We start from the raw sequence: 72,089 nt of genomic DNA, 5'->3' as shown, positions 1-72,089 counted from the left end.
TGTGTCTGTCTCCGGTGGGCTATATTTCAATAAGAGGTCCGACCTGGGTTCAAATTAAATGTGAATTGAATTATTTGTTCTTTAAATACTTACTTTCTGTGTATTTGAGAATTTTCAAAAAATGTGGCCAAAGTCAACTACTTCAATTGGAAATATTTTTAAAAATTTATTTAAAAGTTAGATGCACTATTGTAAAGTGGTTGTTCCACTGGATATCATAAGGTGAATGCACCAATTTGTAAGTCGCTCTGGATAAGAGCGTCTGCTAAATGACTTAAATGTAAATGTAAATGTAAAAAATCCCCAAATACTTTCCTATAAATAGCGTACTATTTGAAAATATTTGAAAATATTTATTTCCAAATACATTATTTCAAATACTCCTGGGTTCAAATGCATACCAATACTTTCCAAGTGCATTTATAAAAAATATCAGAATACTTACTTTGAAATGTATGTGAAAGTAATTAAAATAATTAAAATGGTATTTGAACCCAGGTCTAAGAGATATACATGTAAGTATTGTAAAACACCAAAATTAGGCAAACAGGAGAGGACCATTGAGAGGAACACTAAATATTTAGTGTTATTTCCTCCTGCTATAGTAAGATTATCGCTAAGGGACAAGGGAAAATAATTCTGAATGTTCTGGTCCAGAAATGGTAGTCAATATACAGTATATGAACTAGACAATCACCAGTCTCTTCCACTTGCTGTTATTCAGCAGTAACAAGGTAAGGATATATTGGTCTGCTTATCAGACACTGATTCGACTACTACTGTACCTGCTTAAGACAAGCTTCTCTCCATGCAGAAAATGTACTTTTTTGGGGGGGAAATGTAACCTTTATTTAACTAGGCAAGTCAGTTAACAACAAATTGTTTTTTACAATGACGGCCTACCGGGGAACAGTGGGTTAACTGCCTTGTTCAGGGGCAGAACAACAGATTTTTAGTTGTCAGCTTGGGGATTCAATCCAGCAATATTTCGGTTACTGGCCCAACGCTCTAACCACTAGGCTACCTGCCGCCCTTAAACACTACAATGTGTTTATTTTAAGGTTCTAATCAAGACAGGAAAAACTGACTGTCCACAACACAACTGGACAGACAGACTCCAGTGTCTACTCTCTACAGATCCCTCTGTCTTCCTCTAACCCTTCCTGAACTTGATGTTTAGGAGGGGAAATGACTCCTCCCCACAAACAGGGAAAGTAAACAGAACATGTCCTGTATTCTTCTCCGTGCTCCTTTTCTGTGGACCCAATCTTACTGCATTCATTTGAGCAAATTCAGATGACTGGATTATTATTGTGTACAGACTGGCAATGTGAAATAGCTATTGATTTATTACGATGTTGGCTGTTGTGAACAAACGGGGTCCACCTGCACAAATGGATCCTTATACAATCAGGTCATTTTGGCATCTAAAATCCATTGACATACATACAGTTGAAGTCGGAAGTTTACATGCACGTAGGTTGCAGTCATTAAAACTAGTTTTTCAACCACTCCACACGTTTTTGTTAACAAACTATAGTTTTGGCAAGTCGGTTAGGACATCTACTTTGTGCATGACACAAGTAATTTTTCCAACAATTGTTTACAGTGTAACGATTGTCGTCGGGAGAAGGAGAGGAGGACCAAGGTGCAGCGTTGTAAGTGTTCATTATTTTAATAAAACAACTGAACACTGAACAAAACAACAAAAACGACAAACGAACAGTCCTGTAAGGTCACGAAAAACACTAAACAGAAAATAATCACCCACAACTCAAAATAGGAAAACAGGCTACCTAAGTATGGCTCTCAATCAGAGACAACAATAGACAGCTGCCTCTGATTGAGAACCATACCAGGCCAAACACATAGAAATAGAAAACCTAGACCTATAACATAGAATACCCACCCACATCACACCCTGACCAAACTAAAAATAGAAACATACAAAGCAATCTACGGTCAGGGCGTGACATACAGACAGTTTATTTCACTTATAATTCACTGTATCACAATTACAGTGGGTCAGAAGTTTACATACACTAAGTTGACTGTGCATTTAAACAGCTTGGAAAATTCCAGAAATGATTTATTGGCTTTAGAAGCTTCTGATAGGCTAATTGACATAATTTGAGTCAATTGGAGGTGTACCTGTGGATGTATTGCAAGGCCTACCTTCGAACTCAGTGCCTCTTTGCTTGACATCATGGGAAAATCAAAAGAAATCAGAAGAAAGACCTAAAAAATGTGGTTCATCCTTGGGAGCAATTTCCAAATGCCTGAAGGTACCATGTTCATCTGTACAAACAATAGTACGCAAGTATATACACCATGGGACCACGCAGCCATCATACTGCTCAGGAAGGAGACGCGTTCTGTCTCCTAGAGATGAACGTACTTTGGTGCGAAAAGTGCAAATCAATCCCAGAACAACAGCAAAGAACCTTGTGAAGATGCTGGAGGAAATAGGTACAAAAGTATCTATATCCACAGTAAAATGAGTCCTATATGGACATAACCTGAAAGGCCGCTCAGCAAGGAAGAAGCCACTGCTCCAAAACCGCAATAAAAAAGCCAGACTACGGTTTGCAACTGCACATGGGGACAAATATCGTACTTTTTGGAGAAATTTTCTCTGGTCTGATGAATACTAAAAAATAACTGTTTGGCCATAATGACCATCGTTATGTTTGGAGGAAAAAGGGGGAGGCTTGTAAGCCGAAGAACACCATCCCGACCGTGATGCACGGGGGTGGCAGCATCATGTTGTGGGGGTGCTTTGCTGCAGGAGGGACTGGTGCACTTCACAAAATAGATGGCATCATGAGGTAGGAAAATGATGTGGATATATTGAAGCAACATCTCAAGACATCAGTCAGGAAGTTAAAGCTTGGTTGCAAATAGGTCTTCCAAATGGACAATGACCCCAAGCATACTTCCAAAGTAGTGGCAAAATGGCTTAAGGACAACAAAGTCAAGGTATTGGAGTGGCCATCACAATGTCCTGACCTCAATCCTATAGAACATTTGTGGGCAGAACTGAAAAAGCGTGTGCGAGTATGGAGTCCTACAAACCTGACTCCGTTACACCAGGTCTGTCAGGAGGAATGGGACAAAATTCACCCAACTTATTGTAGGAAGCTTGTGGAAGTCTACCCTAAACCAAATACTAATTGAGTGTATGTTAAACTTCTGACCCACTGGGAATGTGATGAAAGAACTTAAAGCTGAAAAAAATCATGCTCTCTACTATTATTCTGATATTTCACATTCTTAAAATAAAGTTATGATCCTATCTGACATAAGAAGGGACATTTTTCTACGATTAAATGTCAGAAATTGTGAAAAAGTGAGTTTAAATGTATTTGGCTAAGGCGTATGTAAACTTCCGACTTCAACTGTATATTTCTTGCCTAAAGCACTGATTAATTATTCACTTGTGTAACAATATTGATGGACTTTGTGCCCTGCTGTTGACTTCCTTCTCCAACCCTGAGTTTACTTCCTTGAGAGGATGTTCCCCTGTTGATTTACACTACTCGGGTAGTCACGTGTCTACTGGCTCCATGATGTACACACATTGGGGTCACTGTATTACTTTGAAAATTCTCCCTCATACCATTTCTACTGACATCCGTCCTCCTCAAGCTCCATGGATCGTAGGCTCAGCCCAATAGATGATGTCTTCAGCATGTCATTTACACCCAGAAGGCCCAATTGTATTATACTCTCAAGTTTAACAGCAGGAAGTGTGTAATGACTTGAAAGAGACACGACTAGACTACTTTCTGCTTTCTGGGCTTTTCTACTGATCTTCCCCCAAGGTGTACACAAGCCATATGTGAGGAATTGGTTGACAGCTTTTCTATTTGAATCACAAGGGCAATCACCCTGCATCAAAGTCTGATATACTTATTGAATCTATGGCTCTATAGCATGTTCATAGGTGACAGTGTTTAATCCTGAGTCCGATATTTTGAGGCAATATTTTAGTCCAATATTTACTCACACAGTGATTACATTTTATTGATTTAATTTCAGCTTACCAACAGTATAACAACATGTTAACCTCATTGTGTTGCATGGTTTTGCAGCTTGTATGGTTATAATGCCATTTGAAACACTATTGCCAGGACTGCCCCAGAAAAACTATGCGAAACCCAGAATTTCCTAACTGAATCCAGTCTACTCAATATATGATCAGCCAGCTGTGATTTATCTATCACTGCAGTCAAAAGAACCAGTTTCATGGCAATAACATGTTGACAATATGAGTAATGTTTAGAATCACAGTCAGCCTAGAAAGGCAGCATGACCAATATTTTATTGACATTTTCACTTTGTTATAGAGAAACAACAGCATACAACAAATACAAAATTACAGGAGCCAATGAATACTAATGAACTCACTACCCATGAGAAAAACTAAATAGAAAAGAAAAAGGATGACAGCAAACAAAAACCAACGGAAAACTGGAATACATTAAAATAAAATCACTGGCTAATCACGTCACACTGGCAGAGAGAACAGGAGAAATACATCAACCAAGATTCTAGAACACATTGAAAGAGTTTGGCTTATGGCTGAAATGTAACACAAATGTCTCCTGAACCACTGTTATGATCAAGATATGTATCTAGCGTCAAATAATATTTCGCCACATGGTTGATAAGTCGTAAAGAATATTTCTTGTATGGTGCTAAAGTACCCAGTTGGAAGAACCATACATTTACTGAGGGTAAATCAGAGGCTTTCCATTCTCTAACCAGACATTTTCTTCCAAGCATAAGGGCTGTATGTACCCAGTCTGTATGGGACATTTTTTTGCAGGACAGGACAATATAAAGGGAACCAGAGAGCCATCACTCTCCCTGCATCTCCAACTCTCTGCACTAGAAAGCCTGCATCTGATAAAGTTACTCAAAGGCAGTTCGAACCATAAGTTAGTGAAGAGAAAATTGCCATGTTGTCAACATCCAAAAGCCGACTTCTATGTGTTTTGGAATGAAATAAGACAACCGTATAAAATGTGTAGTATTTTTGACTTAACTTCTTTAGCATTTTAGCCTGTGAAATGCTGTCGCTGCCTGGTTGGCCGATCACTGCAGCCACGATGGGCCTCTTGGTCTTGAGAAACTGGAATCTCCGGTGGAGGAGGCCTTTCTCCAGCCAGTGTGTACAGAGCCAGGTTGAAGAAGGTGTGGAGCACTGGAGATGGTATAGGCTGCATTATAAACTGGGTGGTTCGAGCCCTGAATGTTGATCGGCTGAAAGCCGTATACCACGGGTATGAAAAAAAATATATATATATTTTATTGCTCTAATTACATTGGTAAACAGTTTATGATAGCAATAAGGCACCTCGGATGTTTGTGATAAATGGCCAATATACCACGGCTAAGGGCTGTATCCAGGCACTCCAAGTTGCGTTGTGCATAAGAACAACCCTTAGACGTGGTATATTGGCCATATACCATACCCATTCTGGCCGTATTACTTAGTTGACGCCCCTCAGCAGTATACAGGGCACCAGTGTTTTGGCTTCCATCCGGGTATACATCCGCATGGCACGGAGGAAGTAGAAGAGGATGAAGCACATTACAAACACAACCAGGATCAGCACAGCCAGCCTGCGGGCATGCACACGGCTCAAATCAAATTTGTTTGGTCACATACACGTGTTTAGCAGATGTTATTGCGGGTGTAGCAAAATGCTTGTGTTTCTAGCTACACGGGTTCAGTAATATCTAACAATTTCAAAACAATACACACAAATCTAAGTAAAAATTATGGAATTGGACAGCCTTCGTGGGGCCCATCGGTCACCGGCATAGCTCAGGCACACCACCACCAGGGGGAGTAGGTAGCCCAGGACTGGGAATAGCCAGGCATAGACCCATTAGGAGAGTAGGTAGCCCAGGACTGGGAATAGCCAGGCATAGACCCATTAGGGGGAGTAGGTAGCCCAGGACTGTGAATAGCCAGGCATAGACTCATTAGGGGGAGTAGGTAGCCCAGGACTGTGAATAGCCAGGCATAGACCCACTAGGGGGAGTAGGTAGCCCAGGACTGTGAATAGCCAGTCATAGACCCATTAGGGGGAGTAGGTAGCCCAGGACTGTGAGTAGCCAGGCATAGACCCATTAGGGAGTAGGTAGCCCAGGACTGAATAGCCAGGCATAGACCAACTAGGGGAGTAGGTAGCCCAGGACTGTGAATAGCCAGGCATAGACCCATAGGGGGAGTAGGTAGCCCAGACTGTGAAGCCAGCATAGACCCATTAGGGGGAGTAGGTAGCCCAGGACTGTGAATAGCCAGGCATAGACCCATTAGGGGGAGTAGGTAGCCCAGGACTGTGAGTAGCCAGGCATAGACCCATCTAGGGGAGTAGGTAGCCCAGGACTGTGAATAGCCAGGCATAGACCCATTAGGGGGAGTAGGTAGCCCAGGACTGTGAATAGCCAGGCATAGACCCATTAGGGGGAGTAGGTAGCCCAGGACTGTGAGTAGCCAGGCATAGACCCATTAGGGGGAGTAGGTAGCCCAGGACTGGGAATAGCCAGGCATAGACCCACTAGGGGGAGTAGGTAGCCCAGGACTGTGAGTAGCCAGGCATAGACCCATTAGGGGGAGTAGGTAGCCCAGGAATGGGAATAGCCAGGCATAGACCCATTAGGGGAGTAGGTAGCCCAGGACTGTGAGTAGCCAGCATAGACCCACTAGGGGGAGTAGGTAGCCCAGGACTGTGAATAGCCAGGCATAGACCCACACCTCTTCTGGATCATTACTAGCAAAATCCAAACATGAACATCATTGTAAATAAGAATTTGTTCTTAATTGACTTGCCTGGTTAAATAAAGGTTAAATAAAAAGAATACATACATAAATGACGTTCTCAGTCTTCTCGACAGTGGTCATGTAGACCATGGTTGTAATCTTCAATATAGATATGAACCATACAGCCGAGCAGTCGATGACAGCCCAGCTCTTCCTCTGTACCTGGGCTGCCCTCAGCGGGTGGACCATGATGACCACATAGTGGAACTCACTCAGGCAGGTGAGGAAGAGGATGCTTCCGTACAGGTAGAAGTAGGAGCTTAAGCCTACAAACATTTTCCAAGTTGACAATTCCACAATGCTGTGCGGTTTATAGTAATGTACTGTTAAACCAACATTTCTTTGAAATGTATGGTATCATTTACTGTTTACGCCTAAAATCACCCAGAGTGCATTGCCATTTACGGCAATTGACCGTAAATAATTAATATGGTACTTTACTGTTCATTTTATTGTATAATACTGTCAAAACAACAATAAAGTTTTACACTGTACTAATGAAACCAATTAGTCCAACTTACTTTTACATGTTTTGTTGCCGAGGATGCTGCCATACAGGTTAAAGTGAGAGCTACAGCAGACGATGGGACACATGACGTCGCCCATGATCCAGTCGTCCTGGATGTAGTAGTGGACCAGGAAGGACTCAGAACGTACAGGAGGTCTGCCATGGCAAGGTTCACCGTGATGATGCTGCTGCTTTTCCATGGCCGCAACCTGACCACGTAGATAATGATTGAGGTGATGTTTCCCACAAGCCCCAATACCAAGATGATCCCATACGTGACCGGGAGATAGTACCTCCTACTGTTCTCATCAACTGGGAAACAGTCAGTGGCCTCACTGTTCACTTTTTCTCTAGACATGGTTGTGTTGTAATATCCAACAAATTGACCTAAGACACAAGTAGAGAGACAATTTGTGTATAATGTTATCCCATTAGAAAATTACTAGTTGAATTTATCTATGTGGTTTAAGAAAGTGTTTATTGACACCATAAACTGCGGTGTTTCTCTAGTATCCGTCTGTCACTCCTGAATTTCCTGAATCTTCAGGCAGCAGTCAGTTTTAAGAGCATCCCAGAGCCCTCCCACACAGATTTAGTACCACTGCCTACCAACAGAGGAAGTAGTACACCCATAAGAGTCATACAGCAAATTGTAACAGGTTTAAAGTTCTCAAATGTGTACTCAAGCTAATCAGGCACGTGGTTAGATTTTGGTATTTTATATCACTTCTAGAGGCCTTATCAAAGGCCAAAGGACATGGAAAATACTCAACCATTAAAGGTATAAGACTTCCTGCCACTGTTCCCTGTACACATTACATTTTTTGGGTCACTACTACCACATATCGGTTCAATTGGTACAGCACTCTCATTAACGTCTGGCACAAATGTAGCCTATTACAAGGCACTCCCCAAAATATTTAAATTAGCCAGAAACAACAATACCATGTAATTTAGTAAATCGTAGAAATGTTGTACACACCTTGTTTGGTTGGTTCACTTCAGACCTTGATGTCTCTCAATCCTTTCACTCAAGAATTGTTTGAAAAAGTTCCACGTTGACAATCCCACAATGCTGTGCGGTTACAGTAATGTAGTGTTAAACCAAAGTTTCTTTGAAATGTATGGTATCATTTACTGTTTACGGCTAAAATCACCCAGAGTGCATTGCCTTTTACGGCAATTGACCGTAAATAATTAATACAGTACTTTACTGTTCATTTTATTGTATAATACTACAATAATAAAGTTTTACACTGTACTAATGAAACAAAATAGTCCAACTTACTTTTACATGTTTTATTGCCGATACACAAGTGCTAAACTGTAGTAAGCAATGCCTGCAGTATTGGGATTTGATAAGAATTCAGACTTCTCCGATCCTACATACTTGAAAGATGTGTCATGTATCCCTCTGCTTGACCAAGGACACAAGTGGCAGTCATACTCCACCTCCAGGTTAGTGTTCAACTATTGACCACACACTAATGGTCACATAGAATGTCCTTTCACTTCCTTATTAGAATATCACGGAAACAAGCCATCAATTGTCCGCTGAATCGTCCCTCGACACAAAAGGAATATTGATGGGACATACCTCTGGGACATTTCAATAACATTTTTATAATAGAACGTAAACTTTCAAATAACTTGATAGAAAGCATTCCACGGTGATTATGAATGATTCTCCAGTGGTGGTCCAGTTTCTTGTGTAGTCCTAAAAAACAGACAGGAGGAGAGTGACATCTAGCGGCCATAAGCTGAAATTGCCTCTTTGCAATATAATTAATACAGTATGATTATAATTTGATATTTTCAATACACTAAGCCAAAATATGTTTTATTTATTCGTTTTTTTAATACATTTTCAGTCAAGCTATTAAGTCCGTCCAAACCCATTTTTGCACAAATATTAGGTCCTTACATTCTTGCAATAATAAAGTATAACGCAAAATTACATCTACATGTGATGTATGGGACAAATTCTGAAGTTATCGTTAACTACATTTTTTACCGTTTTTAACCATATTCACTATACTATACAAATATAACAAATATATTGTTGTCAACTTGTCAATAAGAAAGTGATTTTTTACCACTAAATGGGGCATAATATCAGAAACTGATTCTGAAGGGAAAAACACTATAATTGTATTGTAGTTTATGGAATTAATATTACGTTAAAACTTGACAGTATAATAAAATCATATCATATTTTTTCCTCTCATCTGAGAAGTATCAAACAGTACAAGATATACAGTGAAGATGAGGAAGTGTGTATAACAGACAATGACTATTAGGTAGATGGATGAAGTGATATTCATGGGTGTGCAGACTGGCACCGACAAGTGTAGGAGGGACGTGGACACTGACCAGCCATCACTTTCACATTGACCTTCTACCCACCTTCCCGTTGGCTCCGGATAAATGAGAAGTGCTGATACACAAACTGGAGAGGAACTGTCTCTCTCATTTCCTGTTTCTATTTCTATGTTCAGTACTTCTTCCCTCATCTATAGCATTCTATTTCTATGTTCAGTACTTCTTCCCTTATCTATAGCATTATATTTTCTGTGTGAAGCACTTCTTCCTCATCTATAGCATTATATTTCTATGTTCAGTACTTCTTCCTCATCTCTAGCATTCTATTTGTGTGCAGTACTTCTTCCCTTATCTATAGCATTCTATTTTCTGTGTGCAGCACTTCTTCCCTCATCTATAGCATTATATTTCTGTGTGCAGTACTTCTTCCCTCATCTATAGCATTCTATTTCTATGTTCAGTACTTCCTTCCCTCATCTATAGCATTATATAACTGTGTGCAGTATCTTCTTCCCTCATCTATAGCATTCTATTTCTGTGTGCAGCACTTCTTCCCTCATCTATAGCATTATATTTACTGTGTGCAGTACTTCTTCCCTCATCTCTAGCATTCTATTTCTATGTGCAGCACTTCTTCCCTCATCTATAGATTATATTCTATGTGCAGTACTTCTTCCTCATCTATAGCATTATATTTCTGTGTGCAGCACTTCTTCCCTCATCTATAGCATTATATTTCTATGTGCAGTACTTCTTCCCTCATCTATAGCATTATATTTCTGTGTGCAGCACTTCTTCCCTCATCTATAGCATTATATTTCTGTGTGCAGTACTTCTTCCCTCATCATAGCATTATATTTCTGTGTGCAGTACTTCTTCCCTCATCTATAGCATTATATTTCTGTGTGCAGTACTTCTTCCCTATCTTAGCATTCTGTGTATCTCACTCTCATACAAATAAACACAAGGGCAAACGGTTTGAATAGGCTTTATAGGACCTTACCCTTATCCAGTAATTTTGTCTCAGAGTTGTAATGCTTTAATTGCTCTGAACGTATTGATTTAGCACATCGACTGTAAATATTTTCAGCAACTGAACTGAGAGAAATTATGGTTACAGTTTTTCTCAATTGCTAAAACACAATTTCTGAAATCTTGCTCCATTTCCTGAAAACATTCAACACAAAACCTCATCTCAGCACTATTTACATAACCTCTGACTCCTCTCGCAAAATGAAACATTCGCCTCAAAACAGTTTTACCTGGGTTCAAAAATCAAACACTGCTCTCAAATCATAAACAAAGTGACAAAATGATATACACTCTCAAGCAGTCAGTAAACAATACACGAAAAATAGAAAACACATTGTTCAAAACATACAATTCTCAGGGAGAAGTACATTTTTAATCTAAAACAATATTAATATTTTTCCGTCATTGTCTATTGATGAAAAGAAACATGTTCTATCATAGTAGCTCAAAATTGATTCAGAATTACTACTCTGCTTTGCAATTTTGTTTTTTGTCTTCCTCCTCCTTGTACCCCTATTTTTACAGTACTTTACCCTGCATCTCACAAACTTGTCCTTTGTCTCTGTGATACTGTAATTCTTGTTCTTTGTTTGATTGAACCTGCAACCAGTCAAAATCTATTGAGCAGTCAGTACTGTTAATAAATGGAAGACAATGTTCAGGGCCATACAATTTGTCCATTGTACAGTATACAGCCTACATGCACTGTACTACAGTATACAATACTAAAAGGTACAAAAATCAAAGGAGTAAACATGTGACCAATGTGCTTCTTCTTGTCTTTGGGCTGGGTCAGGCCAGAGCACTTCGTCGACATCACAAAGCATATTGTCCCTCCTGAGGCAACGGGGGAAGAAGCCTCTCGTGTGCCGTATCCAGCCTGACATGATTTCTCACCTATATCACCACAGGCTAAATCCATGGCTTGCAGCAGATTTACTCTGGTGTAGGGTTGTCTATCATACACTTTCCATCTCCAGAGGAGAAAAACTCCTCAATCGGATTCAGGAAAGGCGAGTTTGGAGGGGAGGTACAAGTTCATAAACTGCCCATTGATGTTAAACCATTCCCGTTATCTGAGCAGCTCGGTGGAAACGACATTGTCCCACACTATCACATAGGTGGGAATGGGATTCTCATTTAGCTCTTGACCTGCTGCTTTTGAACCTGCTGCTAAAATAAATATCTCTTAGATTGGCAATAAATCTTAGAAGGTGCTGGGTGTTATATGGCCCGAGTGTAACATGGTGATGTAGAATACCATGGTTGCTGATAGCAGCACAGATTGTGACATTGCCACCTCGTGACCAGGGACTTCAACAAGGCCCGCTGTCCAGTCATGTTTCGCCTCTCCTTCTCCTCTTTGTTAGATTGAAGCCTGCTTCATCGACAACGATGAACTCATGGGGTCTGTCCAAGGATTCCAAGTTAAATATTGTCTGTTTAGAAATACATATACTGTATGTAGGATTTTGTAAGTCGTACAGAGACAGTGCTATACTGTAGAGTACAATTAGGCTTCTGATTCCACATACATTGTATGTACTGAAGAGTAATGTCATTCACATAGTATGTGTTAGTACTGTAGACAATCTGGATTACAGTAAATGTTTCTGAATGTACACTTACTTGCACATACTGAGCTCGCAGTTCTTTCACCTCTTGGTGAGTTGCGCTCAAAAGGTACTCTGTATACTTGTTTCATTCGCATCCTGTTACGATGGAGACACGGTCAATTGTGGAAATGCTCACACTGTCGATCCCTGGAAGTGTGTGTTGTCTTGTATCACTCGTTCCTGGATTTCTCTGAGTCGTATTGCATTATCTTGAAGGACCATGCCAACTATAACGGCCTCTTGCTCCCGAGTGAATAAGCTGTCCTCCACCTGCATGTGGCAGCCTGCAATTCTACAAAAAGTAGTTTGTGCAGTTACAAAACATATTCATGCGTAAATACATACAGTGATTAACTTTACAAATGTCTATTGAAACAGCTGCATATAGTGTAGTACAGTAAATTTGCAATTACAAAAATACAGTAGTATACTGTACCTGTTCTCTTCTTGATGTCCTTACTATGTTGGACACAGAAAATCGGCTCAAATTGGGTTGCACTCTAAGTCCTGCTTCCCTCATTGTCAGTCCATGGACAAGAACATGGTCTATAACTGTTGCTCGAATTTCATCAGATATTTCCACTCTTTGTCTTCCTCTTCCTCTTCGTCCTCCTCTTCCTCTTTCTTGCCCTCCTCTCCTCGTCGCCCACCTCGCATACTAACTCGTCCTCTGTCCTCTTCATATTGTTTCTTCTATCCATTCTCAGACTTTCTCCTTCCCACCTTCAACAACCTGTTGGCTCTCTGAACTGGCTTATATTGCGTTTTGCATCATTTGAAACAGGTTAAATCAATTTTGAGTGGTTGTGTTCAATCAATGACATGTGTTCTCTATTTGTATTGATTGTTGCACTTGTGTTTTCCAGTATGGATGACATGTGCATTAGAGTGCGAATGTGTTTTGAGAATGAGAATGTGTTTAGAGTTTTGCTGAAAAGTCTAAGTGAGATCTGCAAATTGTATTTTACCATGTGAAATGGTTTTAAGGTATTGACAACAGACTCCATAATTAGCTAAATGAGTCCAGGCAACTGAGAACTTTGTTCAGCCAATGGTTTTTAGTGTTTAGCAATTGAGAAAAACTGTAAGTCCAAATACATCCAGCAGCAGGAGTGACTGCTGTTGGAATAGGAGGTGCCTCAGGTTGCTGTAATACTTCATACAACAGAGTGTGTAGTGTGGCTACTATCAAACTAGTATTAACAAATGACCTAAATAATAATCATAACAATAATACTAATAATATATGTGTGTTGGTGTGCGTGATGCCAGAGAAGTTTGGTAATCACTCATTATTAGGGAAGGAAACATTTTTAGAACAACCACTTTTTCAAAAATATTTTTTTTGGGGGGAACATTTAATGACAAAAATGTATTGATTGCATTATTTTTAAATTTTTTTATCTTATAAATTAGCTCATAGATTCCAATATAGCACACAGAGGAGGATAAATCAGTTGATGCCTCAACAAAGTCAATGGGTAACTGTTTTCACTCTCATATTGTTCTCTTCCATATCTCAGTCTGTTTGACCAACCTGGTCAGCGACAGTGACATTTCTCCAGTCCAGAAGTGAGAAGGTGGTGACCTTTCACACACAGCTCTGATGTCTCTGCTTCATTCTTTTGAAGGGGAGAGTCATGTGACAAGATCAAAGATTGGACCTCTCCTGGTGGTCAATATTGAATCTCAAAGCTACATATGACATCTGAATCAAGAGTCTAATTAGTCTGACTTAGTTTTAATTTAGCTATCCTTCTCAGAGACTGATCCAGTTTAATGTAGCTATCCTTCTCAGAGACTGATCCAGTTTAATTTAGCTATCGTGCTCAGAGACTGATCCAGTTATTTTAGCTATCCTTCTCAGAGACTGATCCAGTTTAATTTAGCTATCGTGCTCAGAGACTGATCAGTTTATTTTAGCTATCCTTCTCAGAGACTGATCCAGTTTAATTATCTATCCTTCTCAGAGACTGATCAGTTTAATTTTAGCTATCCTTCTCAGAGACTGATCCAGTTTAATTTAGCTATCGTGCTCAGAAACTGATCCAGTTTAATTTAGGCATTATTGACCGGTAGAAGGATGGCATGAATGGAATTTCATCGTAGTAGATGACTTTAGATGACAATTTATATGGCTCTATCATTTGACAGTGTGTTCCTCTGCCGTTTTGCCCCACCTCTTCTTGACAGTCACATGATTGGTGGGTTGTGGAGTGGCCAGGATAGCGAAGCCCAGTCAGCAGGCTTCCCCCACCACCAGTCTGACATTCCAGTCTGGTTATCTTTGTTCCTATGCCTAGAACAATACCGGCTCATCATTCCACACATACCACTTTCAATTTAGTGGAAGGAATGTGTTTGTCTCCATAAATACCTCCATAATCCCATATCTGACACTCAACAAATGACAGGGAAAAGACATGTTCCATGGTTACGTGACAGAATATAGGCGGTCTGTCAGAAGAGATTAAATAAATAACAAGAACGTCCTGTGACTTCCTGACTAGAAATGGACCATCTGTGTGTAAATGTCTTAACAAGCAAGAGTCACATTAAATCCTCACAATCTTCCTCAGATATACTGTCCTTGGAGAAAATGTCACAGGCTTATGCAGTGTTCTACCTTGTAGAGATTTCCATAAATACAAAGGTTTGCTAACCGTGTACATCATTAGTGTGTGATGTCCCCAAGACCGATGTTATGGTTGATACATTAGGTACAACTGCTGGTGTGTGTCCTGCAGGCATGCATGTGTAACAGAGTGGCCACACAGGCCCTAAACATGATGTCAGTGGTAAAGTTCCGGGCTGATAGATTTCATTGACCACTTCTCCTAGGTTAACAAGTTCACAATAAATACTGAACACTTCCTATAGCCATTGTAGCAGATGATTTCATTACTCAATTTGCCTGATCGAAACGCTTTAACACATCCTCTCTGAACACGTTTAGGTTTAGCCCTAGTTATTTGTCTGCTTCTAAACTGTCCTGATTTCAACAAGGTATAGATGGACGTTGTATCATTGCCGATCCTCTTACTATACTATAGACAACATCCCATCAATCAACAAGGTGCAGCCTTAATCTTGTCCACAGCATTCTGCCCTGGTCATTCTGCTGCGGTGGCCTTGTGGTGACCTTGAGTGTAATGCAGGGTCAGGAGGATGCTTGCTGTTCATTCCCTCAGGCTGTGGGTGAAAAAGAGCATCAGTAAGCATAGGATACGATTTCAACTCAGATTCAGATTTAATCAGAGTGAATTGTTTTTTTTTCATGAATTTCATAATGACTAAATCTGTTTTGGGACAGCTTTTAAAACATCTCATAGACCAATTGTTTTATGTTCAATACCTAGCGGTGAATAATATCACGAACAGAGGAATAACAAAAAATGAAATGTTTTCTTCCCAGAAAAAAAGGAGATGGATGATGGCTTGATTTTTTTTCAGAAATCCTTGAAATAAAAACCTGTAATAAACTAAAAACAAAAAATCCCTGTAATTTTCCTCTCGATTCCATTGCTGTTCCCTTGGTAACAAGCAAACCCTTGCCCTTCTGGAGCCTCCTGACATTCGCTTGGAATGTACCATTATGGCTGCTGTGGGGAGATAGTAGATTTCCATTTCACTAATACTTTTGTTTGACCAAAAAGAGGTTATTTGAATGACAAGGAATGACGTGCCATATCTGTTAACATTTCAAAAAGATTCATATTTCCAACGAATCTTCAGATTTTAGTATGCACATTGGCACACTGTGCCAGAATGTTACCCTTCAAATAAATCAAACTGGCAGTCGTAGAGCGAGCTGTCAAATGCTTGTTGCTTGTGTCAAATCTGTGCTACAAAGTAACGAAGAGAAATCAAGCACCTGGTTGTTTTCCTCTGAAAGTGTCTATAGCTAACTAATACGACAATAATTAAGTGGACCATTGAACAGCACCCTGTCCTCTTTACTTCACGTGATGATGAGGTAAGCAGGTAGAAATGCTAGCTTCACCTTGTCAGACATGTTGTCTTGCTAGCTCGCTAGCTTGCTAGGTCCCCCACATACGTGTTGTGTCATGTATTGCATGTTAGTAAAAGTGAGTGCCTAGTAATAAAGTGTTATCCCTAAGAGACTAGCTAAATTGGAGTATAGAAGATAGCCTATTCTGCGTGTCATGTTAGCGCTTGCTAGCTATCAAAGTTCCAGCTACTGTACAGTAGCTAGCTAGCTGTGACGTGTGGTGGTAGCTCGTTCACTGACTTTGGTAGATAGCTTGTAGCCTATTTTCCTTGCTAGCTCATGATGAATACAGTAACGTTAGCTCCCAATACTTCAGATACCGATACTTATTGTTGGTGTTTATTGTTGTTTATTGCCAGCTATAAACTCACATTACAAGTTACTTTGATGACGTCTCTTGGGGGGGGGGGGGGTGACTTTAAATAGAGAGAAGTTTACGTTAAAAACCTTTAGCCAGTGTAAACCTGTTTGGTTGTTCACCTTATGAGAAAGCATAGAATAAGCTAGTGGAGAAAGTACTGTTATGTTAGATATGTTCTTGATTACACATCCAATATTTAGTTTAGTAAATTATTATATGTATTTATATGTAACAGTGAACAATAATGCTTCCAAATCAAAGGAGGAATTATGTTAAGACTTGGGTCTAGAGATCATCTGACATAATCACAGGAGGTTGGTGGCACCTTAATTGGGGAGGACTGGCTCATGGTAATGGCTGGATCGGAATCGGTGGAATGGTATCAAATACGTCAAACACATGGTTTCCATAAGTTTGATGCCATTCCATCTGCGCCATTCCAGACATTATTATGAGCCGTCATCCCATCAGCAGCGTCCATTGGTAATAATGCTTATCAACAGAGCATACAGGTTTGGCATCAGATCAGTGTCTGCAGCTAGCCTGGCTGTCAGTCTGAGCCTTGCAGGCATTTTCTTGCACAGCAAATCTGTTCCTGATATGCTATTGGCCAGAGCCTGCTGGGAGGGTCTTCCTGTAGGTGGGTGGGCAGGCAGGAAAAGAGGTGGCTGGAATTGTTTCAGCCAGAGAGTTAAGCAGACAGTCTTTTACTGCACTGTCGTGGAAACAAAATCCCTTTCTAGGCATGGGCCTGAGCACACAGCGCTGCGAGGGGAATGACAACTATTCACATGGTGATTATATTTAGACAGAAAGTAATTAGGAGAAGTCGGACTGCTAACCCAGACTGTGGTGGAGGCTAGAAAGACTGGAGAGCTCCAACACTGCATGAGGTGAGAGGATTGTTTCCCTGGCTGCTCCTGTTTTCCTGACTAGTTCATAAAGGAATTTGCTGCATTATGCTGCATACCATGCGGAGAGAGGGAGAGATAGAGGACTTCACTCGTAGAGATGGTTAGAATCTGCTTCTCTTGAAATTGCTGCTGCTTATAATGGCTGTTTATCTCAAATGTTCAAATTTAGCTGGGCAGTGTGGGGAATTTACCTCTCCCATCCTGCCAGGAAAGAACAAGGTGCTCCCTTTATGCCTGCCTGCTCTGCAACTTCCTGTGGCGTTTCACTACTTACCCAGGCTGTCTGTCCTGTGTCTGACTGACTTCAAGTGTGTGTGTGTGTGTGTGTGTGTGTGTGTGTGTGTGTGTTTGTACAAGGTTTGTAGGAGTGTTAAGTACAGGGTTGTGGAGGACTGAGGGCCAACACATCTCATAAGCATGATTTATTCTCTCAGGCAACAGGTGTTAACCTGTCATCAAAGCAAACACAGACAGAATATACCAAGGAAAGTAACTGGAGAAGGACTCTCACAAATAGGGACATGTAAGGTTTACCTACTCTACATTCCCAATACAAAGTTGGTTGTAGGTTGGGCTGGTGTACATATTTTTTTTTTCTAGGGCTGGGACCTCACGATACGATATTATCACGATTCTATACAGTATGCATTGCGATTCGATCCTGCCTTTTTATTGCAATTTGCTGTTCCAAACGCAGTGCTCTGTATATGTCTGCTGCAGAGAGACAAGTGAGAGTATGAGACAATTAGTTTTGATGAGTCATGGGAATAAAAGTGCTAAGAACATGTTGGCTCACTTTAAAAATAAGATGGAGAACAAACTATAGGTTTAAAAATACCTGAGTTTTGGCGCAGTTACAGACGACTAGCGCTAGCTAACACTGCCTATCAAAACAAAAAACGAAGTATCGATATAATATCGTCCAAAATGATTCTGCGATATGTAGCTGAATCGATTCTTTCCCCATCACTCGTTTTCTCCTGTACTATAGGGTAATTTTTGAAGCTAGGCTATGATCTTTTTTTATTGGAAGTTATTAATGTTGCAACTTTCAATTCCATTATTTGACAGCAGTGCTTGAATGACAACTTTTTATTTTCACTCTCAACCAGTGCTTCTAGGTTGTGCTATTTCAAACTGTTTTGGAAGCTAAACTTTTTTTTCTTTTTTTTTCTCAAGCCAAGAAAATTACAGCATACACTATAGGAAGGGTTTATTTAATGTTGTATTAGTTTGGTCTCCCTGGTTACTGTAGATACAGTAAGTACTGCTGATTGTCTCATACAGCAGTGTGATTGGAGCCTTAGTAACATTAAGAAAATTCAAGTCACGCCAGTTCAGTTGGTAGTTAAGACTATTATAATATGAAGTTCATGCTCCTGCAGACTCAGTAAATAGCTACCTGCATTGCGCCTGGCTGAAAGCTGGATGGTTTACAATAGTAACCTCTGTAAATGTTAGGCCCTAGAGCCAGTTGCTCATCCCAAACAGACATAACAGGATGCCAGAGTTCACACTGACCAAACTAGCCCATCAATCCATAGATAGGCCTAGACCTAGTTTAATTTGTATGCACAGCGGATAATTTGACTCCATTAACAAATTGAATGAGAAATTTGCCAAGACCTGTCACATGTTATCAAACTAGAGTCAATCTGTTCATGAGATCAGTCTTTCAGTCTGTAGGAAAGTAGGCTATTTTTAAGTGTCTAAGTGTCATTCTCTGGTCCATAGGATTATTTAAGGCTGTCCCTTAATTTGCATTTTACAGCTGCCTTTAGGGGATCCAGCTGCCTTTAGGGCATCCAGCTGCCTTTAGGGCATCCAGCTGCCTTTAGGGCATCCAGCTGCCTTTAGGGAATCCAGCTGCCTTTAGGGAATCCAGCTGCCTTTAGGGAATCCAGCTGCCTTTAGGGAATCCAGCTGCCTTTAGGGGATAAGTAGAAACACTCAAAACCAGGAGCTGAACAGAAGCAGGAGCTGAACAGAACCAGGACTACTGCAAAGCAGGATGAGCCAGGAGCAAAATAAGAGTCTCTCTCTCTCTCTCTCTCTCACTCACTCACTCACTCACTCACTCACTCACTCACTCACTCACTCACTCACTCACTCACTCACTCACTCACTCACTCACTCACTCACTGACAACCTTCCAACTGAATTCACAAGTGTTGCAGTGCAGAGCCTCCCACACTAAAATAAAGGTCAAACTATTCAGTGATACTGTTGCATTTCTGTATTTCCGTTGCCCCTGATATGTTTTGTTAATCACCGCAAAACCACACTCACTTTCTCTACAGTACAGAAAATACAGAATACTTACTGTTTACAATAGAATAATACCTCTCACGAGAGATGCGCATGTCTACCTTCTTCAGTTATTCCTTACAAGCTATTTAAAGTTGCTTGAGAAAGAAACATATCACAATTACCCCAATTACATACATTTCTGTCTATGAATTAAATTGTAATTTTTTTTCTGTGACTTGGTGTCCTACTTTTTTTTCCCACCAGCGACAGCAGTTAGAATGTGAAGGATATTGTTGTAGGCACTTTAATAATTTACTTCAATTGTAAGTAGCTTAGGTGTCAATTTATTTACCTTCAACCTTTCGTTCATGATGTAGCATAATAAAATGCATTCAGTAGCCTACGCTCTGGCCATGCCCCCCAAAAAATAGTCTTATCAGAAATATCATGCTGACATTGAGGCTAACATTTTATTCTCTTCTGCCCTTCCAGGATGTAAACAAAATGTATATTGTTGCCTGTGACTATTAGACTCAGGCCCAGGGACCTTTACTCTTTTTGGGCTCCTCCTCCTGGGATACCCCCAGCTGCTCTGGCTCCCCCCAAGCATATTGATACATTTGTCTTATTGGACTTGTCGGTTTGAATAGAAAAGCTGCCTGGAGATGGAGTGCACAGATTTAAAATGTCATAATTCAAAGGCTGAACACAGATTCAAGGTCAGAAGCATTAATCAGTCAAATATGTCACTCTGATTAGATGATGGCTGCTGTGTGTGAGGCTGGTGGCTGGGCTGTGGATTTATCACAGAAAACGCATGCACTCATCTCTTGTAATGTCAAAACAACATATCAGATTGTAAAACTGTTTTAAAAAAATACATTTTCGGGAACGAAAAACACTTTCAGTGTAAACCTAAACGACTAAAACCAGATGTGCGTTCGGAAAGGATTCAGACCCCTTGACTTTTTCCACATTTTGTTGTTACAGCCTTATTCTAAAATGTATTAAATCATTTTTTCCCCCTCATCAATCTGTTTGCAAATTTATAAAAAACAAAAACAAAACTGCAATATCAGATTTACATAAGTATTCAGATGCTTAACTCAATACTTTGTTGAAGCACCTTTGGCAGCTTTTACAGCCTCGAGTCTTCTTCGGTATGACGTAACAAGCTTGGCACACCTGTATTTGTGGAGTTTCTCCCATTCTTCTCTGCAGATCCTCTCAAGGTCTGTCAGGTTGGATTGGGAGTGTCGCAGCACAGCTATTTTCAGGTCTCTCCATAGATGTCCAATCGGGTTCAAGTCCGGGCACTGGCTGGGCCACTCAAGGATATTCAGAGACTTGGTCCAAAACCACTCCTGCGTTGTCTTGGCTGTGTGCTTAGGGTTGTTGTCCTGTTGGAAGGTGAACATTTGCCCCAGTATGAGGTCCTGAGCACTCTGGAGCAGGTTTTCATCAAGGATCTCTCTGTACTTTGCTCTGTTAATATTTCCCTCGATCCTGACTAGTCTCCCAGTCTCTGCCACTGAAAAACATCCCCACAGCATGATGCTGCCACCACCATGCTTCACCGTAGTGATGGTGCCAGTTTTCCTCCAGACGTGACTCTTGGCATTCATGCAAAATAGTTCAATCTTGGTTTCATCAGACCAGAGAATCTTGTTTCTCATGGTCTGAGAGGCCTTTAGGCAAACTCCAAGCGGGCTTTTACTTTTTACTGAGGAGTGGCTTCTGTCTGGCCACTCTACCATAAAGGCCTGATTGGTGGAGTGCTGCAGAGATGGTTGTCCTTATGGAAGGTTATCCCATCTCCACGTAGGAACTCTGGAGCTATGTCAGCGTGACCATCTGGTCCTTGGTCACCTCCCTAACCAAGTCTCTTCTCCCCCAATTGCTCAATTTGGTCGGAGAGGCCAACTCTAGGAAAGGTCTTGGTGGTTCAAAACTTCTTCAATTTAAGAATGATGGAGGCCGATGTGTTCTTGGGTTCCTTCAATGCTGCAGAAATGTTTTGGTAGCCTTCCCCAGATCAGTGCCTCGACACAATCCTGTCTCGGGGCTCTACAGACAATTTCGACTTCATGGCTTGGTTTTTGCTCTGATATGCACTGTCAATTGTGGGACCTTATATAGACAGATGTGTGCCCTTCCAAGTCATGTCCAATTAATTGAATTTACCACAGGTGGACTCCAATCAATGTGTAGAAACATCTCAAGGATGATCAAAGGACACAGGCTGCAGCTGAGCTCAGTTACGAGTCTCATAGAAAAGGGTCTTGAATACTTATGTAAATAAGGTATTTCTGTTTTTATTTTTTATTCCTTTGCAAACATGTCTAAAAACCTGTTTTCGCTTTGTCATTATGGGGTATTGTGTGTAGATTGATGAGGATTTTTTTTTATTTAATCAATTTTAGAATAAGGCTGTAATGGGAGAAAAAAATGGAAAAAGTCAAGGGGTCTGAATACTTTCCGAATGCACTGTATGTAGAAAAGATAATGGACCTATATAATTTTTTATTAATTCATCTTTGAGAACTAACAATCACCAAAATAAAAGCTAGACAGTCAGGGGAAGTTATACAGTATTGATTTTGGTATTAAGTTTGAGCAAAAGAACACAAAATGCATTGAATTGCAGGAAATTATCTTTAAAATTGCAACATTTTCTCTCAGTTCAATGGCAGAATATGTAGAAAATTTGGAAATGAGCTTTAAAACTGCAAAAATGTATCTCGCCTTCATGAAGAAATTCTGAGAATTGCAGGAAATTGGCAAAATTATTGCCGCTACGCAAAGAAAATACTGAACATGAAAAAATATTTCTGCCGAGGCGCACGTTGAAGATGGTAGAACAGTCCACATTTACTTTTCCTCTGCAAAAAAACAAGTAATTTAATAGAAAAATCTGACAACCCCATAGTAGAATAGTTTCTCTATTTACCTAGTCGGCTTGTTGTTGTTGGGTTCTATGGGGGAGAGAGAGAGTCTTCTCGTAGTGCATTCAAGTTATGAATACCAGAACTTCTTGCACTTGCAAAAACAGCAGTTTTAATGGCCGTTGTTAAAAAGAGGGGGTTTCCAGCTTACCATTCCTACTTTATTTATTTCTCAACTCCTAGATATGCGTGAACTGCGCCATTTTTAAACCCAGAGTTTTTAGCAGCAGCATGGTTAAGCATGTTACCGTTCTGCAATTAGCAGTGAGAGCATAGTGGAGAGGGGCTAAATGTGACACTGGTCAATTCTAGCGTAACTTGGGGATACAATGCCACTCTACCTCAAAACAATTTTGGGGGAGTGACTTAAAAAATTGTGATGAGACGGATCATATTTTTAGTTGAGCAAGAGTAATTGTGGCAGGCCGGGGGGTGTGTTTCCCTGGGTGGCGAGTTACCCTAACAGATAGGCCTACATTATATTCACTGTGTTTAGGCAAGTTGTTTTGGCACATAAAATTAATGAATAGGATAATAACTAGTTAAAATATCACATTTGGAATCTGGCTAATGATTAGCCCAATAGGGTAAATGCAGATAGGCAACCCCATGCTTCAGCCTATTTGTTTGTACTTTGCTGCATCAGTTGGGCTAAAGCTGATCATGTTTATTGCTAATAGCATACCTGATAATATAGACCATGCATAGGCTAAATACAGTACATGGTCCAATATGTTATAATCATTTTAACAAATAATTTTAACAATGTGTTATTGGGCTAATTTCTGGAGGTGGACATTCTATTTTAGATGGTATCAGCATCCTTTTATTTTCATTCATTTTGTAGTGTAATGTCCCTTTTTAAAAAGTCACCGGAACAGAGCTTCTGAGTCCTTTCACATACCCCCCCCATCAGCCCACCTCTGCAACCTCTTTCCCACCACTGCTACACATTTTTCCAGAGTAAATACTGTTATGCTGTACCCYACCCTGCTTTCACAACTAGCTTTGAGATTGCCTCAGTTTCATCAATTGAAAAGAGGCCTTAGCAACTCGAGCAGCATAACATGAAAGTAAGCCTATAGTATAGCAATAACTATAGTATAATAAGAGCAATAATAGTATTTTAAACAAATAACTATTTCCTATCTTCCAGATCACCAACGGAAAGTGCTTTTCAGAAAACATCTCCAACTTCAACCTGCTCTCTGGTCTAAATGTGCATGGGAAGCCAGCCCTCCCTTCTAGGCCAGGCCTGAGCAGTGACGGGATACTTCAGCTGCAGATCTTCAGCCGCCTCCAATTCATTTCTGAACAACTCCAGTGGCAAAGGTATCCCAAGGGGAAAGATTTACTGGAGGGGAGAACTAACGAAGCACAAATTGTGAGAAGTTGGCAAAGTCAATACCAGGCAAGTCTTCATTAATATTCTTTCAAGCAGCTCCATTGCCTCGACATACCATTAATGAGAGAGTCCTTGTCAGTGGAGGAGGATAGACACACAGTTGTCACAGAGCAAGCCCTCAACCCTTCCAGAGGTCTCCCATTGGTGCAAACTGATTGATGAGTGATTTCTCGTTGATCGATTAGCCTTCCTCCCAGCTGATGCAGTGAGGCCAGTCTGGTTGCTTCATATGATTTGAGAACTTTTCAAGCACTAATCAGACAGAGACAAAAGTTGTGAACTTTTTTTAATGTGTTGCCGTTTTTTGAGTTAAGAGTCAACTCAACTGATACATTGGACTGGCAGCATTCGATTGGAACCTGTTGACATGGCTCTCAATATATCTTCAGTAAGGGACACAAAATGGCTGACGTTGGAAGTGTGTCGGCAGTTTCAGAGAGGAACTTGCTCACGGAGTGATGAGGAATGCAAATTTGCACACCCACCAACGAGCTGCCAGGTTGAAAATGGAAGAGTTATTGCCTGCTTCGACTCGTTAAAGGTAAGGAATGTCATGCGCCATTCTTCTGTTAGATTCATGACTCTGCTTTATGTACCAGGAGACTGATATGTAGGAGCCTAAACAGATAATTACATTCTAAAGTGTTTACTGTACGGAAATGGAGACAGAACCTGTACTGTACTGTTTATTCTAAGCGAATGTGGACATCCCACACTACTAAGCCCCATGGGGTGCAGGCTATAGCCTTGTGCTGGCTTCCAGTGGGATTACTGCATTCTCCCTCTCACCTGCTGCTGGGCCTGGCTGTCTGCTGCTGGGCCTGGCTGTCTGCTGCTGGGCCTGGCTGTCTGCGGCTGGGCCTGGCTGTCTGCGGCTGGGCCTGGCTGTCTGCGGCTGGGCCTGGCTGTCTGCGGATGGGTGCGTCTGAGGATGGGGCTGGCTGTCTGAGGATGGGCCTGGCTGTCTGCTCCTGGGCCTGGCTGTCTGCTCCTGGGCCTGGCTGTCTGCGGCTGGGCCTGGCTGTGCTGCGCTGGGCTGGCTGTCTTGCTGCTGGGCCTGGCTGGTCTGCTCTGGGCCTGGCTGTCTGCGGCTGTCTGCGGCTGGGCCAGGCTGTCTGCGGCTGGGCCAGGCTGTCTGCGGCTGGGGCTGACTGTCTGCGGATGGGGTTGACTGTCTGCGGATGGGGCTGGCTGTCTGAGGATGTGCCTGGCTGTCTGCCGCTGGGCTTGGCTGTCTGCCGCTGGGCTTGACTGTCTGTGGATGGGCCTGGCTTTCTGCGTCTGAGCCTGTGGCTGGGCTTCGCTGTCTGCTGCCGGGCCTGGCTGTCTACGGCTAGGCCTGCGGCTGGGCTTGACTGTCTGCGGATGGGGCTGACTGTCTGCGACTGTGCCTGCTGCTGGGCCTGGCTGTCTACTGCTGGGCCTGGCTGTCTGCGGCTTGGCCTGGCTGTCTGCGAGCCAAGCCCAGCCGCAGGCCGTCTGCGGATGCTGGGCCTGGCTGTCTGCGGATGCTGGGCCTGGCTGTCTGCGGGCCTGGCTGGGCCTGGCTGTCTGCTGGGCCTGGCTGTCTGCGGCTGGGGTTAATCCACAGAGAAGCTCACACTGCCACCGCAACACAATGCTGCCCATTGGATTATTCTGATGTTCAATCATCTCTTTACCTCCACTGGCCATTTTAAACACACTGTGACAGGGCAAAGGGCCTGATCCCTATTGGTCAAGGCTGGTGCTCAGCCAACCATCAACAGAAATTGCTACAAAGGACCTATTTTCCAAAATGCCTCTTTAGGTTTTGGTCCTTTTTTGAAGGGTTTAAAAGACGGAGATAGTGTTGCAAGTCACTCTTTCTTATTGCTATGGGTGGCAGGGCAGTGGTGGCTGCTGAGGGGAGGACGGCTCATAATTATGTCCTGAACAGAGTCAATGGAGTGGCATCAACCACGTCTTTGATGTGTTTGATACCATTCCATTGACTCCATTCTAGATATTTATTATGAGCCGTCCTCCCCTCAGCAGCCTCCACTGGTGGCAGGGAATTTAGGGCCTGACTAGTTGCCCAGCCATTCATCTTATAAAGAGTCACACTGTTGCCCAAGCTCATTCCAGAACAGTGTAGGCATTGAACTGCTTGTCCTCCAATTCTTGTATACCTACCATCCAACTCATGTGACAGCCTACTTACTGGGCCCTCTGAGACTGGAGTCATCACATCACAAGGCTGGTGATAGAACCTTGGGGGAAGTCTACCCAGAACTTACAGGTTTCTTCAAAACAGAGACTTATCTGCATTAAGTTTGAAGTGTACCGGTAGGTGGACAAGGTTTTACGGACAGTATATTGAGTGTACTACTCTCGTTTCCAAAATAAATAATTTTCTTAAAGCTGCAATATGTAACTTTTTGGACGATCTGACCAAATTCACATAGAAATGTGTGTTGTAGATATGTCATTCTCATTGAAGGCAAGTCTAAGAAGTGGTAGATCTGTTCTATGTGCTGTTTTTCTATGCTTCCCGTTCTTAAGTTTCGTTTTAAAATGTATTTCACAGTAGTTTAGATGGTACAAAGATTCTCTACACTATACACAGCTTGTTTTGGCACATAAACAGAAATTAGGAAAACAATTTGGAATTTTAGCAACCAGGAAATGACACAGCTATTTCTGCATATTGCATCTTCAACTTTTTTGTTGTTGTTTATTCTGAAATATTGAGGTGTGCTAGCAAGGCTACATTAATGCCTTTAGCAAACAGGGTTAACATCCTCTCTTGCTCAACCCACCCACACGCTTCAATTCAGCCAGTATTGTCTGAATTGTTATGTCACCGTTGCTCTTCTAATGAGAGAGTATTCAGTTGTTGTTTTTTGACGACACTTGAACTGATTTGAATGACACTAGGCTAAATGTCATCACTTCTGGGTCCTATAATTTATGTTAATTTCTAAGGTGAATTGATTTCCTGCTGAGGTTCAATTGGAATAGGCTAATGATTCCTAATCATAATCAGGATTTTGATTTGCTTAAACGACAATCCCTGATGATATTAGGGGATAAATCTTAGCCGGAAACGTGTAGAACTATCTGCACTGTTGTGAGTGAGTGAGTGAGTGAGTGAGTGAGTGAGAGAGAGTGAGAGAGAGGATCTGTTGTTAGCCGAACGAAGGGGGATGGGAAGAGATTGGCTAGAAAATATACAAACGCCTCAGTCATGTGATGATGTCACTATTCTGTTGAATAGCCTGTTGTTTAAAGAGAGCAACTTGAGTGTTGTCTGTTCCCGACACTTCCATTGGCTCAGCTTTGACAGGGGTTTCCACTGTGATTTAGTCTAGCCCACAATTCATATTGATGATGATGATAATAATTCATCATTTGGTCTGTGTTTATATTTGACCTATTTCACATGTGTAAATTGGAAATGTGTTTTTTGCATGTCCCAGCTCCCCCTGAGAGATCCTCGTAGAGCGGTGTCATGGCCAGGCTCTTCCATTATTAATGGCAACTCTGGAGCAATTAGGGTTAAGTGCTTTGCTCAAGGGCACATGAACAGATTTTACACCTTGTCAGCTCGGGATTCGATCTAGTGACCTTTCTGTTACTTGCCCAATGGTCTAACCGCTACCTGTCGCTCGAGTTATGTGTGCTTCAGTAAACTGCCATATTTTTTATTATTATTTWTTTTACTTGCTATATTGTATTTACTTCGCCACCATGGCCTTTTTATATTTTTATTTATTTATATATATATTTTGTTTGCCTTCACCTCCCTTATCTCACCTCACTTGCTCACATTGTATATAGACTTATTTTTCACTGTATTATTGACTGTATGTTTGTTTTACTCCATGTGTAACTATGTGTTGTTGTATGTGTCGAACTGCTTTGCTTTATCTTGGCCAGGTCGCAATTGTAAATGAGAACGTGTTCTCAATTTGCCTACCTGGTTAAATAAAGGTTAAATAAAAATAAAATAAATAAAATTCACACAGTCTCCTCTGAACAGATTGTGTTGAGATGTGTCTATATACAATGTGAGCAAGTGAGTTGAGATAAGGGAGGTGAAGGCAAACAAATATATGTATAAATAAATAAAATATAAAAAGGCCATGGTGGCGAAGTAATACAACACAGCAAGTAAATAAAACTAAAAACACTGGAATGGTTGGTTTGCAGTGGAAAGAAGCGCAAAGTAGAGACAGAAATAATGGGGTGCAAAGGAGCAAAATAAATAAATAAATACAGTAGGTAAAGAGGTAGTTGTTTGGGCTAAATTATAGATGGGCTATGTACAGGTGCAGTAATCTATGAGCTGCTCTGACAGCTGGTGCTTAAAGCTAGTGAGGGAGATAAGTGTTTCCAGTTTCAGAGATTTTTGTAGTTCGTTCCAGTCATTGGCAGCAGAGAACTGGAAGGAGAGGCGGCCAAAGGAAGAATTGGTTTTGGGGTGACAGAGAGATAAACCTGCTGGAGCGGGTGCTACAGGTAGTGTTTGCTATGGTGACCAGCGAGCTGAGATAGGGGGGGACTTTACCTAGCAGGGTCTTGTAGATGACCTGGAACCAGTGGGTTTGGCGACGAGTTAGAAGCGAGGGCCAGCCAACGAGAGTGTACAGGTCGCAGTGGTGGTAGTATATGGGGCTTTGGTGACAAAACGGATGGCACTGTGATAGACTGCATCCAATTTATTGAGTAGGGTTTTGGAGGCTATTTTGTAAATGACATCACCGAAGTCGGGATTGGTAGGATGGTCAGTTTTACAAGGGTATGTTTGGCAGCATGAGTGAAGGATGCTTTGTTGCGGAATAGGAAGCCAATTCTAGATTTAACTTTGGATTGGAGATGTTTGATGTGAGTCTGGAAGGAGAGTTTACAGTCTAACCAGACACCTAGGGTATTTGTAGTTGTCCACATATTCTAGGTCAGAGCCGTCCAGAGTAGTGATGTTGGACAGGCGGGCAGGTGCAGGCAGCGATCGGTTGAAGAGCATGCATTTGTTTTACTTGTATTTAAGAGCAATTGGAGGCCACGGAAGGAGAGTTGTATGGCATTGAAGCTCGGCCTGGAGGGTTGTTAACACAGTGTTCAAAGAAAGGGCCAGAAGTTAACAGAATAGTGTCGTCTGCGTAGAGGTGGATCAGAGAATCACCAGCAGCAAGAGCGACATCATTGATGTATACAGAGAAGAGAGTCGGTCCAAGAATTGAACCCTGTGGCACCCCCATGGAGACTGCCAGAGGCCCGGACAACAGACCCTCCGATTTGACACACTGAACTCGATCAGAGAAGTAGTTGGTGAACCAGGCGAGGCAATCATTAGAGAAACCAAGGCTGTCGAGTCTGCCGATGAGGATGTGGTGATTGACAGAGTCAAAAGCCTTGGCCAGGTCAATGAATACGGCTGCACAGTATTGTTTCCTATCGATGGCGGTTAAGATATCGTTTATGACCTTGAGCGTGGCTGAGGTGCACCCATGACCAGCTCTGAAACCAGATTGCATAGCGGAGAAGGTATGGTGGGATTCGAAATGGTCGGTAATCTGTTTGTTGACTTGGCTTTCGAAGACCTTAGAAAGGCAGGGTAGGATAGATATAGGTCTGTAGCTGTTAGGGTCAAGGTGTCCCCCCTTTGAAGAGGGGGATAACCGCAGCTGCTTTCCAATCTTTGGGAATCTCAGATGACACGAAAGAGAGGTTGAAAAGGCTAGTAATAGGGGTGGCAACAATTTCAGCAGATAGTTTTAGAAAGAAAGGGTCCAGATTATCTAGCCCGGCTGATTTGTAAGGGTCCAGATTTTGCAGCTCTGTTAGAACATCAGCTGACTGTATTTGGGAGAAAGAGAAATGGGGAAGGCTTGGGCGAGTAGCAGAGGGGAGGGCAGTGCTGTTGTCCGGGGTAGGGGTAGCCAGGTGGAAAGCATGGCCAGCCGTAGAAAAATGCTTATTGAAATTCTCATTATAGTGGATTTGTCGGTGGTGACAGTGTTTCCTATCTTCAGAGCAGTTGGAAGCTGGGAGGAGGTGTTCTTATTCTCCATGGACTTTACAGTGTCCCAGAACTTTTTTGAATTTGTTGTGGCAGGAAGCAAATTTCTGCTTGAAAAGCTAGCCTTGGCTTTTCTAACTGCCTGTGTATACTGGTTTCTAGCTTCCCTGAAAAGTTGCATATCACGGGGGCTGTTCGATGCTAATGCAGAACGCCATAGGATGTTTTTTCTGTTGGTTAAGGGCAGTCAGGTCAGGAGAGAGAACCAAGGGCTATATCTGTTCCTGGTTCTAAATTTCTTGAATGGGGCATCTTATTCAAGATGGTGGGGAAGGCATTTTAAAAATTGTCCAGGCATCCTCTACTGACGGGATGAGATCAATTCCTTCCAGGATACCTCGGCCAGGTCGATTAGAAAGGCCTGCTCGCTGAAGTGTTTCAGGGAGCGTTTGACGTGATGGTGGAGGTCGTTTGACCGCTGACCCATTACGGATGCAGGCAATGAGGCAGTGATCGCTGAGATCTTGGTTGAAAACAGCAGAGGTGTATTTGGAGGGCAAGTTTTTTAGGATGATATCTATGAGGGTCCCCGTGTTTACGGAATTGGGGTGTACCTGGTAGGTTCATTGATAATTTGGTGTGAGATTGAGGGCATCAAGCTTAGATTGTAGGGTGGCTGGGGTGTTAAGCATGTTAAAATTTAGGTCGCCTAGCAGCACGAGCTCTGAAGATAGATGGGGGGCAATCAGTTCACATATAGTGTCCAGAGCACAGCTGGGGGCAGAGGGTGGTCTATAGCAGGCGGCAACGGTGAGAGACTTGTTTTTAGAGAGGTGGATTTTTAAAAGTAGAAGTTCAAATTGTTTGGGAACAGACCTGGATAGTAAAAACAGAACTCTGCAGGCAATCTTTGCAATAGATTGCAACCCGCCCCTTTGGCCGTTCTATCTTGTCTGAAAATCTTGTAGTTGGGGATGAAAATGTCAGAATTTTTGGTGGTCTTTCTAAGCCAGGATTCAGACACGGCTAAAACATCCGGGTTGGCAGAGTGTGCTAAAGCAGTGAACAAAACAAAGTTAGGGAGGAGGCTTCTAATGTTAACATGCATGAAGCCAAGGCTATTACGGTTACAGAAGTCATCAAAAGAGAGCGCCTGGGGAATAGGAGTGGAGCTAGGTACTGCAGGGCCTGGATTCACCTCTACATCACCAGAGGAACAGAGGAGGAGTAGGATAAGGGTACGGCTAAAAGCTATGGAATTGGTCGTCTAGAACTTCTAGAGCAGAGAGTAAAAGGAAGTTTCTGGGGGCGATAAAATAGCTTAAAGGAATAATGTACAGACAAAGGTATGGTAGGATGTGAATACAGTGGAGGTAAACCTAGGTATTGAGTGATGATGAGAGAGATATTGTCTCTAGAAACATCATTGAAACCAGGTGATGTCATCGCATATGGGGGTGGTGGAACTGTGAGGTTGGATATGGTATAGTGGTCAGGGCTAGAGGCTCTACAGTGAAATAAGCCAATAAACACTAACCAGAACAGCAATGGACAAGGCATATTTACATTAAGGAGAGGCATGCTTAATCGAGTGATCAATAAGGGTCCAGTGAGTAGAGGTTGGTTGGGGTCACGGCGATCCAGACAGCTGGCCGGGTAGATGGCTATCGGTAGCAAGATAGCATAGTATGGAAGTCTATTTGTAGATACCTCGTGCGTTTCCGTCGGTAGGTTAGTGGGGTTCCGTGTGGTAGAGGGGATCAATCCAAATTGGCAAAATAGATATAGTGACCCAAGAAAAAAATAAAAATAAATATAATAATATAATTGTCCGATATACTTATTCAGATAGCAGCCGATAAGACAGCTAACGGTTAGCGGGCCCCAGATGAGCGTTCAGGTAACGTCGGGACGGAGGTGCCAGTTGGATAACTCCCTCGGGCAGATCAGTCGGCAGTCAGTCGTGAAGGCCCGGTGGGGCTCCGTATCTGCAGCAACAACAAACACACAAAAACGGGTCCGGATAGGTGGCTGTAGCCCAGGAATGGCTGATGGAACTCTCAGCTGGCTAGCTCCGGAATGATTTGAGTTTGCTCCGGGATCGACGTAAGCCAGTAGTCACACGGTTTGCAGCTAGCTAGCTGCAAATGTCCAGAGCCTGCGGCTGAAATCCGGGGAAACTGAAGAGAAAAAAGTCCCGGAATGCTCCGGTCCGAGTCGCGTTGCACAAAAGTGCGCGTAGATTATCGAGCTAAAGGAATAGCTGATGACCACAAAACGTGGGCAGCTGAAACACCAACGCTAGCCAGCAGACGGGCTAATTTCTGGGCAGCTACAGATTAGCTTCTGGCTAGCTATCGGATAGCTTCTGGTTAGCTTTCTGGCTAGCTTCTGAATTAGCCCCTGGCTAGCTTCCACGGTGGTTTTTCAGATTTTAGGTAAATAATACTTTTTTGTAATTGGTGAAGCGGGTTGCAGGAAAGCTTTTGCAGGGAAGCTTTTGTAGTTGAGTTCTTGGATAATAAATAATATAAAAAATATGCGAAGAAAGGTGTAAATATATATATATACAGGACACGACAATACGAAACAGAAATGACGTCTGACCTGCTAAGCCATCTTGGATGGCCTTCAGGCCTTCATGGTCAAATTGCTGCAAAGAAACTACTACTAGGACACCAATAGAAGAAGAGTTTTGCTTGGGCCAAGAAACACGAGTAATGGACATTGACCGCTGGAAATCTGTTTTGGTCTGATGAGTCCACATTTGTAATGTTTGGTTCTAACCGCCGCGTCTTTGAGATGCAGAGTAGGTGAACGGATGTCTCCGCATGTGTAGTTCCCACCTTGAAGCATGGAGGAGATGGTGTGGGGGTGCTTTGCTGGTGACACTGTCTGATTTATTTAGATTCAAGGCACACTTAACCAACATGGCTACCCACGCATTCTGCAGCAATACGCGACCCATCTGGTTTGGGCTTAGTGGGACTATCATTAGTTTTTCAACAGGACAATGAACCAACACACTTCCAGGCTGTGCAAGGGCTATTTGACCAAGAAGGAGAGTGATGGAGTGCTGCATCAGATGACCTGGCCTCCACAATCCCCCGACCTCATCCCAATTGAGATGGTTTGGGATGAGTTGGACCGAAGAGTGAAGGAAAAGCAGTCATCACGTGCTCAGCTTATATGGGAACTCCTCCAAGTCTGTTGGAAAAGCATTCCAGGTGAAGCTGTTGAGAGAATGCCAAGAGTGTGCAAAGCTGTCATCAAGGCAAAGGGTGCCTACTTTGAAGAATCTCAAATCTAAAATATATTTAGATTTGTTTAACACTTTTTTGGTTACTACATGATTCCATATGTGTTATTTCATAGTTTCGATGTCTTCACTATTATTCTACAATTTAGAAAATAGTACAAATAAAGTAAAACCCTTGAATGAGTAGGTGTTTTCAAACTTTTGACCGGTACTGTAAGTATTCAGACCCTTCGCTATGAGACTCGAAATTGAGCTCAGGTACATCCTGTTTCCATTGATCATCCTTGAGATGTTTCTACAACTTGTCCACATACTTTTGTGTATATATAGTGTATGATTATGAGCTTATTGTGAAACTAGTTGCACCAGTTGATGCAAAAGCAGTGAGTAGTAAACATTTAATTCAGTTGGATGGCTGCTTAAGTTGTTGTGCCTTGCCTAGGTTAGGTTAGCCTACAGGTTAGCTTAGCATACAGGTTAGCTTAGCCTACAAGTTAGCTTAGCTTACAGGTTAGCTTAGCATACAGGTTAGCTTAACCTACAAGTTAGCTTAGCCTACAGGTTAGCTTAGCATTTAGATTTTACAGCCTACGCAAGCCTATTAGGTTGTACATGTGTTATTACCAGCTATAAACTGGGTGGTTCCAGCCCTGAATGCTGATTGGCTGACAGCCGTGGTATAAACATTTATTTTTTATGCTGTAATTACGTTGGTAACAAGTTTATAATGAGCAATAAGGCACCTCGGGGGTTTGTGGTATATGGCCAATATACCATGGCTAAGGGCTGTGTCCAGGCACTCCGCGTTGCGTTGGGCATAATAACAGCCCTTAGCCGTGGTATATTAGCCATATACCACACCCCCCCGGGCCCTATTGCTTAACTATAGCACTCGGAAAATTTTAAATGTAGGACATGCTTTCCTCAACTACTGTGTAGGTCACTACAGTTACCTTCCAACACAACAGGATGTAGCCTAAGCTAAACCATGCCATCTGACCAACAGAATGGAGTCCTTCTTTACTGTTTCTGAATCATTGTGCTGACAGCTATATTGAAAGTAGCAGCCGGAATATTAATGGAACATCCATTCCATGCCTCTTGAATGGCTGTCAATTTAGCTAGCTGTGAAGTGTGAACTGAATCTAGGCCTAATTTTCTCCTGACACATTTTGGGGGGGAAATGAGATTAGAAGACTTTAGGTGGTTTAAACTAGGCTGACACCAGAATGACTGACTATTCTTTTGCTGGAATGTGGTGAGCAACGGCAATTTTTATTCTGCACTGAGCATGGGACTAAAGCTGAAAGCCTTATTACATGTCTCTGCTCAGAATCACTTTTAATCCCCATTAACCTGCATCCCAAACAGGACTGAGGAGCAAATATGAATTGTGTATTTTGTGCTCAGGCTGCTCCTTCAGCTTTTCGGCCGGTCTTGTTTATTGCATGGTGTTTAACATTCAGTGTGTGGGTGGGGTGGCCAGCGCAGTACAGCACAGCACGCTGTTATACTGAGATTAGTCTGATTTGTCTGCTCCACGTCTGCTGCCGTGCTAGCGAAAATTTATGTACAGAGCTACCACCAGATACAGTACATCACAAAAATGGCTCTTGTGTTTCATGGGCTTGTACTTTCAGCACCTGGTAGATCATATATTGTGAAGCCTGTTTTTAGATGTGGAGGGTTTACGCCAAGGGAAAAATAAAACCTTCTCTTGTTACTCTGAGTTATATCTCCTCCAAATAGCCTAGCAATTGTGGAAGTCAGCTATTCGCCTCATACTCTGTAATCTGAGACAATGTGTGATATGACAAATTGATAATCAATGTGTAAATTGATCACTGAACATCTGCCCCATATTAAAAGGTGACTTTCTTTGACATTAGATGGATGAAACATAATTTAATTCTAATCTCAGAATGATACATTATTATAAGCCAGTGTAGCCTAAATCCTGTTCTGTCAATACAAGATTTTTAACGTTTGTTCTACCTCTGCAAATCCTTGTGCATTATTCTAGAACAGCAGTGCACTGAGGGCTAGCCAAGGACACCAGAGGGGTGGACCAGGGGTTGACAGAGTCCACTTGTGAAAGGGAAGGGAACTCAACCAATGTTTAACATTTCACACTTGGGACAAAGCTGTCACAGCAAACAAGCAGGCAAAAGAAATAATGGAGCCGAGGCGGACTGAGAGAAGGACTACTTTACAGAGGCGGACTGAGAGAAGGACTACTTTACAGAGGCGGACTGAGAGAAGGACTACTTTACAGAGACGGACTGAGAGAAGGACTACTTTACAGAGATCAGATCTACAGTACATTAGAGCTTTTTTATGATGGGGGGGGTGACTACGTCACCCCTAATTCACCCCTTTCCTCTCAGCAGTCAGCACCTGCTTCACCTTCTTTTCAGAAGTAGGCTAAAGCAAATTGAGGCGCCTGTGCGTCACCCAGGGTCATTATTTCTGATCCCTCATTTACGGCAGTGTTTTGACAGCAGCTGAGACTGCCAAGTCGCCATAAAACCGTGCCGTGCCCCCATAAAACCGTGCCGTGCCCCCATAAGACTGCCCCGTGCCCCCATAAGACTGCCCCGTGCCCCATAAGACTGCCCACTGCCCCCCCCATAAGACTGCCCGTGCCCCATAAGACCTGGCCCCGTGCCCCCATACAGACTCTGCCCACAAACTGCCCCGTGCCCCATAAGACTGCCCCGATGCCCCCATAAGACTGGCCCCGACCCCCATAAAGACTGCCCCGTGCCCCGATAAGACGCCCGACGCGTGCCCCCATAAGACTGCCCCGTGCCCCCATAAGACTGCCCCGTGCCCCCATAAGACTGCCCCGTGCCCCCATAAGACTACCCCGTGCCCCCATAAGACTACCCCGGGCCCCATAAGACTGCCCCGTGCCCCCATAAGACTGCCCCGTGCCCCATAAGACTGCCCCGTGCCCATAAGACTGCCCCGTGCCCCCACTAGCACCATCCTCTGCCCCCATAAGACTGCCCGTGCCCCATAAGACCATGCTGTGCCATAAGACTGCCCCGTGCCCCATAAGACTGCCCCGTGCCCCCAAAGACTCCCCGTGCCCCCATAAGACTACCCCGTGCCCCATAAGACTACCCCGTGCCCCCATAAGACTGCCCCGTGCCCCCATAAGCGACTGCCCGTGCCCCATAAGACTGCCCGCGTGCCCCATAAGACTGCCCCTGTCCCCCATAAGACCATGCTTGCCCCCAGTAAGAGCTGCCCCGTGCCCCCATAAGACCATGCTGTGCCCCCATAAGACTGTGCGCTCCATTTTAATGTGTTGAGGACCAGTAAATATGTAAGCAGAAGAGCTGAAAGGCCATGGATTGTACAGATTAAAATATTATCGTATTAAAATAATGGCATTAAACCCAGAATGACCCCAGACATTTACAGTACCTCATCTATAACTGTTTTATGCTCACCCAATTTACATAAATCTATAGGCTAGTACTGTATCCGCACGTTTTGCTTGGGTCTCCCAGAGACCTTTCATGCTGCTAATGTCATTATCATTGGTTATTTATCCACTCCTGGCCTAAGCACTGCATATTGATTTGACATTTCATCTTAACTTGAATAATGTACACTGGCATATGGCATATGTAGGCATATGTCACTACATACTAATAATGTACACTGGCTAGGCATATGTCACTACTTCACAGGAGAGGCATTTGAACGGCTTTATTTTTTTGTTGCAAAAATGCGTTTCATGTGAACTTTCATGTGCCTTAATAACAAACTTGTATTCCATCTGTAAATACAAATAAAATTGTTAAATTAAGAGCCTAGTTGGTTTAGCCACCGAAAAGGCAGGATCCTTCCCACTAGCCATGATTGGCTGACATAATGGATGGTCTGGACATGCCAGGAGATGAGTTTGGATTGGTCTGACATGTAGCATGCTTCTATCTATAATGTCAGCTGCTCAATATATGTTGATAGCCCTTTTTACCGCAGCTGTTTTGAAAGATATAACGTTAGCCATCGAGAACTACACAAGTTTTGTTTATTTTCTCAACAACATTGATGCCCTGAATTGAGCAGGCGCTATAGACAGATCAGTTGGGAAAAGTTGTGATGGGCTACTTTCTGCACACACCACGGTCAGCGTGAACCGGAGTAACCTGACACAACGCTGGTTAAACGAGATGTACACTACTGTTCAAAAGTTTGGGGACACTTAGAAATGTCCTTGTTATTGAAAGAAAAGCAATTTTTTTTGTCCATTAAAATATCATCAAATTGATCAGAAATACAGTTTAGACATTGTTAATGTAAATGACTATTGTAGCTGGAAACGGCAGATAATTTTTTTTTTTGAATATCTACATAGGCGTACAGAGTGCCATTTATCAGCAACCATCACTCCTGTGTTCCAATGGCACGTTGTGTAGGCTAATCCAAGTTTATCATAAAAAGGCTATTTGATCATTAGAAAACCCTTTTGCAATTATGTTAGCACAGCAGAAAAGTGTCGTTCTGATTAAAGAAGCAGTAAAACAGGCCTTTAGACTAGTTGAGTATCTGGAGCATCAGCATTTGTGGGTTTGATTACAGGCGCAAAATGGCCAGAAACAAAGCACTTTCTTCTGAAACTAGTCAGTCTATTCTTGTCTATTCTTGTTGTTAAATTTATTTCACCTTTATTTAACCAGGTAGGCTAGTTGAGAACAAGTTCTCATTTGCAACTGCGACCTGGCCAAGATAAAGTATAGCAATTCGACATGGAATAAACAAAACATACWGTCAATAATAGAGTAGAAAAATAAGTCTATATACAATGTGAGCAAATGAGGTGAGATAAGGGAGGTAAAGGCAAAAAAAGGCAATGGTGGCGAGGTAAATACAATATAGCAAGTAAAACACTGGAATGGTAGATTTGCAGTGGAAGAATATGCAAAGTAGAAATAATGGGGTGCAAAGGAGCTAAATAAATAAATAAATACAGTAGGGGAAGAGGTAGTTGTTTGGGCTAAATTATAGATGGGCTATGTACAGGTGCAGTAATCTGTGAGCTGCTCTGACAGCTGGTGCTTAAAGCTAGTGAGGGAGATAATTGTTTCCAGCTTCAGAGATTTTTGCAGTTCGTTCCAGTCATTGGCAGCAGAGAACTGGAAGGAAAGACGACCAAAGGAGGAATTGGCTTTGGGGGTGACCAGTGAGATATACCTGCTGGAGCGTGTGCTACGAGTGGGTGCTGCTATGTTGACCAGTGAGCTGAGATAAGGCGGGGCTTTACCTAGCAGAGACTTGTAGATAACCTGTAGCCAGTGGGTTTGGCGACGAGTATGAAGCGAGGGCCAACCAACGAGAGCGTACAGGTCGCAATGGTGGGTAGTGTATGGGGCTTTTGTGACAAAACGGATGGAACTGTGATAGACTGCATCTAGTTTGTTGAGTAGAGTGTTGGAGGCTATTTTATAGATGACATCACCGAAGTCGAGGATCGGTAGGATGGTCAGTTTTACGAGGGTATGTTTGGCAGAATGAGTGAAGGATGCTTTGTTGCGATATAGGAAGCCGATTCTAGATTTAATTTTGGATTGGAGATGCTTAATATGAGTCTGGAAGKAGAGTTTACRGTCTAACGACACCTAGGTATTTGTAGTTGTCCACGTATTCTAAGTCAGAGCCGTCCAGAGTAGTGATGCTGGACGGGCGAGCAGGTGTGTGCAGTGATCGGTTGAATAGCATGCATTTAGTTTTACTTGCGTTTAAGAGCAGTTGGAGGCCACGGAAGGAGAGTTGTATGGCATTGAAGCTCGTCTGGAGGTTAGTTAACACCATGTCCAAAGAGGCCAGAAGTATACAGAATGGTGTCGTCTGCGTAGAGGTGTATCAGAGAATCACCAGCAGCAAGAGCAACATCATTGATGTATACAGAGAAGAGAGTCGGCCCGAGGATTGAACCCTGTGGCACCCCCATAAAGACTGCCAGAGGTCCGGACAACATGCCCTCAGATTTGACACACTGAACTCTATCAGAGAAGTAGTTGGTAAACCAGGCGAGGCAATCACTTGAGAAACCAAGGCTGTCGAGTCTGCCAATAAGAATGTGGTGATTGACAGAGTCGAAAGCCCTGTTCAAATATGTTGGAATAATGAGTTGTACACATCATGCATGCTCTGCACTTTATTTGGCTAGTAGGCAAATAGGCTTACTTTAGGATATAATGACTCTGGCTGAATCCCTCCAGAAGGGCAGGGAGGCTGAGGGGTGCTTTTCTGGAGGTGCATGGTGCTGTGGTGCTGTGTGGAGATCTCAAGCTCTTCAACTCGGCAGCAGTATTGTGATGGAGGGAATAGCCTATACAGAGACTACCTAAGACCTCTGCGACAGAGTTATTGTAAAGTGTGGGAGTAAGCTTATGCCAGACTTAGCCTACGTTTTAACCTCTCCCTATATATATATATATATATATATATATATATATATAGTATTTTGATATAATTTTTTTAACTCAAAATCTTGCCATATATATATAGATTTATTTTTATTTTTATTTTATTATTATTATTATTATTATTATAATATATTTATTTTTTTGTGGCAAAGACTCCAGTTGTCATACATAATTAATAGATTCACCAAACAGCTAATCTTGTCCCGTACATAGAATATAGTTGTGGAGAGTGCCTGTAATCCTAGATTGAGATCATTCAGGCGAGAAAAAACATCACCCAGATTGTCCAGTCGTGTGAGAAACTCGTCATCATGCAAGCGGTCAGACAAGTGAAAATGATGGTCGGTAAAGAACTTTAAGCTCTCAATATAAAAAAACATGTCAATACTTTGCCCATTGATAACCAATGCACTTCTGTATGTTGTAAAATCATTACATGGTCGCTGCCCATATCATTGCATAGTGCAGAAAATACACGAGAGTTCAGGGGCCTTGCTTTAACAAAGTTAATCATTTTCACTGTCGTGTCCAAAATGTCTTTGAAGCTGTCAGGCATTCCCTTGGCAGCAAGAGCCTCTCGGTGGATGCTGCAGTGTACCCAAGTGATGTTGGGAGCAACTGCTTGCACGTGTGTTACCACTCCCCTATGTCTCCCTGTCATGGCTTTTGCACAATCAGTACAGATTCCAACATATCTTGACCACCAAAGTCCATTTGATGTCACAAAGCTGTCCAGTACTTAAAAAATATCCTCTCCTGTTGTCCTGGTTTGCGGAAGAGGATGTCTTCCTTAATTGACCCCCCATAAACGTAACAGACATACAGTTGAAGTCGGAAGTGTACGTACACCTTAGCCAATTAAATTTAAACTCAGTTTTTCACAATTCCTGTCATTTAATCCTAGTAAAAAATCCCTGTCTTAGGTCAGTTAGGATCACCACTTTATTTTAAGAATGTGAAATGTCAGAATAATAGTAGAGAGAATAATTTATTTCAGATTTTATTTCTTTCAGCACATTCCCAGTGGGTCAGAAGTTTACATACTCAATTAGTATTTGATAGCATTGCCTTTAAATTGTTTAATTTGGGTCAAATGTTTCGAGTAGCCTTCCACAAGCTTCCCACAATAAGTTGGGTGAATTTTGGCCAATCCCTCCTGACAGAGCTGGTGTAACTGAGTCAGGTTTGTAGGCCTCCTTTCTCGCACACGCTTTTTCAGTTCTGCCCACAAATTTTCTATAGGACTGAGGTCAGGGCTTTGTGATGGCCACTCCAATACCTTGACTTTGTTGTCCTTAAATTTTTTGCCACTACTTTGGAAGTATGCTTGGGGTCATTGTCCATTTAGAAGACCCATTTGCGACCAAGCTTTAACTTCTTATGGCCGCAATCCCGTTAACGGGATGATATGACAACAGCCAGTGAAAGTGGCATACATGTGTCTTATACCATTTTAAAGGTAATCTTGTTGTTAATCCCACCAAAGTGTCCGATTTCAAATATGCTTTTCAGCGAAAGCACCACAAACGATTACGTTAGGTCACCACCAAGAATGCCAAGAGTGTGCAAAGCTGTCATTAAGGCAAAGGGTGGCTATTTGAAGAATCTCAAATATAAAATATATTTTGATTTGTTTAACCTTTCTAGCGCAGGCATTCCGCTAGCGACCCACCTCGACAACATCCGGTGAAATTGCAGAGCGCCAAATTCAAACTACAGCTTAACACTTTTGGTTTCTACATGATTCCATATGTGTTATTTCATAGTTTTGATGTCTTCACTATTATTCTACGACGTAGAAAACAGTAAAAATAAAGAAAAATCCTTGAATGAGTAGGTGTTCTAAAACTTTTGACCGTTAGTGTGTAACACACTGTGGCTGAGGAAAGACACTACTCCCAATATAAGTGAACCCCAAATCAATGTAGTTCTCGTCATATTTGCGCCTCTTCGATGGTCCAACGTCCCTGTCTGTTGTTTGGTGCTTTCCCGGATAAGAGGGCAGTAGCTCTTCGGCTGCATCAGATTCACAACTATCAGTGTCCATGCTWGCTGGGCTAACAACAAATGTAGAATTACTGATGCTAGCATTGGATGTGCTCGTGGAAGCAGAACAACTTGTCGTTATTGCTGGTAGTAGCAGTACCACCAGTAGAGCTGGGCCTTACTTTTTTTAACCATTTATCCATTTTCGAGCAAACGGAATGTGCAGCAGCTACGTTTGGCAACATACAGACCGTTAGTGGAATTCCTGTGAGAGAGTAACTGTTAATGTGATTGGATGTTAATTATTTGACTAGGCTACCTGTATTTGACATTGTGTTGTTATTTTGCTGAACACTAGATGGTTTAATTTTATTTTTGGCATTGAAACAAGGCTTCTCAGGCGAGGAAAAAAACTCACACAAATGTATAGCCCTGTTGGAAAATATAAATGGACTGTGATATTTTAAAAAATTATAATAATTTGAATCACATTTTTATTTGGCGTACCACTGACGGCATTTGCGCGTACCCCAGTTTGGGAATACCTGCTCAACAGGCATCCATCTCTTGTGTGCATTTGTCTTGGGGCGCAGTGTGCTCCTCTCTGTCAATCATACTGCCTCTGCAACAACAATAGCATCAGCCAAACTACCATACTATCTGTCCCCACAGAAAAGCATTTCAAGTGTGAAGGTGTGATTCTGTGTCAATATGATTGAGTTTCCTGGTATTGCATTAGTGTCCTGTCCTCTGAGCTGAATGGTCTTGGTCTGTTAGGGGCGTGGGCTACTGCATCTTCAGGACATGATTGAGGCTCAACATGAATCTTTCATGAATGTTCTGGGAATGGTATTTTGTGTCTTATTTTTATGGACGTCTTTGTCGCTTTCCTTGGTTGTCAATGAATTCTAGTGACCCTGTCCAGTAAGGATGCTTCACTTTATGTAACATAAATATGTATATTATATTTATAAAGCTGTAGGCATAGACTACTCATGGTAGGCTTAGGCCTACGTTTTTAAGGGATTTATCTTGTCTAATATTTAGATTTCTTTTGTGTTCTTACTCTTATTCCAGGGTCGTTGTTCAAGAGAAAACTGTAAGTACCTTCATCCGCCTTCTCATTTAAAAACCCAGCTAGAGATTAACGGACGCAACAACCTCATCCAGCAGAAGACGGCAGCAGCCATGCTGGCCCAGCAGATGCACTTCATGATCCCAGGCACGAGCATGCAGCCTGTAGTAAGTACAGTTTATTATAAACTGGGTGGTTTGAGCCCTGAATGCTGATTGGTTGAAAATCGTAGTATATCAGACATTATAAACTGGGTGGTTCGAACCCTGAATGATGATTGGCTGACAGCTGTGGTATATCAGGCCGTACACCACGGGTATGACAAAACATTTATTTTTACTGCTCTAATTACGTTGGTAACCARTTTATAATAGCAATAAGGCACCTCGGGGGTTGGTGATATATGGCCAATATACCACGGCTAAAGGCTGTATCCAGGCCTTTTGGGAATGAAATTGGCCACTTAATTTCTTTAGGCTACTTGTAGTGCATTGCATGTGATACACATTATGACCATAAGGTGTCACTATTTGCTCAGACAGTGGCAGAGAGGCAGTTTTGTACATTATGTGCTCAGTAGGCCTATATCCTAGATGTATTGCTTTCAAAGAAAACCAATTATTTTTTTCTTCTTTTGAGTATATTGAAAAGTGAAAGACTAAAGTTACATACATGGGATGCTTTGGTGAATTTCAGAATGTCTGGAATAGAAAAGGCAGAAATTAAACAATTCAATAAGCATTCGCAGGCAGTCATCCAAAACATAGTCTTATGCAGTCATTAAATTCCTATAGAAGGTGGCAAAGGCTGAGGATGTGTGTTCAACAGGCGTTGCGTTGTGCGTAAAAACAGCCTTTAGTCGTGGTATATTGGCCATATACCACACCTCCTCGTGCCTTATTGCTTAATTATACACCATCCCAAAACTCAGATCCTTCATTTCAGATGTGTAGTAGTGTCTGTACTGACTGCTGTCCCTTCTCTTTTACAGCCTGCGTTCAATGTCACCCAGGGGCTTGGTACGAGCCCAGGTCTCAGCTACTCTCCTTACCTTACTCCCATGACCTCCATGAGCCATGGGATGAGCCTGATACCCACGGAGCTGCTCCCCAGCACCCCAGTCATGGTCCCTGGAAGCCCCCCGGTCACACTCCAGAGCTCTAACTCGTCCTCCTCTTCCCCCTCCCAGAAGCTATTGCGCATCGACAAACTGGAGGTATCAAATCACCTTCACACAAACAAGAACAAGGCCGTATCATTGTCTGAGATATGCTGTATTAATAAACGGAATATACAACACATTGAGAACACCTTCCTAATATTGAGTTGCAGCCCCCCCTTTTGCCCTCAGAACAGCCTCAATTCGTCAGGGCATGGACTCTACAAGGTGTCAAAAGTGTTCCACAGGGATGCTGGCCCATGTTGCCTCCAATGCTTCCCACAGTTGTGTCAAGTTGGCTGGATGTTCTTTGGGTGGTGGACCATTCTTGATACACACGGGAAACTGTTGAGTATGAAAAACCTAGCAGCATTATTCTTCAGAGACTAGATACATGTCTGTTTTGTGAGGGGTGAACATGGAGCCTGAGTTCTTACCACAGCTGCATTAATGCTCTTCAAATCCCTTCACATGTCTTCACATGTCTTCACATGTCTTCACATCCCTTCACGTCCCATGGCTTTATGTCCTTTGGGTGGTGAACCATTCTTGATACACACACGAAACTGTTGAGCGTGAAAAACCCAGCAGTGGTGCAGTTCTTGACACAATCCGGTGTGCCTGGCACCTACTTCCATACCCTGTTTAATGGCATTTAAATCTTTTGTCTTGCCCATTCACTCTCTAAATGGCACACATACGCATGCCATGTGTCAATTGTATCAAGGCTTAAAAATCCTTCTTTAACCTGTTTCCTCCACTCCATTTACACTGATATGAAGTGGATTTAACAAGTGACATCAATAATGGATCATAGCTTTCATATGGATTCACCTTGTCAGTCTATGTCATGGAAAGAGCAGGTGTTCCTAATGTTTTGTACACTCAGTGTATATTCATTACGGAATGCCTGTTGACTGTCGAACAGCGTACATTTCCAGGGTGCTATTACTTCATCCATCTCTTCCTGTGTGGTTGTCCTATTGTAGGTGTGTCGTGAGTTCCAGCGGGGGACCTGTGCGCGAGGCGAGACGGACTGCCGCTTTGCCCACCCCAGCGACAGCCCCATGATCGACACCAGTGACAACACGGTCACCGTCTGCATGGACTACATCAAGTCGCGCTGCTCCAGGGAGAAGTGCAAGTACTTCCACCCCCCTGCACACTTACAGGCCAAAATCAAATCCTCTCAACACCAGGTCAACCATACGGCTGTGGCAGCCCAGGCAGCAGCTGCAGCCATGGTAAGATGCTTCCCTCCAGACCCATGTGCAGCAGCATAGAACACACACCATTGGTCTATATAGCTACTATAATACTGTAGCATCCCTTCTGATTAAGGGCAACTTGTCCTATTCATTTTAAAATGCAACACATTCTTCATTCACACCAGTAGGCCTACTATCTTAACCCTATTCAATTACCCTTTGTTGGTTGATTAGCTAACGTATTGAATGTGGAGCACTGCTTTATTTATAATAATAATAATTTAATGGGTGCTTATATTTGTCCTGTTTCACACATCTACAAGTGTGTATTATACGCATGTTTGAATTGGAAATGTATTTTTTGCTTACCCCAACTCCCCCTGAGAGAGGGGGTCACAGCCAAGGTCCGCCATTATCAACGGCAACCCTGGAGCAGTTAAGGATAAGTGCCTTGCTCAAGGGCACATCTGCAGGTTTTTCACCTTGTCAGCTCGGACATTTGAAATAGCGACCTTTCTGTTTCTGGCCCAATGCTCTAACCGCTAGGCTACCTGCCACCCTCTAACGCCTTAGGCTACCTGCCACCCTCTAACCGCTAGGCTACCTGCCACCCTCTAACCGCTAGGCTACCTGCCACCCTCTAACCGCTAGGCTACCTGCCACCCATATTTTTATATACAATGTAGCTACATTATAGATGAAAGATTGTTGCATCTAATATATGCTCTTAAGACTCAAAATGTAATTTGCCAAGTAAGTAGTAGTCCTCAATTGCCTTTAAACTGTCACATAGCATAAACATACATTGTGTATCTCGTTATGTGACGCAACCTTTTACCTAGCTGTTTAACTAAAGCTAGGCTTTACCTAGCTGTTTAACTAAATATAACCTTTACCTAGCTGGTTCACTAACCTTTACCTAGCTGGTTCACTAACCTTTACCTAGCTGGTTCACTAACCTTTACCTATTCGTTTAACTAAACTGTATCTAGCTGTTTAACTAAATGTAACATTTACCTAGCTGGTTAACTAACCTTTACCTAAGCTGCGTTCACTAACCTTTACCTATTCGTTTAACTAAACTGTATCTAGCTGTTTAACTAAATGTAACATTTACCTAGCTGGTTAACTAACCTTTACCTAGCTGATTAACTAACCTTTATCTAGCTGTTTAACTGAAGCTAGCCTTTACCTAGCTGTTAAACTTAAGATAACATTTACCTAGCTAGTTAGCTAACCTTTACCTAACTGTTTAACTCATCTTAGCCTTTACCTATATGTTTAACTAAAGTTATAATTTACCTTGCTGGTTAACTAACCTTTACCTTGCTGGTTAACTAACCTTTACCTAGCAGGTTAGCTAACCTTTACCTAGTTGTTTAACTAACCTAGCTGATTAACTAACCTTTACCTCGCTGATTAACTAACCTGTTCCTAGCTTTGGCCGTTTTGCTTTCATGCTTTTTGAAAATCTATGTTCGATTTGCCAGCTGCTGCAAAGTGAACCCTGTTTCTACAGTTACTGTCTTGTTTCATTGTGATCTATTGTCTGCTGTTGGTTTTGCCTTCATCTTAAACTTCCGAGAAGTTCCTAAGAATAAAGCCCTATCTGCTAAACATCCATAGTCACATTCTCCAGCAGCAGCATTTGAATAGCTGATTCAACAGTTAACATTACTCTCATGTACACAATGTACACATTTCACATAATGGCACATTCAGACTTCTATTTTGGCTGTTAAAAACAACGACATGCATGGCCTTACATAAACTGTTCTGTATCCTCCATCCTAGCTCTGCTATTTTCTGTTCCTCCATATATTTTATTATCAGTTATCATCTGTTTTCATTTTTTGCATGGTCTCAGAATTACTTAAATACTGTTGTATTACAGCACTAGTATTACTAGAGTTGGTAAATGCTTTAGTACCTTGATACACTATATATACAAAAGTATGTGGACACCTTCAAATTAGTGGATTTTACTATTTCAACCACACCCTTTTGCTGACAGGTGTATTAAAATCGAGCACAGAGCCATGCAATCTCCATTGGTCATTAAAAGATCCCATGACACTTATCGTAAGAGTAGGGGTGTTAACCCCGGTGTCCTGGCTAAATTCCCAATCTGGCCCTCAAACCATCACGGTCACCTAATAATCCCCAGTTTATAATTGGCTCATTCATCCCCCTGTTACTGTTCCCCAGGTTGTTGCTGTAAATGAGAATGTGTTCTCAGTCAACTTACCTGGTAAAATAACGGATACATTAAATAGACAAACATAAGCAGTAGATTGGCCTTACTAAAGWGCTCAGTGACTTTCAACAGGGCACCTTCATAGGATGCCACCTTTACAACAAGTCAGACCGTTGCCCTGGTCAACTAAGTGCTGTTATTGTGAAGTGGAAACTTCGAGGAGCAACAATGGCTCAGCTGTAAAGTGGTAGGCCACACAAGTGGTAGGCCACACACTTCATGAAAGAGCTTCATGAAATGGGTTTCCATGGCTCAGCAGCAACACACAAGCTTAAGATTACCATGCACAATGCCAAGCGTCGGCTGGAGTGGTGGAAAGCTTGCCGCCATTGGACTCTGAAACAGTGGAAACGTGTTCTCTGAAGTGATGAATCACGCTTCACCATCTGGCAGTCCGAGGGACAAATCAGGGTTTGGCGGATGCTAGGAGAACGCTTCCTGCCCCAATGCATAGTGCCAACTTTGGTGGATGAGGAATAATGGTCTGGGGCTGTTTTCATGGTTTAGGCTAGGCCCCTTAGTTCCAGTGAAGGGAAATCTTAACGCTACAGCATGTAATGATTTTCTAGACAATTCTGTCCTTCCAACTTCGTCAACAGTTTGGGGAAGGCCCTTTCCTTGTTCAGCATGACAATGGCCCTGTGCACAAATCGAGGTCCATACAGAAATGGTTTGTCGAGATCGGTGTGTAAGAATTTGACTGGCCAGCATAGCCCTGACCTCAACCATATCAAACTCCTTTGGGATGAATTGGAACGCCGACTGCGAGCCAGGCCTAATCGCCCAACATCAGTGTCCGACCTCACTAATGCTCTTGTGGCTGAATGGAAGCAAGTCCCCTCAGCAATGTTCCAACATCTAGTGGTAAGCCTTCCCAGAGAGTGAAGGTTGTTATAGCAGCAAAGGGGGGACCAACTCCATATTAATATCCATGATTTTGAAATGAGATGTTCGACGAGCAGGTGTCCACATACTTTTGGTCATGTAGTGATACGTCTGTAATGCTGAGGAATTTTGTAGTGTAGTGAAGGTATGGTTTTTGACTGAAACGATGAATGGGTTTAATAAATTTCACAAAAAGTGCAAATTTGATACCTAATCTCACAATAAACAGAGCTCCACATTCTGTACATAAGTCATCAATTCAGTGGGTATATCATTCTCTCTGTTCCCTATTTAGTATGACATGTAAAACACTCAAGATTACATGAATCAGACCTAGCTCTCAGTCGAGAAAAAATTCACAAGGGTGACCATTCACAGTAGCCTAGCTTATGTCAGTTAGCCTTTTACCTCTTGTCTCTATTTCAAATTGATGTGTATCATGTACAATCTTGGTATAGCAATTGTCTGTCAATTAATGCATTACTAGAAAATTTATTTAGTAGCCTAAACTGTATATTCAATTTGATAATGATTTGATAATGATGAACATATTTTGATCTACTGCTGTTTCTGTTTTCTACATTAGCAGATAACCTCAGTCCTAATGTCGTTGCACAGTATTGTTGTAATTCTAAATTAGATTAAGCTATTAATGAGTATGGTAAATGCTTACATACTAATTCAGGAGTCAGTCGTATGTTTCCTTGAATCAGTTACATGTGTTTATTGTGCATGCCTATTGTTTTGTATGTGGTGGTAAACTGCATTCAGATTATTTTTGTTTTCTCCTTCTCACCTATCCACAATGCAATGCTGTCCCCATGACGCACCTCTGCTTGCTGTTACCTGTATGTTAATACGCTTGAATCCCATTGGCCCACTGCCATCATGTGCTCGCTGTCTGCTATTAAAAGACTCAGTCGACTGCCAAAGCAATGAAGCGACCCCTCGAGGCAACTGTAGACCTGGTACTTTGACCTTTCACCTTTTGCTTTGCATGTAGCTATTAATTGTACTGTAGCAACTCACATAATTTAATTTGTCATTTTAGTTTTTATAACTTCTTAAGACTCCTCTAGTATGTGTACAGAATCATTCACCGGCAGTTATCGTTCAGTCATTTAATAGGTGTTAAAGTAACAGTATGAAGTTTTAGCCATTCACTAATTTGATCATAAATACCTTTATTTTGTGATTTAATAGTTGTATACAGTTTTGCTCTACCATTTGGCAATGATTGTAATATTATTTACATACAGTATAAAGCTCACAGCCAGTRATATTATTTACATACAGTATAAAACTCATGTGGATTTTTGAGAGCTACTGTTAAGTGTTTTATCTGTGTTGTGTTAACATGTCCTTTGTCCTCGGCAGGCATTCCCTTATGGCTGCCTGCAGCCCCTTCCAAAGAGACAAGCACTGGAGAAGAGCCACGGGGCCAGCTCCTTCTTCAACCCCAGTATGTTGCACTACCAGCAGGCTCTGGCCAATGCACAGCTCCAGCAGACAGCTGCGTTCTATCCCACAGGTATGATCCATGGCTCCACAGCCCAGTTTTCTGAGGATGATCCATGGCTCCACAGCCCAATTGTCTGAGTATAATCCATGATCGATAGCTATTTTATTTAATCCAGCTCTCTAAATATAATCCATGGCTCCACAGCCCAGCTGTCTGAGTATAATCCATGGCTCCACAGCCCAGCTGTCTGAGTATAATCCATGGCTCCACAGCCCAGCTGTCTGAGTATAATCCATGGTTCCACAGCCCAGCTGTCTGAGTTTAATCCATGGCTCCACAGCCCAGCTGTCTGAGTTTAATCCATGGTTCCACAGCCCAGCTGTCTGAGTATAATCCATGGTTCCACAGCCCAGCTGTCTGAGTATAATNAATCCATGGTTCCACAGCCCAGCTGTCTGAGTTTAATCCATGGTTCCACAGCCCAGCTGTCTGAGTATAATCCATGGTTCCACAGCCCAGCTGTCCCTTTATGACTAATGAGGACTTTATAATTATAATTCACTCCTCAACTGCTAATATTTGGTAGTTATATCTATTTAAGGTGGTTCATTGTGAGTCAGGTGTCTTTCTTTGTTTTTCTGCATTCCTAGCTATGACGAAGTAATGCAACACCTTGTAATTTGAGCTGCTAATTATTTGCAAATGATGCACATTCAATGTCACTGTCACATACGTAATAGTTCAATGTCCTGGCAGTTAGATATATCAGTGCGTCCAGATGACATCATCCAGGTTGGTTGAAGGAGACCTGCTTTAATCAAATGTATCAAATTCAGGCTATTGGCCTACATTGTTGTGATACAGTAAGTACATGGCTAAGTAGAACCCTATATTTATATACCATTATAAACTGGGTCGTTCGAGCCCTGAATGCTGATTTGGCTGACGGCCGTGGTATATCACGGGTATGACACAACATTTATTTTTACTTCTCTAATTACGTCGGTAACCAGTTTATAATAGCAATAAGGCACCTCGGGGGTTGGTGGTATATGGCCACTCCACTTTGCGTCGTGCATAAGAACAGCCCTTAGCCGTGGTATATTGGCCATATATATACCACACCCCCTTGGGCCTTACTGCTTAATTATATCATGAGCTTAGCTCTTTCTCTCAACATGGCCTTCCTCTGACAGCCATAATCAACAGTAACAGMCACTGTGCACTCTTGTTAGATGCTTTATCGCGCTACTAAATTAACTACTGTACTGCCTGGCTGCCCTAGCACTGATTCCCATGTCAGTCGACAGGAGCTATTTTCTTATGCAAGTCTCATCTACACCCTACACTTAAACCCACACACCATACTTCTAACACGCATCGGTTGTCATGTGCTTGTATCTGTGTATGCTCACCAAGCTAAATAACCCTTGGTTTCCATTGAAGGGTTAATGTCTGACTTGTATTTGGTTTTTGAATGTGTAAAAGCATGCTGAAAACTAGCTAACCTGTTTTTTTTCTCCCTCATTTTCCTCTACTCACTTCCCACTGCAAAATCACACAGGGTCCGTGTTTTGCATGTCTCCTGCTCCCGGCGTTGGTAGGTCCCTTGTTTCTTTTTTCTGATATCACCTCTAATGACTGGAGAATATGGGTGGAATGTTCTCTCTGTTGGTTTCAAATTAATTTCCTGTTATTCCAATGTTCTCTTGGATAAATATTCTCTGGGGCAGGGGGTAAAGGTGTTTTATATACGTTAGGAACCAGTACATTTTTAAATCACCTGTGGGAAAGTCTATTTATAACAAGTTTTTTTCTCGGTTAGCCATGTCCGTGACAAAGCTCTGGCCTTTATTTTATACTCTTCGCCATCACTGATTGGCCTACTTTTTTTCTTATGATTATTTAGTTTATTTGTTTTGTGTCTGTTGTTCTCTGCAGTGATAATCATACCGTTGTAGATAATACAAGTATTCAAAATATGTGACATCAGTTACGAGCGCTGCTGGTTGATATTTATAGTTCTTTACTGCTCTGTGGATTAGGATCAGTTTGATCAGTTTCCCAGAGATTTTATTGGACATGTCTTGGTCTTTCCATATCAAATTGCTTTCCTCTATTTGTATGAAAAGGGAAGTTATTTCTAACACAGCAGTGAAGATACCATCCTAATGAGGATATATGCTATAAGCAAAACATCATTTTTCCATGTCGTAATTGGAAGCATTTAGTTTCAAATTGTCTTCTCTGGGAATCAGACAAATACCTGACAAATTTCCTGACATGTTACTTAAAACAGCTTTCCTCCATTATTTTTCCAATGCTTTCTTGCTTTGCACTGTGATTGTATAACCCTTTGCACTATGATTGCATGACCCTTTGCACTGTGATTGCATGCCATCTGCTGGTCTAACCTAGGGATCCTGAGTGGCGCAGCGGTCTAAGGCACTGCATCGCAGTGCTAGAGGCGTCACTACAGACCCGGGTTTGATCCTGGGCTGTATCACAACCGGCCGTGATCGGGAGTCCCATAGGGCGGCGCACAATTGGCCCAGCGTCGTCCCGGTTAGGGGAGGGTTTGGCCGGGGGAGGCCGTCATTGTAAATAAGAATTTGTTCTTAACTGACTTGCCTAGTTAAACAAAATAAATATATTTAAAAAAAAAAAAAGTTAAATAAAGGTTACATTAAAATAAAAACCTAATGATGGCTTGCTGCTGATGATGTTGTACTGTATTCACCATGCGAAGAAGAAATAGACTAAACGTTGCTATGGTTACCATAATGCTCCAGCTACCTGTTCATTGCTTCCATGGTTCCCTTCCTGAAAAAGTACCCATGATGTACAGTGCTACGCCTGCTACTGTCTCTGCAGCAACTACTCCTGCCACAAGTGTTCCCTACGCAGCAACGGCACCAGCCAATCAGGTTTGCTCCTTTTTCTAAAGCTTTCTTTCATGAATCCCTGAGCTCTGAATAAGTGCTGGTCATGACATCATCAAGGCTCTCCTGCCTGTTGCCTTGCTTATTAGCAAGCTTGACTAGAATTATTCTACATGCTGTATTAAATATAGTAATGACAAAAAGCACTTAGAGAGCTCTCATCTGCAAATAGTAGTTTGTTGTGCGTTGCAGAACTTCCTTAATAGTTTTTTATTTAGTGACAATTGATTTTTTTTAAATGCAGGTGTTTCTATAATTCTGTCAAGTGAGAGAGAAAAAAATAAGCTATAGATAAGCCTATGGGTTGAACCAGCCTAAATTAGCCCCTCAGACTAAAGAGACCAATTGAATGAATTAAAGCTTAGAATTTGCTGTTATTATCACAAGAAGGACTTGTGTGTGTGTGTGTGTGAGAGAGAGAGGGCTGGGCGTTATGGACAAAATATATCACTGTATTTTTTTTCTAAGTCGGACTGTATTCGATGGTAATTTTATGTTTTTGAATAATAAAAGTTAATTTGCTTCATGAATAGTGCGTGACCCTAGGGTGGCAACACATACATTATTAAGTGATTTGAATGGGTTTTCAGCCATTCTGATTGTTTGATACAGTTCAATTCAATGTCAATCAAAAATAATTGTTGACATTTTCATAAATTTCTGCATTTCTTGTACTCATTTGAGATCATTTCCACACAATGGGCTGGACGATATGGGCAATGTTCCAATTGTGATTTTACTTGTGATTTAGGGCAAAACATTTGGGTGAACTTTTGAAATCATGGAAATAGAATGACTATTCTAATTCTGTAGTTAGAATATAATAGTGGGCACTTTGAATACAGTGTTGTTTGAGATGACAATTAATTAAAATGCCAGGGAGGAGTTATTGTGACAGGGTAGGAACCAACGTGTTGGTCAGTGTTTCCTAGGGGACCCTATACTATTTGGTTACATATCGAATGTATTCTCTTAGCTACTTCATGTAGTGAACATATTCATGCTTCCTGTTGCACAAACAACATGCTGATTTAGGTGTACACCATCACCGGTATTATCAGGCTAACAAGATTTAGGCCCAAATTGCTAAGAAAAGACAAACTAGTTGTTTCAAGAGGTAAGAAACACAAACTAATAGTGTAGTTATAGAATGTTAGTGGATTTATATTAAGAAGCAAAGTGAAAACAGCCTTGATGTGGTTTAGTGGATGGTATACCCACTTATTTTTCAGTGGGCGTTGCGTATACTCACTTCTTAATCCCCACTGATACGTATCAAAGTAGTGTAGTGGAGGGATTTGATGTATAAATACATTTTGCAAACTCCATCTCATGTGCTAGAGAAACACTGCTAATCAAACAGTAGTGCTATGTGCCTGCACACTTCAATTAAAGGGGAACTACTCTCAGAAATCAAAATGTATTAGATTTTACTTGGACCGCAAAAGTGGTCTCCCTGATGTGGTTTAAGCATTGTTATGGACTTAGAATATACCATTTTGTTGCTTAAAAAATAAATAAAAAAAATAAAAAAGGTCTGACTTTGAAAACGAAAATCTGAAAAAATTCGGGTAAAAATCTGAACCTGTGAATTTCTGACTCAGTTTATCTGTTTCAATAGTAGGCCTACTATTATCCTACTGAACAGTACAGCTTGGGTTGGCCTGATTGTGAAAGACCAATATRGGCTTCATCATTTTAGATCATTCAGAGTGTATGTCACTGCTTCTCATAGAATGATTCACACGGTGTGCCTTTCCTTGGCCCGAACGGGCCATTCGGCAAAAATTGTGGCAAAATTAGAGTATACCACTTCTCAAGGCATCGCTACACCACTGGTTGTCATCAACAGTGTTGCATGTGCTGCATTGACCATGAAGACTGAACGCAAGTGTCTCGTGGTCGAGCAACAACAAATGCGCTCCTTGAGTACCAGGGGGCGGGGGCTAGGTCTGTGTGGAAACTGGTATGGAGAGAGATGACTCGAGTAGCGAAAGTAAACTATAAAAATGGACGTTACACACAGCGTATCCCATTTAACAAACCAAACGTTCAAATACCGTTATAGAAAGTAAAGTAAAAACCCAAACCGGTCCTGCATCAATACCGATATATAGTACAATACGGTATACCGCCCAGCCCTAGTGTGTGTGTGTGTGTGTGTGTGTGTGTGTGTGTGTGTGTGTGTGTGTGTGTGTGTGTGTGTGTGTGTGTGTGTGTGTGTGTACGTGTTTGTGAGAAGGCTGTCACATTCGCCTGTGACTTTCCTGTGTTGCCTCTTTTAGACACTTCCACTTGGGGAAGGTCAGATTCTGGGAGAACATTAAAACATACACATACTTGCAAACCACCAGCCTTGTCCTGAAGCTTATTCTGCTGGATGTTTTGGTATTTTATTTCACCCAGGTTGTTAACATGGAATATACACTGAATGTATAAAACATTAGGAACACCTGCTCTTTCCATGACATAGACTGACCACGTGAATCCAGGTGAAAGCTATGATCCCTTATTGATGTCACTTGTTAAATCCACTTCAATCAGTGTAGATGAAAGGGAGGAGACGGGTTAAAGAAGGATTAGAAAGCCTGAGACAGTAGAGACATGTATTGTGTATGTGTGCTATTCCAATATTAGCAAGGTGTTCCTAATGTTTGGTATACTCACTCAGTGTATGTGTCTGTCTCCCGAGTGGCACAGTTATCTAAGGCACTGCATCTCAGTGCAAGAGGTGTCACTGCAGTCCCTGGTTCGAATCCAGGCTGCATCACATCTGGCTGTGATTGGGGCGGCGCACAATTGGAACAGAGTCATCTGGGTTTGGCGCGGGTAGGCTGTCATTGAAAATAAGAGTTTGTTCTTAACTGACTTGCCTAGTTGAATAAAATGAATATACAAAAAAAATCTCTAGCTAGGCTATACATCCTTTTTTWAAACTTTCTCTGATTTCAATTAGTTTTTGTTGAGATTTGCAACATTTTAGTTTGCGCTTTTGTTGTCTATTTTATTTTTATTTTCAATGTTATTACAATAACCTGGGTATGTAGACTACTGCCTCAGCTCTGAATCTTATCTGAAAGATGTCTCAACTCAACAGAATTATGTTTGTTTTACATGCAGGATTTAAATGTATATTTTACCCACGGTTTTCTTTGTTTCGTCAGCATTGTTTGATTATACTGGTCACAGTTTTGCTACTGTTCTACTTCTGCAGATAAGAACCCTTTTTCTTTCATCATTTCCTGCCATGAATCTTGTACAGAACTGCATCAGTACTGTTTTTATCTTCCAAAAACTCACTGGCACTGTTACTTGGACCTAAGGGCAATCGGTAACATGATGTCTCAATCTGCTCCTAAAACAGATCATCCTCAAGTAACTAACAGGAAAGGAACAGAGTGTCAAGACGCTGCCCTTAGAGATCCCAAACAGCCCGTCTGTAAATACTACATTTGCTCCACAAGAGAACTACAGCAACCTGCATGCTGAGAAGAAGATTAGAGGCAATGTATAACATTGAGCTATGGTAAAATATATATATATACTGATGATATACCAGTGTTGCTAGGACTACTACCATTACTGATATGTAAATGACTGATTTTATTATATGTATACACACATGATTGGGGATTCTGAAAATGTAATTGTAAAGGTATTCAACAATTACTTTTTTTATGACCTTTTTAATGTTTTGCTAAAACTACACAACACTCACCGAAATCAAACTTTTTTTTTTTTTTTTTTTTTTGCAGAAATGATTGTGCATCTAAGTGTTTGATTCCTTTTATTTAAAACACAGACTGTTGAAAAGCTCTCTTGTTTTTACTACCCCATATACAAATGTACACTTGGCCTGTGCATCAGGCCGGAAGGAGTGCTCTTGTTGTTCTTGTAAAGGATGAATGTGACAGAGGATGGGATAGTCTGTTGTTTATCTGATGGTTGTTCTCTGATTATAGGATCACTGCTCCCCCTCCCGGTGTGCCTTGGTCCCTTTATGATGAAGGAATAAGACATGATAATAGCAGAACATTGAATTCTACCTTATGGTGGCCAAATGGCAGTGATTATAATCAGCCACTAATTCCAGAATTGATAATGAATCTAGCGATCACTGGTTCCAAGTGTCTGTTTGCGCTGCACTGTTTGCGTTATGTCTATTGGGCCTTGAGTATTTTAGCATTCATCCAAGAAACACCATCTACCAGATGTGCCAATGACCTAGCAGAGTGATTTGGTGGGCTGAAAATAATCCACCTTAGAAGAACTGAAAGGCTGAGTAAGAGTTTGGTGAGCTATTAGACATTTAAAGGGTTAGGTAGTTATACTCCGAGGCCACAGACATTAAAACAAAGGTACGTGTGGTGATCTTTGTTAAAAAGGCTTACTTACACATGATGGGAGGTCACTTGTTAATCTGGTCTTATTCTAACTGTAGAAGTGCCTAAAGTAATGTATATAACATGCATCTTGAAAAGGCTCTGTGTGAAAAAATATTCCACATTAAATAGAAAACCCTCACAATTTCTCAAAACACTCCACAGTCTCACAATAATCACTTCTGGAAGAAAATGAACACCTGTTTTGTGTGATGTGAATTCAGTGCATTGGTACTCTTTGTACAGTGGGTTAGTTTTTACTGCTTTAACTTTTCATTTGATCATTGACTTTTATTTTATTTTAAATGTCAATATCTGACAGATCTGAACATGACTGCTTTGGCATGATGTTCAGTGAGGGTTCATTATGTAACATGGTTTAGCTTCATGCTTAATGAGTTGAACGTTTTTTGCGACTAAAAAAAGTGATTGGAGATGAGATTAGAAAACCGGATATGTATCGTAATTCTATGTTGCTAACTCATTCTTCTCTTTATACAGCTGTCTTTATCATATCCTCACGTTTACTGCATTGATATCATAGTCTAACATCTTTCAAGTAGAATGTATCACAATACATGTTTTAGTGGTAGGACGTGGTCACATTACAAATGTAATGAAACTCATATAACTCTACATATGTTATTGTCAAAGCTTCATTGTATTTACAAACTGGTCTATAAAACTAGCACTTACAAAACACAAGACAGATTTATCCACCAGTGCAAAGTCTATACCTGTTATTTACAGTAGGGTATAGAAGACTACTGAAGCCAGTTATTTACAGAAGGATATAAAAGACAAAAATAAAGGAAAAAATATTGAACTATTTACATTTTATCTACACGTACCATTATTTTACCTTTTTGCTCAAACTTGTATGTTTTATTTGCTCTTGAAATAACATTTAAAAACTTCACACAGGTGCAAACTGTTACCCAGTCTTTCATTCTCCCCTTTTCATTTTGTGTGTGAGTGAAATCTGTAGGTGTAAAAAAAAAAAAAAAAAATCTCAACAGTTTCAAGGAGATTTTTTCCATGATGTTTGATCAATTCAGACAATCAACAGTGAAGTCTCCTTTACGCATGTCCTTACCATCTTTGTCCTTTTCATCACCTTTTTTTTTTWAATTTAACATTTTCAAAAAAGTTAATTTTTATGTAATGTTTGATGGAAATAAATGGAATATACTTAGTTTTATTTGTTTAACATTGTTCAATAACTAATGTTGTATTCTATTTAAAAATGAATGTAATTTATTAAGCTGAGCTTTGCTCTGCTGGTGGTTCCTCAAAGGACCTGTCCTGTCACGTTAGCCTATGAAAAACCGTCTGTGATCAGGGATGGAATGTTGGAGCTACCAATGGCAAGCTTCCACATCTCATCCTTGTCACTGCCTTGTCACTTATACAGGACAACACACTGCAGTACGAGCAAGGTTGTAGAATTGCTTTTACTATGTATAAAAACAGTTTATTGTATAGGTCACAGTCTACCAAAAAATAAACATTTAAGTAAATGTACTTTTCATTGTAGTACAGTATCATTTCATAACTATATTAATTTGTCTCCTAAAGTTGCAATTACGGAAGCTCTGTATTTTTGGAAATTATGTAATTGTTACGCTTTTCTAGAGCACTGCAACACACTAGATTGTATTGCCGGAATCTAAACATTTCCTATTTTATGGCAAAAACAATATTTTCACTATCATGTTGCCTTGGTATCACAGTACTATATTAATTTTGCATTTGACAGCCTACCCATGGCATTTACATACCCATTAATACATGCTCTAATCGTTCTATTCCACCAGATAAAAAGTGTCCCTGGACTCATACAGACGAGAGAAAACTCAAAAACGCACTTTTGTTAAACATATAGTCGTGGGTATGGCTAATGTGGCAGTGATTGTCCTAAATTATGTCAATTGTTGACCGAAAGCGTCTTTCACAAGAAAAAAAATGTTTCTATGAAAATGTTTATTTCAATGTTAATTTCAACTTGATTTTTGCTAAATGTTTTGAATGTTATTATAGCTAGATAAATCTGCACCTGGAAGTCAGTTGAGATTTTAGACCACCCAATCAAAAGAGTTGGACAGTCAGAATGTGTTCACTTTTACTGACCCAATAGTAACAGGATTCCTTAGCACTTTGTGAACAGTTGGTAAACTGATCTGAGCAGACTAGCTTATTAGTGATCTTTGCCTTGCCTTTTGATGTATTGTTCTTAAGTTGTTATGTGTTAGGACTCATTAAATATAAGGATTGTAATTAGTCTTATTGCAATTTGTGAAATATGCTGTTTTAATTCTCACTACAGTACATTTTCATTTTGAGGTCAAAATGGTAGATTGTAAAGAGTGCAGTCAAATATTTCACTGAGAAAAGCTTGATGATGAGAAAACTGACAGGTGCCATTCTGAATGGTGGTGCTACAGTTACTGCAGGGTTATGTTTAAACTGCTGTGCTGGTTCACATATGGTTCCATCTGTAGTGCCGTACTCTAGAACAGAGGGGAAAACCCTTACTAATTTTGAATCTGTTCATGTGGCAATTTTAAATGTTTTATTTGTGCTCATTTATGTTATATACAGTAGTTTTGGTAAATGCTAAATTGTGTAAAATCTAATGTTAAAAAAATAAATAAAAGTTTAAGTAAATGGCAAGTTTCTGATTCCTTTGTTTTGGTGATTCACATAGGAAATAATAAGCCTATTTATTTGGGGTATTTTATATAAGCAGAGGACATTGTTTCACAAGCCCCAAATAATGAAATGCTCTATCTCAGGAATTCAATGTACATGTTAGGTTTATTAGTCTTATCCCATTTCCTATGACAAAAAAAACATGAATTATTGGGTATTTTTGGATGAATATGCTAAATTGTTGCCATTTGTATCGAATAGTCTGTCTATGCACATCTGCATCTGATAACACAACTTTGCAGATATTACAAAGACATTGACTTATCCAAATGCATCCACATCCTACTGTCTAGTTATTTATAGTCCTCTATACAGTCTAGTCCAAGATGGTGTTTTGCTAGCCTCCACTTTCACATTGTACTGCTGTTTGTTTGAAACGCAGCTACTTTTTTGATGCATGTACACGGCTGGTAGCGTTACCATCGCAACAGCATCCAGGCGCACAATCCTTGTCTTGGATATACATCCTCAAGCTGCTTCTGTGATTGGATGAGCGCCCCGAGGATGTCACTTGGCTACCGAATGATGAGAAATTGAACACATGAACGGAAATACAGTCCTTGAATTTTACTGGCCGTTTCCGTGTGGCATTCAGATAGCCATGAGTGAGGTTTACAGCAAATAAAGGTAGCCATTGGGCTCTTGGTACATATTTCTAGTGGCGAAGACCCGTTTCCTTTTCGTTGGTACGGAAGCCGAGAGAAGACTGGTTGGTTACGCGGCGGCGGTGGGTCTCCACCCGAGAGTATGGCGGCCAGGATTGTATTGGTGAGCGCATAAGGAACGGGAAGAGATGGTGAAAATAATCAAAGAAGAACGCTTGTATTATTAACTTTTAAAATAGGATTTATTTATCAACATTTGTTGAGTTAATACGCGACAGTCTTCTTGCAGAATCCATCATCAGGAGCCGTCCTGTTTTTTCTCCAATGTCTTCGCTGGAGCAAGTTTTGTATTTATGATCCATAGAATGGTAAGCGAAGCAGATGAAAAACCGCACGTTTCACATTGTCCCGCGTTTTGATAGCTTGTAATGCACATTTTGAAGTTGCAATAGTTTGGATGCAAATTGTCACGTCTGGAATGCCTGGGGGAATTTCTACAATGAAATCCATCTTCGGTCAGCAAGGCTTTGTGCTCTGCTTTTGTATTTGCCATTGCTGAACGGTGGTAAGGAAGGCAATATTTTTTATATCCGTTCAAAATGGAACACGAATAAATGCCATTTGCGCGGGGATATTCTACTCTGTCTCGCGGAGAGTGATAGCTTTCGACAATCTCTTGAAATCATCAACTAACAAGGGAGCAATGCGCGAGTACAAAGTGGTGGTCCTTGGCAGCGGTGGGGTCGGGAAATCCGCCCTCACCGTTCAGTTTGTCACCGGGACTTTTATTGAGAAATACGACCCGACCATAGAGGATTTTTACCGCAAAGAAATCGAGGTGGATTCCTCACCCTCTGTTCTGGAGATTCTTGACACTGCTGGTACTGAACAGTTCGCATCCATGCGGGACCTTTACATCAAAAATGGCCAAGGCTTCATACTGGTCTACAGTCTTGTCAACCAGCAGAGCTTCCAAGACATCAAACCAATGAGGGACCAGATCATCAGAGTGAAAAGGTGGGTGGTTTTGGATCAAATTCATGTAATATGGAAGGCCTACAGTAGGCCTATTTCTCATTGTAAACATGCATAGATGTAAATGAATGATAATGCCTGGTTGTATTTTCCCACTGATAGCCGACAACTCATCTGTCACATTGACAGAAAACATAATTAATATCTCAAATGGTACTACACAATCTATGAAGGAGCACCTTTGTGCAGAGTAGACACAAAAATGACACTACTTTTGAGGATGTGGCCTGTGATGATACAACACGCAGAACCACTGCCTACTCTGGCCTATTGAAGCATGGTATAGCCTACTGCTGCAAACCCATTGGGCACAGACGTCAATTGAACGTCTATTCTACGTTGGTTCAACGTAATTTCATTGAAATGATGCGGAAACAGCATTGTTTCAACCAGTATGTGCCCAGTGGGTAATCTCTTCAAGTGGCGCTGTATCATACAACACTAGCCTATCATCTCTCTGAAGGCAGTTCAACCGGGTTCTTCAACAATATAAATGATATAGCCTATTTAGCATAGTTTTTACGACATGTTTGTGTCTTATATTGTATGGTAGGAGGCATATGGTTGGGCATCTTCTATTTTTCCCCTATAGCTCTACAGCCATTTTAGTAAGGCCATGCTGTTATTTCTCCTCTGTTAGACTTTACTGTACTACTGAACTACACCAGGCCCTGGCCATCAGTAGATCTGAGACCAGTTTCCCCTGCACTTATTTACAGTGGAGATAGTGTCTGGCTGGCGGGCTTTCTGTCTGTCTGTCTGACTGGCTACCTCAAATGCAGGTCTGCTCTGTGTGTTTGATGGGCTGTCCATAAAACTGTATGCTGGATGAGCCTGGATGCTGCAACCCCAGTGAAATAGACAGTTGGAATACCCAGGAGTCACAGCTCCAGTGGCTCTGCAGAGAGAGACAGAGGCCTGATTCTAACAGACCCTCAAAATGGCAAGAGTCACAACGTTTGGAGGATCACACTGGGCCTGTTTCTGAAGAGAGGAAGTTATGTTTTTAATTAGTGACGCAATCTGTTTGGAAGGAACGAAACAGAACAGGCAGGACTCATGCGTGTGAAAAGCACTGATCAGCACTGTCATTATATGGGTGCTCCAGGCCATCTTTAGTGTCCGCATGTATTGTCCTTACATTGTCCTTACATGTTTATAATCATGCTACAATAATGAGACATGCTATATATACGACTCGGTTATCCCTTAGCTTAGCAAAGTAATTCATAAAGGCAGAGTGTGCAGTGGCCTAATTTGTGGCAGACTTACAGTCACACAAGAAATGAGTCATCCACTCTCAAGACCTGGTTAAAACCTTATACAAATGCACTCACCATATGAATGCCATAGTATCGTCAAACCTGGGCTACATTCACATGTTGGTGTTTCCCTCTTCTAGAGTTGGTGTGAAGTGGGGATTCAGCCTGCACTGAGCTGTGGCGCTGGGTGCATCACTCATTGTAGGTGTCAGTGTATCTGACAGGGTGAACGGAGGGAGTCTGATGACCTACAAGAGACGAGTCTCTCTGCCCACCRAGAAGCCTCTCAGTGGAGGAGTCTGATGAGCTACAAGAGACGAGTCTCTCTGCCCACCGAGAAGCCTCTCAATGGAGGAGTCTGATGAGCTACAAAGAGACGAGGCTCTCTGCCCACCGAAGATCCCCAATGGATGGAGTCTGATGAGCTACAAGAGACGAGCTCTCTGCCCACCAGAAGCCTCTCAATGGAGGAGTCTGATGAGCTACGAGACGAGTCTCTCTGCCCACCGAGAAGCCTCTCATGGAGGAGTCTGATGAGCTACAAAGAGACGAGGCTCTCTGCCCACCGAGAAGCTTCTCAATGGAGGAGTCTGATGAGCTACAAAGAGACGAGGCTTCTGCCCACCGAGAAAGCCTCTCAATGGAGGAGTTGATGAGCTACAAAGAGACGAGTCTTCTGCCCACCGAGAAGCCTCTGCAATGGAGGAGTCTGATGAGCTACAAAGAGACGAGGCTCTCTGCCCACCGAGAAGCCTCTCAATGGAGGAGTCTTGAGAGCTACAAAGAGACGAGGCTCTCTGCCCACCGAGAAGCCTCTCAATGGAGGAGTCTGATGAGCTACAAAGAGACAAGGCTTTCTGCCCACCGAGAAGCCTCTCATGGAGGAGTCTGATGAGCTACGGAGACGAGCTCTCTGCCACCGAGAAGCCTCTCAATGGAGGAGTCTGATGAGCTACAAAGAGACGAGGCTCTCTGCCCACCGAGAAGCCTCTCAATGGAGGAGTCTGATGAGCTACAAGAGACGAGGCTCTCTGCCCACCGAGAAGCCTCTCAATGGAGGAGTCTGATAGCTACAAAGAGACGAGGCTCTCTGCCCACCGAGAAGCCTCTCAATGGAGGAGTCTGATGAGCTACAAGAGACGAGGCTCTCTGCCCACCGAGAAGCCTCTCAATGGAGGAGTCTGATGAGCTACAAAGAGACGAGGCTCTCTGCCCACCGAGAACCTCTCAATGGAGGAGTCTGATGATGGCTACAAAGAGACGAGGCTCTCTGCCCACCGAGAAGCCTCTCAATGGAGGAGTCTGATGAGCTACAAAGAGACGAGGCTCTCTGCCCACCGAGAAGCCTTTCAATGGAGAACTAGATTAACTTCTTATGGCTGCAAGGGCAGTATTGAGTAGCTTGGATGAAAGGTGCACAGACGTGCCCAGAGTAAACGGCCTGCTCCTCAGTCATAGTTGCTAAAATATGCATATTATTATTAGTATTGGATAGAAAACACTCTGAAGTTTCTAAAACTGTTTGAAGTATGTCTGTGAGTATAACAGACATAATTCAAAGGTTCCACTTCCTGTTTGGATTTTTTCTGAGGCTGGTAGATTTTCAACCAAGCTCCTATTGAAATTACAGCGAGATATGGATGAGTTTTCACTTCCTACGGCTTCCATTAGATGTCAACAGTCAATAGAACTTTGTCTGATGACTCTACTGTGAAGGGGGGCCGAATGAGACAGGAATGAGTAATCACTTACATGAGGTGACCACGCTTTGACCATGCGCGTTCACGTGAGAGGCAGCTCCATTCCATCGCTCAACTGAAGTCAATGTAATTCTCCGGTTTGAACGTTATTCAAGATGTATGCTAACAACATTCTAAAAATTGATTCAATACATCGTTTGACATGTTTCTACTGACTGTTACGGAACTTTTGGACATTTCGTCACGTTTTAGTGAACGCGCTTTGTGACTTTGGAATTGTTTAACAAACGCGCTAACCAAAGTAGCTAATTGGACATAAATAACGGACATTATCGAACAAATCAAGCATTTATTGTGGACCTGGGATTCCTGGGAGTGCATTGTGATGAAGATCATCAAAGGTAAGGGAATATTTATCATGTAATTTCTGGTTTCTGTTGACTCCAACATGGCGGCTAATTTGACTCTTGTTCTGAGCTCCGTCTCAGATTATTGCATGGTTTGCTTTTTCCGTAAAGTTTTTTTGAAATCTGACACAGCGGTTGCATTAAGGAGAGGTATATCTATAATTCCATGTGTATAACTTGTATTATCATCTACATTTATGATGAGTATTTCTGTTGAAACGATGTGGCTATGCACTATCACTGGATGTTTTTGGAACTAGTGAATGTAACGTGCCAATGTAAACTCAGATTTTTTAATAGAAATATGAACTTTATCAAACAAAACATGCATGTATTGTGTAACATGAAGTCCYATGAGTGTCATCTGATGAAGATCATCAAAGGTTAGTGATTAATTTTAGCTATATTTCTGCTTTTTGTGACTGCTATCTTTCGCTGGAAAAATGGCTGTGCTTATTGTGGTTTTGTGTGACCTAACATAATCGCTTGTAGTGCTTTCGCTGAAAAGCATATTTGAAATTGGACAATTTGGTGGGATTAACAACAAGAGTACCTTTAAAATGGTATAAGACACATGTATGTCTGAGGAATTTTAATTATGAGATTTCTGTTTTTTGAATTTGGCGCCCTGCACTTTCACTGGCTGTTGTCATATCGATCCATTACCGGGATTGCAGCCATAAGAAGTTAACAACACACAACTACTAAATTACTCCTCAACTTTTCATTTGCACCCTTCCGTTGGCATGTTACAGTCCCCTCAGTCTTTGCATATGAACAACGTGGTCTCAAGTAATCTGATTACTCAGAAATATCATTATCTGGGGCTGAAATTGCCTTCTCCAATATTTACTGTCACAATTGCCATGACCAATTTATGAGTTAGTCTTCCTGGATATCTTGGCGTTTGTTTTGTTTTCAGTAAGCTCACGATCGCGCTGAGTTTGAATTGCATTTAAAACCATTCACATCAATTCCTGTCCTGACTAGATGAAAGAATGAGGTCAGCATGTTTCCCCATAAAGAGGTGAGTACAGGGAGAGATATGTGAGGGGAGGGAGCCTGCCTGGCTGGCGGGGAATCATCCCCTAGTGTGTGTGTGTGCGTGCGTGCGTGCGTGCGTGCGTGCGTGCGTGCGTGCGTGCGTGCGTGCGTGCATCAGGTGTGGGCCAGCAGTTTGTGGAGTCAGACACACACCCAAGGACTGTCTCAGAGTCTCTCCTCAAGTCTGGTTGCACTTTCCTAAGGCATCCAGGCTACTTATTATTCCACTGTAAGACACACCAATACCCCATCACAGCCCCACAGGAACAAAGGCAATGCCCATTTATGGACAAAAAAACAACCCTTTGCATGACAGTTGCCCATATACAGTGTGTAGTCACACTGTAATCATAAATGAATCAACAACATGTTATGACTTTGTAATTACCTTATAATTATGTAACACCTCTGTTCTACTCTGTTAAGCAACTACAAAATGGTAACACAATGTTGTTACTGGGGTAATTGTAGTGTTATTACACAGGTATAACAACAGTAAAGTGTAGCGAGGACATACAGTATTTCTATTTTGCAGATCATCCTATGTCCTATGTGTTTACGCCCTGTAGCCGTGACATCTGTACTTATGAAATGTAGTGAAAAAAATCATTCTAAAAACGAATTCTGTCTGGTCTCTCATTCCAATTAGACTCAAACCAATTGGCCTACTGTGCCTCCAGGGGTGTTGATGATGCGTTATTGGTCATGCTGGTCAATATCTTCCAACATTTAGAAAAGGCAAATAGCCTAGTGAAAATTGTATTCATTGACTTCAGTAGCGCGTTCAACACCATCCAACCCCGCCCACTGGTGGATAAGCTGGTGAATTTGGGTGTCAACTCTCTACTGACCAAGTGGATTAATAGTTTCCTTGTGAACCGTACTCAACAAGTGAAGTTTAACTCCGCCATCTCTACATCTAGAACGGTGAATACGGGAGCCCCTCAAGGTTGACACCGCTGTTGTGGGTTACCTCCACCCAGACCAAGCCTCTCTTCAAGGTTTTGACAGATAAATGTTTCCTCCACCCAGACCAAGCCTCTCTTCAAGGTTTTGACAGATAAATATTTCCTCCACCCAGACCAAGCCTCTCTTCAAGGTTTTGACAGAGAAACGTTTCCTCCACCCAGACCAGGCCTCTCTTCAAGGTTTTGACAGATAAAAATGTTTCCTCCACCCAGACCAAGCCTCTCTTCAAGGTTTTGACAGAAACGTTTCCTCCACCCAGACCAGGCCTCTCTTCAAGGTTTTGACAGAGAAATGTTTCCTCCACCCAGACCAAGCTCTCTTTCAAGGTTTTTGACAGAGAAACGTTTCCTCCACAGACCAGGCCTCTCTTCAAGGTTTTGACAGAAATGTTTCCTCACCCAGACCAAGCCTCTCTTCAAGGTTTTGACAGAGACGTTTCCTCCACCCAGACCAGGCCTCTCTTCAAGGTTTTGACAGAGAAACGTTTCCTCCACCCAGACCAGGCCTCTCTTCAAGGTTTTGACAGAGAAACGTTTCCTCCACCCAGACCAGGCCTCTCTTCAAGGTTTTGACAGAGAAATGTTTCCTCCACCCAGACCAGCCTCTCTTCAAGGTTTTGCCAGAGAAACGTTTCCTCCACCCAGACCAGTGCCTCTCTTCAAGGTTTTGACAGAGAAATGTTTCCTCCACCCAGACCAAGCCTCTCTTCAAGGTTTTGACAGAGAAACTGCAAAATTCTTCCAGTGGTGTGCAGATAACTTTCTTGAAATAAACATTAAGAAAACAAAAGAGATGGATATGGATCTCAGAAGGAACAAAACTCCACTATCCCTGCGAAGATCAATGGGGAATCAGTCGATAGAGTGACCGCATATAAGTATCTGGGAATCGAAATAGACAAACTGAAATTCAATGACTGTGACTTTGCATAGATAAAGAAATTGCAACATAGAATGTTATTTCTAATGCAAACTGAACCATTTACATGTTGATTGCCATATCTTACAAATGTTCTATAAATCTGTCCTGCAGAGTGCTGTCCTTTGGTCTGATATGCGTGTTCGGGAACATGTGAGTGCAAGACCAAGTCAAGCTTCAGCGCTTGATTAAGACTGCAGGAAGGATAATTGGTATAGATCAAGAATCAGCCAGCTATCTGTACACATAACTCATCCTCCTAAAACTTGAATGCATTTTACAGGACAGTAATCATCCCCTTCCCTCAAAATTCAGTCACAGCAGCAGCCAGACAAAATAAAATTAAAACAGATAGATATACGGTCTCTTTTAGTCTGTTGGTCCCTCGAGTATACAGCATATTGCACTTTCACTGTACATGTGTAGTTATAGCACTTTGAATTCATTCTTTTGTGTAGTTTCTGTGTTTTCATGTTTTATGTACTGTCTTTTTAAGCACATGACCAAATGAATTTCCCCCTGGTGGGATAATAAAGTTGATCTGAATCTTTAGGGTTGGTGGGATAGAGTATCGCTGAGATTGTGGTGACCCTTGTCTAACATGCAGCTCTCTCACGTCTTAAGCAGTGATACAGTGTTTGTTTGAAGAGAAGAGCATGGGAACCATGTTCTCTGGAGTTGAACAGTGTGTTTACAGTGAATGTTTACACAGTAGAGGTTACGTTGGGGATTCTCTGTGCTGGGGCGTCCAGACCATGACCCCCCTTAGCTGTTCCCATGGTTGCCTCGGATGACGGCACCACTACAAAGATGAGCATCATATCCACAGATGGTGTTGACTGTCCACTTTGTTTAGGGACATAAAATGACATTCTACTACAAAATGGGTGAAAATACAATCATACTGACACCATCTAAAATATAATTTCCACCTGCAGAAATGAGCAAAATAACATGTTGGTAAAATGATTTGTTTAAATGATTTGTACATTTTGGTCCATATTATCAGGTAGGCTATCCTATTAGCAGTAAGCGTTATCACCTGTAGCCTAATAGGCTGACCACACCGCTCGCAACGCGTGCGCGAGCATTGCAAAATAAATTTAGAAATCTGTGTTATTCAATTATTGCACCCACACTGCTCGTGCGAGCCAACGAGCGTCTGCATTGCCACGGGCTAAAATAGAAGTCATTCCTATTTCTGGCGCAGATCCCGCTGCAAGTCCTGCCTCTCCCATCTCCTCATTGGTTATACCCACGTGGGTGATTGAAAGACGAAATGTTTTGCCTGTTGTCGTGGTAATACTATGAAAGTGTAGATGCCAATCACCATGAAAAAGCTTGGAAGGAGTAGAGATGACTAGAAACGATCCGGTTGACCATTTTATGTGTGGATTAATTGTAGGAGTAGAGGACCTTGTGCATTTCAGGTATAATAACAACTCAATGTTTATATCCCAGGACAAATTAGCTAGTAACAGCAAGCTAGCCAAATAGAAAATATTAGCTAGCAAGTGCAAGCTAACTAGCTAAATTGCCATAAATGTTTAATGCTTTTCGACCTGTCCCCAAATTAATGTAATTGGTTCAGAGTTTGTTTTGATATTTTAACCTGCATGTCGTGATCGCGTTTGGTGTAGGGGGACAAAATATATTTATGCACGATGGCGCACGCGGTTTGGGTTCTGTGTAACGGATACAGCATAGTGGCTATAAATAAATAGGCTGAATCTACATTTATCCTATTGCGCTAATCATTAGTAAAGTCCTGCATCGCGTCCTATATCCACATTTCCCTGCAGGTGAGTCGCAAAAAAATCAGCTGGCGGGTAGAATGAAAACATTCTTTCAACCCGTGGGTCTGCTCGCTGTTCAGAACAATTACATTGCGGTTCGGGAACATTTTAAATCAAGATAATACACATTTAAAAAACCTAGGTGCTTGTTGTGTCCATTAGCATTATTTTGTATTTTAAGCATACGCTCTTATCCAGAGCGATTTACCAGGAGCAATTAGGATTAGGTGCCTTGCTCAAGGGAACATCGACAGATTTTTCACCTAGTCAGCTCGGATTCTAATCATCAACCTTTCAGTTACTGGCCCAACGCTCTTTCCGCTAGGCAGACAAGGCTACCAGCCACCCACGCATTGAGTCTGGAGCAGGGAACGTTCCCTTATTTGTGTGGTGAAAACGTGCTAATTTGTCAACGCGCAGAGTTGAGGTTCACTCTCCCCACATGAGAATACGAGAAATTGCCAAATTTACTTTCCCTGGAAAGCTCACATGAAAATGGCTAATTTAGGCCTAACCGGATAAATAAAAAGAAAGGTTACGAATAGAGAATAGGCACCGAGGAACGACACTGAAATCCCCAGTTTGGAAGGACAACACGGTAGATGGTTACACAGCCTGCACGAAGTGCAAGCAGTTAGGTCTATTTGTTTTCGATAATTCAGTTAATTATCAGTAAATGGTTGCATTAATTTAGTTAATTAGACCATACTCAGGCTGTATAAAGTGTAAACCAGTGCGGATGGTAACAGCTTGAGCAGCCTCCTGAATAAATGCAACCTGTATTATATTCTGTGAATTTTCTCCCGATTGCACTTGCAATTTATCTTGCATAGAACACACAACAAGCCGACTAGGTAAATAGACAAACTATTCTACTATGGGGTTGTCATATTATTCTATTCATTTGCAGAGGAAAAGTAAATGTGGACTGTTCCAGCACTTTGTGCAGGCTGTGTAATCATCTAATTTACCGTGTTGTTGTCCTTCAAACTGGGGATTTCACGGTGTCGTTGTAGCCTATTCTCTTTTCGTAACCTTTTTATTTACTCGGTTAGGCCTACGTTAGCCATTTTCGTGTGAGCTTTCCAAGGAAAGTACACTTGGCAACTTATCGTATTCTCATGTGGGGAGAGTGAACCTCAGCAGAAATATGTTCATGTTCCATATTTTTGGGGGGCCGTGGCGGCAAGGATTTTGCCGTGGCGCATAGCGAACAGCTAAATGACTGCACATGGAAACACTGATTACATTCTGATCCTAGTAGTAGATCAGGAAATGACTCAACCTCTTGTCTGAATCGTTAGCCAATTCATTTACCATCATATTGTAATGGAAGAGTAGGCTGTCAAATAGTGTAGTTGAATGATTCCTAGTCATCCAGCTTTTCTCAAACTGTCCTCCCCGGACTCCAAGGGGTGCACTGTTGTTTTTTTGCCCTAGCACTACACAGCTGATTTAAAAGAATCAACTAATCATCAAGCTTTTATCATTTGAATCGGCTGCGTAGTATAGGGAAAATAAAAAAAAGGTGCACCCTTTTGGGGTTCCCGAGGACCAACTTTGGGAAGCGCTGGAGTAATCAGTCTATATATAGAGTATAACATAGGAGTGTAATAATATCAGTGTAGAGGATATTAAAATACGTTCTGGGCACTGCTGGATGTCACCACACCCTCCCAACGTACAGAGGGGTGAAAGTAGAGTGGGGCTTTAGTGCACAGCCCAGCCGGCAGTCCTGACATCTCCTCACGACCACGTGGCCAAGGAGGCCCCATGTCTGTCCTCCAAGGCTCCACGCTGCACTGGGGATTATGCAGCTGTCACTGCTGTTCACTTAGCCTCTCCTGTCCTCGTCACTGTCTCACACAGGAGCCGTCACCGCCGCCTGCCTAGTCGGAGGCGCTGGTGTGTGCCGCGCCAGTCCCGAGCCCTGTCAGCGCGTATCAGTGTTTGGCGCCCGTCAGTGGCACAGAGCACCATTAACAGAGGTCATGTGGCCAGATGATTAGCTCCTTCCCTATGCCTGCTGGGGGATCATCACTCCCCAGCAACAGTTAGCTATGCACAGGTTATACCAGCTGACGGGTGACACAGATGGAGCGCATGGAAATGGAGGAGGGACAGGGATGATTTCCCTTCTGGGTAATGTTGTACTTCTTGCCATTGTCAGCCAGAGGACTTAGGTTGTTATGGTGACAGGGTCAGAATGAGACCACAGAAGGTTGAAGGCAGGACTCGCCCTATGTCGCAGTGATCTACAACTAAAGAATATACCAATCAAGTCAACAGAGTTTGCCATGTGTCGATTAGTTAAAATGATCATGGCTATATGGTTTTCCAATAGTCCTAATTTCTCTTAGCACAGCATTCAGGTGTATTACTTTGGCCTGTATC

At 41.9% G+C, this 72,089-nt stretch overlaps 2 protein-coding genes and 1 pseudogene across 9 annotated transcripts; 2 read left to right on the top strand and 1 right to left on the bottom strand.

The window, feature by feature from the left end:
- Window positions 1-4,610: 4,610 nt before the first annotated feature.
- On the bottom strand, window positions 4,611-7,704 carry LOC112071549 (2-oxoglutarate receptor 1-like; annotated as a pseudogene).
- Window positions 7,705-16,120: 8,416 nt separating this feature from the next.
- LOC112071547 (muscleblind-like protein 2a) lies at window positions 16,121-59,914 on the top strand. 8 transcript variants are annotated; one of them, XR_011475888.1, is made up of 10 exons: window positions 16,121-16,292; window positions 23,955-24,744; window positions 42,955-43,119; window positions 43,944-44,168; window positions 45,101-45,355; window positions 49,376-49,429; window positions 49,839-49,992; window positions 51,488-51,523; window positions 52,716-52,850; window positions 56,230-59,914. XR_011475888.1 is itself a non-coding variant. In XM_024138989.2 (10 exons), exons 2-9 carry the CDS (start codon window positions 24,571-24,573, stop codon window positions 56,352-56,354), a joined length of 1,188 nt encoding a protein of 395 aa, XP_023994757.1. In that variant the 5' UTR covers window positions 16,121-16,292; window positions 23,955-24,570; the 3' UTR covers window positions 56,355-56,391; window positions 56,828-59,914. The 8 variants fall into 8 exon arrangements, 7 of the variants coding, with proteins under 7 accessions (XP_023994757.1, XP_023994758.1, XP_023994761.1 ...); XM_024138989.2 differs by lacking the exon at window positions 52,716-52,850 and having other exon boundaries at window positions 56,230-56,391; window positions 56,828-59,914; XM_024138990.2 differs by having other exon boundaries at window positions 52,756-52,850.
- A 450-nt stretch (window positions 59,915-60,364) lies between these two features.
- LOC112071548 (ras-related protein Rap-2a-like) lies at window positions 60,365-63,164 on the top strand. The gene is made up of 2 exons (XM_024138995.2): window positions 60,365-61,581; window positions 63,086-63,164. Exons 1-2 carry the CDS (start codon window positions 61,268-61,270, stop codon window positions 63,162-63,164), a joined length of 393 nt encoding a protein of 130 aa, XP_023994763.1. The 5' UTR covers window positions 60,365-61,267.
- The last annotated feature ends 8,925 nt before the right edge of the window (window positions 63,165-72,089 follow it).

Source organism: Salvelinus sp. IW2-2015, unplaced genomic scaffold (assembly GCF_002910315.2).
Source record: "Salvelinus sp. IW2-2015 unplaced genomic scaffold, ASM291031v2 Un_scaffold1637, whole genome shotgun sequence".
NCBI classification, from domain to species: Eukaryota; Metazoa; Chordata; class Actinopteri; order Salmoniformes; family Salmonidae; genus Salvelinus; species Salvelinus sp. IW2-2015.
Note: the sequence above shows the minus strand (reverse complement) of the source record. Positions and strands in the feature narration are given on the sequence as shown.

Excerpts from the sequence above, each read along its gene's own strand:
- LOC112071547 (XM_024138989.2), top strand. The coding sequence starts at position 24,571 with ATGGCTCTCAATATATCTTCAGTAAGGGACACAAAATGGCTGACGTTG. Across the intron at positions 24,745-42,954 it reads CCTGCTTCGACTCGTTAAAG|GGTCGTTGTTCAAGAGAAAA; the intron begins GTAAGGAATGTC and ends CTCTTATTCCAG. Across the intron at positions 49,993-51,487 it reads AGCTGCGTTCTATCCCACAG|GGTCCGTGTTTTGCATGTCT; the intron begins GTATGATCCATG and ends AAAATCACACAG.